This window comes from Lipotes vexillifer, unplaced genomic scaffold (genome assembly GCF_000442215.2).
Source record: "Lipotes vexillifer unplaced genomic scaffold, Lipotes_vexillifer_v1.1 scaffold1343, whole genome shotgun sequence".
NCBI classification, from domain to species: domain Eukaryota; kingdom Metazoa; phylum Chordata; class Mammalia; order Artiodactyla; family Lipotidae; genus Lipotes; species Lipotes vexillifer.
Genome location: NW_006779486.1, coordinates 157,606 through 208,092, shown reverse-complemented (window position 1 = coordinate 208,092; position 50,487 = coordinate 157,606). Strand labels below are relative to the sequence as shown.

General features: G+C 42.1%; 1 protein-coding gene across 1 annotated transcript; it reads right to left on the bottom strand.

Moving 5' to 3' along the window:
- Nucleotides 1-7,484: 7,484 nt before the first annotated feature.
- On the bottom strand, nucleotides 7,485-28,475 carry MAB21L3 (mab-21 like 3). The gene is made up of 6 exons (XM_007452635.1): nucleotides 28,428-28,475; nucleotides 19,855-19,995; nucleotides 16,759-17,050; nucleotides 12,767-12,945; nucleotides 12,104-12,298; nucleotides 7,485-7,718 (listed from the first exon to the last, which is right to left on the bottom strand). Exons 1-6 carry the CDS (start codon nucleotides 28,473-28,475, stop codon nucleotides 7,485-7,487), a joined length of 1,089 nt encoding a protein of 362 aa, XP_007452697.1.
- Between the last annotated feature and the right edge of the window lie 22,012 nt (nucleotides 28,476-50,487).

Below are 50,487 nucleotides of genomic sequence, written 5' to 3'. Positions count from 1 at the left end.
GGGGAGGAGGGGGGGAGGGGGGGAGAGATGGGGGAGGGGAGAAGAACTTAAAAGCAGCCAGAGAGAAAAAGCAGACGCCCCACAAAGAAACACCAAATAGTCTAGTGATTGACTTGTCAAGAGCAACACTGAAGCCAGAGGAGAGGGGAAAATATCTTCGGTGTGCTGAGAAGAATTGTGTGAACCTAAAACAAAACACTCAGAGAAACTCTCTGTCGAGAATGAAGGTGAATAAGGACAATTTCAGACAAATAAAAACAGAGAGCTTACTCTTGTGGACTCTCGCTATAGGTCATGTCAGAGCATACAGTCCAGGCAGAAGGAAAATGATCCCTAATAGGAAGTTTGAGATTCAAGGAGTGGTGAGTATAGAGAGTGGCAAATATGTGAGTAAAATAAGAAAATAATAATGATTATTTGTATTATTTATAAAATGATAGTATAATATTATTTTATACTGTAATATAAAGTTATAATATTAAAAAAATCATATTTTAAATGTTTTAAATATTAATTTATAATGCTTTATACATATTATAAGATTTATAATATGAATGGATAATAGTATATTATAATACATTTATACAATAAAAATAAAATTTCTGTTTTACATATGTGTGTGTATGTGGCAGCAGGGGGGATGGCCAACAGGCGAGAACCAAATTCCTGGCTCAGGGCAGCAGGTTCCATGGAACGGGGAATGGCAGGAGCCACGCCTTCTAGGTTCCTTGTTAAAGAGGAGAGTAAAAGTGTCGGCTAAGTTTTGACTCTAGAGTTTATCTATATGGATAGGCTTTGTAACCATTAAAAGGACAGAGATAGGATACGAGCCTTCCAAACTAGTAAGGGGGGAAAAGGAATGAAAAAAAGAAAAAGAAAAAAAGTCAAGGTTTTAAAAGGCAAGAAGGTGAGGTGGGAGGCAGAGGAAGACATGGGTCAAGTAGAAAGTAAATAACAAGAGACAAATGAATCCAAATACATTATTCACCAGAAGGGACGCACACGGACTAAGCATTAGAGTTGCAGATCTCAACTGTCAGATGGGATTTTTTAGAAAATCCACCATTTACAAGAGACAGTTACCAACCACACAGAGACACAAATAGGTTAACAGTTAAAGGATGGTAAAAGATATAAGAGGTGACAGGGACGCAAAATAAAGTGGTGTCCCTATATTAAGACCAGACAAAATCAATGTTTAGGCAAAACATTTATAATAGTTTAAAAAAGGTCACTTTAGGTGACAGAATCTTTAACTGGGAAGATGTAAAAATTCTAAATCTGTATGTCTCTAATAATATCATCTCAAAGTGTGTTAAGTAAAAGTTTGATAAGGAAAAATTGAAAAATCCACACTCAATGGAAGATTTTAAAATAACTCTCTCAGGACTTCCCTGGTGGCGCCGTAGTTAAGAATCCACCTGCCAATGCAGGGGATATGGATCCGATTCCTGGTCCAGGAAGATCCCACATGTCGTGGAGCAACTAAGCCCGTGCGCCACAACTACTGAGCTTGCGCTCTGGAGTCCACGAGCCACAGCGACTGAGCCCGCGTGCCACAACTACTGAAGCCCGTGGGCCTAGAGCCCATGCTCTGCAGCAAGAGAAGCCACCACGATGAGAAGCCCACGCACAGCGACGAAGAGTAGCCCCTGCTCGCCACAACTAGAGAAAGCCCACGCGCAGCAACGAAGACCCAATGCAGCCAAAAAAAAAAAAAAAAAAAAATCTCTCTCAGTAAATGTTGGAAAATGCAGCCAAAAGGCAATTTGTGATACATGGAAAATTTGAGCAGTGCATGATCTAACTGACATTTCTTGAACATTCATCTAAACTTTCATCCTTTCTTTGTATGACATAAAATAAGGAAGAAATGCTAGGCTAAAAAGCTGACCTCGAGGGGTATCAGAGGATTGAGGCCTTTCAGACTTTCTCTGACTATAATTCAATTTAGTTAGAAATCAGTAACAAAAACATAATTAGGAAACACAATGAATTTGAAAATAATACTTTTTAAAAACTTCTAAGCACCTCATAATTCAAAGAAGAAATCATGGCTGAAATTAGAAAATAAATAGAACTGAAAAAAGATGAAAACACAATATACCAAAAGTTGTTAAATTCCACTAAAGTGGTATGAAGAGGAGATTTATATAGTTAGAAAAGAAGAAAAACTGAGGATTTCTGAGCTAAGCATTAATTTAAGAAGTTATGGAAAGAACATCAGGATAAACCTGAGGAAAGTAGAGGGAAAGAAAGATATGAGCAGAAATGAATGAAACAGAAAACAAGTATACAATGGATAAGATCAACAAAACTCACAACTGATTCTTTGATAAGTCTCTAACAGATTGTCAAGAAAGATGTGTATAGATGCCTCAGAGCTTAAATAGATAATAAAATATTATGAACAAGTTTGTCAGTAAATTTGAAAACTTAGATAAAATGGGTAAATTTCTAATAAAATACAAATTGATAACACTTGCTCAAGAAGAACTAGAAAACCTGAATATCTTTTATCCCTAAAAGAAAATAAATAGTTTAAAATCTTCTGACAAAGAAAACAGAAGGCCCAGTCGGCATAGGTGAGTTTTACCAAACTTTCAAGAATAATTTATGCATGAAATAGAATAGAATAGAAAAAATAGAGGGCACTTCCTAAACCTGGTGAAAGGCATAATTATAAAATTTTAGAGAACAATATAGGAGCAGATCTCCATGACCTTAAAAAAAATGAATGGGAAAGATTTCTTAAACAAGACACAAAATGTGCTCCATTATAATGGAGAAAGTCACTGAAAATTCACCTATGTTAAAACGAAGAATTTAGATCAGTGTTATCACTTCAGAAAATATGTTGACATTACCTCATAAACTTAAACACACATTTATTCCTTTAACCTGAAATTTCACTCCTATGTATGTACCCTTAAAAGACTTGAGAGCATCAGAAGACATATAAAACTGTGCATAAAGACAGTTCAAATCACTGAAACTATAAACAACCCAAATGCCTAACTGCAGTAACATAAATATATAAAGTGGCATAATCTTACAGAGGAATATTATACAGCAGCTAAAAGGAACACACCACTCCACATGCATCCAAAGGTGTCTCAAAGGTGTACTGTGGACATAAGAAGCAAATCACAGACAACTTCGTTCAGGATGGTTCCATATACATAAAGCTTAAAAACAGGCAAAACTAAAAAGACAATTGGGATGTACGCAGGTCGCATTTTTAAAAAATGATTTCTGACTGCATCTTTATCAAGAACAGTGTTTCTTTTATTTTCTTTTAATAAATTTATTTATTTATTTTTGGCTGCGTTTGGGTCTTCGTTGCTGCGCGTGGGCTTTTCTCAAGTTGCAGTGAGCGGGGGCTACTCTTGGTTGTGGTGTGCAGGCTTCTCATTGTGGTGGCTTCTCTTGTTGCGGAGCACGGGTTCTAGGGGTACAGGCTTCAGTAGTTGTGGCATGTGGGCTCAGTAGTTGTGGCACACGGGCTTCAGTAGTTGTGGCGCACGGGCTTAGTTGCTCCGTGGCATGTGGGATCTTCCCGGACCAGGGCTCCAACCCGTGTCCCCCGCATTGGCAGGCAGATTCTTAACCACGGCGCCACCAGGGAAGTCCCGCGTGTCACATTTTGTTGATTCTAAAATTTACTTTTTCACCTTTTAATCTCTAAAATTAGGATGCATCTCATCCTCTAAAATTAGGATGCATCTTACAATCAGTGGTGTTTTGTAATTACCCTTAGCAGCACTTTTTCTTTCTTAGACATGAAATAATAATGCATCTCACAACTGTTGGGGGCTTAGGTTCAATGAAATATGATAGGTGGTAGAATGAAAGAAAAGCAGCAGAATGACTAACCTAAAATTTGGGATCACAATTACCTATGTTCAGGGAGAGAGTGGGCTAAGGAACGGAAGGGTCACCTAGGAGAATTCTAAAGTATTGGCAAAATGTTATTTTTTTCACCTAGACAGTGAGTATATTGGTATTTGTTTTACTATAATTCTTGAAACAGTTTAGACTCTCGCATGTACGATATTTTTTACAATTAGAAAAGTGTGAAGAGGTAAGGAAGTGGAGACACATGTATAATAATTCAGAAAGCTGGATAGAAAGGGGGGAAGAGAGGCAGGTGGTGGTTGGGGCAGGGTGTGGAGGATGCTACAGGGAAGATGGCCCTGAGAAGCTGGGGGGCCAGCCCATCACACGTGGAGAAATCGGGAGAGATATTCCTCTATTGCAGCAAGAGTGACAAAGGAAAAGATGGGTTTATGGACTATGTGGTGTATTTGGGGCATGTTTTCCTTGTGATGGTTTCTAATTTCTTTGTGAAGAATTTATCTGTGGGGTGGTGGTAGTTATCAAATGGACAAACGGACATGAGGAGTAGGCATCTAAAATGCTACACATTTATTCCACAGTTACTCCATGCCACGTCTAAACTAAGAGTTTTGTACATCCATTGCTCTGTTTATTCCCCCCATCAAAGCAGTGAGGTATATATTCTCTTATGATGTATTCATTTCCCAGGGTCGCCATAACAATATACCACAGACTTAAACAGCATGGCTTAAACAATAGAAAATTATTTTCTCACAGCTCTGGAGGCTGCAAGCCCACGATCAAGGTGCTAGCCTTGCTGGTTTCTCCTGAGGCCTCTGCTCAGTTTGCAGATGGCCTTTTTCCTTTGCACCCTTGCCCGTGGTGTCTCTACCTCTTCTTTTAAGAACATCAGTCCTATTGGATTAGGGCCCAAACCCTAAGGGCCTCATTTTAACTTAATCACCTCTTTAAAGGCCTTAGCTCTAAATACAGTCACATTCTGAGGTACTGGAAGTTAGGGCTTCAACATGTGAATTTGGAGGCTGGGGGACACAATCCAGCCCATAACAATGCCCATAAAGAAATGGAGATTTAGGGAGGTTGAACAACTTGCCAAGGGCATGTAGGTACAGTGTAAGAGCTGGGGTGCAAATGCAAGCAGATCAACTGCAGTCTCTGAATGCCAACGATTCCACTAAAAAACAGTCTGGTGCCGAGAAGAGTGGAGATGCATGAAAAAAGCCTTTTAGAGAATTAAAGAAAAAAAAGCTTCCGAATAAAGGAGTACTATTATATTATTAGACTTTCAGAGCTGTGCAATCTGTCCCAGGAAACAGAACAGATGAACTGTCCTCTCATACACTCCCTTTTTAAATCTGAGCTTTAATCAAAAAGACTGTAGTTTTTGGCCAAAACAGCAGTAAAGGCCAACAACTCAGCATCCGCTGAAGCCCTCAGTCCCTGGTTCCCTTTTTGGAGAAGCCCGGTGTAAATTATGAGCTGAGGAGGGCGACACCTGCTGGGCTCTGCGGTGCATGGGTGGGAACCTGGCTCTTTTCATAGGCAGTCCCCCACTGCTCTCTGCTGGCCAGCAGTTGGGAACACCCAGGAATGTGTAGACAGTCCTGCTTCATTCAAAAACTACAAATCCATAGGGAAAGGTGGGAAGAATCTACTGGAGTCAGACGGTGGAGTATGTCAGTCCCGCTCCTTTCCATACGTATACATACATTTCAAATCAATGGTACAGTCAACTTTCACCTGGCATTCCATGACTGTGCAGCTGTTTTAAAACTTGTGTCAGTTGTTTTCATCATTAAAAAATATGTATCTGCCACCTTCTCGAAAATGATGTTTCTCAGGATCCAAGAATATGAGAATTTGAATGCAGGTTTTGATGACTTAATAAAATATTGGTTTGTTCATACTTTCATGTTTTCAAAAACTATAGACTGATTGTAAGTTTGTTCAACATTTTAAAACCATGATTTCCTATATGATGGTCCAAGGACCCCACCACTTGGTTACAGTATTTTTGTAAAAATAATTGTTTTCATTTTCACATGTGACTTTTATTTAAAAAAGAATCAGCAGTTCTTGCTTCTAGAAATTACTTATCTGGGGAAAATGTTCTAAGTAATAAAGGATTCCCTTGAATTGAGAAGTGTAAATAAGTGCCAGAAGAAACTATGGATCTCCCGAGAACTCCTAGAATTCCTGGTGTGTGTGTGTCACAGGATGTGTGGCCTTGAGGACCTCGGTGAAATTCAAAATGAGTGGGCTCAAGGGCCTTCAGTGTCCCCATCCTCGTGTGGGTCCCCAGACCCCCTTTACACAGTTGCCGGAATGGGCATTTAAAATGCAGATCAAATCATAATACCCTTCTCCTTCTGGAGAGGTCAAATATCACACATCTGATTTTAGAGTAAAATACAAATTCCTTACCAGGTTTACAAGGCCAAGTGATCTCGCTCATGCCAGCCCCTCTAAGTCTGCCCTTGGCCCCCTTTTCTTCCCTTTCAGCTGTTTGCACTTTCATCCTTCAAGGATCTCTCTGTGGCTCTATTTCCATATTCTGTTTATTTTCTTCAGGCCACTCGCTACAATTTGTAATAACCAAATGTGTTTATCTGTTGTTCATTTCCTGTCTTTACCATTAGGCATCATCTGCATCAGGTGAGTCCTTGCCCATCTTGCTTTTGCTGCATCCCCACTACCTAATGCGTATATATTTATCAATGAATGAGGAAGTGAACCACTAAGTGAGCAAAGGAAGGAACTGAGAGGTGAGGGACACCAAAGTCATTGCATGCAGATCACAGTACCGAGTTCATTCCATAAATAGAAGGATGTCTCATCCCTGACCCACGGCATGGGAAGCAAGGAAGGGCAGTCACTGGGGTTGCTGCACTCTCATCTTTGACTGCACTAGTCATCAAAACCACTCCTCCCTTCTCAGAGAACACCAGGGAAGCAGGCAGATCCACAAGGCTGAACCACAGTTCAGGAGAACTGGAGGGCACACGGGCATGCTAACCCATCAGACGTAATCATTTAATCAGTGGTGTAGATACTGATCCTGAATGCAAACACCAGCCACTAAATCAACGAGTAATACTTTATGTGGATCCAGCACCTTCCCCTTGAAAGGGCAGCAGCACAGTCCGTAGGCTCGCAGCCCTGCTCTGAGGGAGGCATACGAACAGTCCCATTTTACAAATGGGAAAATAATGAGCCCGTGGTCAGTGGGCTGGAGAACCACTCGTGGGCAGCAGGCTGATGCCTGGCCTTCCGGGGGTTCTCTCTACATCCTCCCTGACAGACAACCAGAGTCTGAGCAAGGGAAAATAAATTCAGAACTGTCATCAGTTCGGAAACTATGGCTCGGGGAAACTTGATGAGAGCTGTCTCCCAAAGAGGTAGCTAGTGGGGGCAGAGATGCTTGCTTGGCTGCAGGGAGGCCTGGACCAGACATCTTGGGGCACAGCTTTCCCCCCTGAAGTGCTTCTGGGTTGATGGAATTTTCCTCTGCCATCCGTTGCTTCTCTCCCGGGCAGGATCCTGGCCTCTGACTGAGGAACGATCCACAGAGAGTGAGGTCAAGCTTGAATGAAATGTCCAAGAGCGTCCCACGCAGGGCAGCATCAGGGCAGGCTGCTCTGGGGGTTCTTCAGGAAGGAGGCCAGCTTCTGGGCCAGGGCCCCCAGCTCGCCTGAATTGGCGTACCGCAGGAGGTTGCTCTTCCGCACAAAGTAGTGTTTCAGAAAGCGCTGGCTCACGCACTTGTGCAGCTTCCTTACCAGGCGCAGGAACGCTCTGCTGAAGACCCGCCAGTCCTTTGGGTGGGGATACTTCTCACAAGTCCAGAAGAGCACTGTCTGTGGAAGGAAGAGGCGGTGTCAGACATCGTCCCGGTCTATTGAGGAGAGTGTCTTCGGGAACGTTCCTGAGCTCACGTGGCCTTGGAAGGAGGAGACGGGAGCCCCAGGGGCAAGCTGGGTCTGCCGTGGATTTATGATCCCCAGCCTTGGACGGGCTCTCAGCCTTCTCCTGCTGGTCTCCTATGCCTCTTTGGTGATTTATTCTCTCTCCACTGGCATTTCCAATGATCACCACTCTCCTAAAATTCACAATTCCCCACACGTGGCAGATGACTTTGCCTCCTTTACAGGGGAAATGCCTCGTGCGTGCAAACAAGCCATCGTTCCTTCATTTGGTATCTTCCTCTCCGCATCCCCCTAGCCTGGGAAAATCTCTCTGCAGGGCTGGGATCCCCCCTTCCAGGAACTGTAAATGATTGAGTTCCTTCTTCCTCATTGGCTTTTAAATCTATCAAAGCTCTCCTGCTCCCCAAGTGCCACATCTCCCTGCTGCCCTAACTCTCACCTCTCTGCAAATCCAGGTTTCTGCAGAGAATCATCTTAATAATTTGTCATTTCCTCTCCTCTGATTTCCTGCCTTAACCCACTCCAATATGGATTCTTCTGCCATCAGTCCTCAAAGGCTGCTCTCCTTAAGGTCCAGGGATCCCCATGTTTGCTAAATCCAGCAGGCTCTTTCCAGCTCTCACCCTACCCGACCTTTCAGTGGAATCTGGTTTTCTCTCATGCATACCCTCACTCTTGAGCCATTCTTCACTTGGCTTCCAAGTGGGTTTCTCTGAGCAGTGCAGCTACGCCTTGGAGTGCTAACCCTCCACCCGCCCTAATGCTGGAGTTCTGGGGGCTCCGTTCCAGGCCCTCTTCTGCCACTAAATATAGATAACTTGCTATTTCTTTTCTCCGGTTCACACTTCTCCTCTGACATCCTTACCTGGTATCTCTTGGCCATCTGAAAGTTATCTCAGTCCATATGTCCAAACTGAACTCCTGGCCCTCCCCCACATACCTCGTGTGCTTCCAGGGTTGTTTATCCAGCCTGTTACGCAAGATGCAAGACGCAAACCTAGGAGTCACTCCCCTCCCTCACCACCTCCAGTCAAGTCCTGCCAATCCTGCTGCCTGCGTATTTTTCAATCCACCCAATATGATCACCCTCTCCCACCGTGCCTCGCCCGGACCTCTGCCACAGCCTGCACCTCTTCTTGTCCCCATCCTATCTGTCGTCATCCACACTGCAGCCAACGTGATCTCTTTGAAATATAAATCGGTCTATGTTTCTTCTTGTCTAAAATACTTCAAAGTCTTCCCATTGTTTGTTAATTAAAAAATACCATCCTTAGCATGGTTTAGTTGACAAGGTTTGGTCCCTCCCTTCCTTTCCAGCCTCATCTCGCCCTGTGTTCTCCCTCCCTCTTTCCTTCTAGCCACACTGGCCTCGTTTCATGCTCTCTTCTATCACAGGGCCTTTCACAACCCACTTCTTCCACGTGGAGCATACTTCCTTCCCCAACTTGCCCAGGAAACTCATCCATCAGATCAAACTTCCCTATGACACCCATTAAGCACTCTCTTCATCCCATACTTCCCATATGCAGCAATGATGACAGTGGTGGTCGTCTTCCTATGTGTTTAGGTGATTCCCTGCTAGATGGCAAACTCTACGTGAGCAGAGGACTAGACCTATTTGTATTCACGCTGATGTTACTACATTCAGCAGAGGGACTGGCCCACGGGAGGCAGTCAGTTGACATTTATTGACTGAGTGAAATAATTAATGTTTGGGTTTAGACGCTGAGTATTTTGAAAATATAGACTTTCCTAAAAAGTAAAAGAGCAGTTTTAGGTTCACAGCAAGATATTGAATGTGTTTTGATTTGGAGTACATTGTTTTGAGTAAATGAGTTGGAGATAATTTCATGCTAGTCAAGATAACCTAATAAAAAACATGTTTTAATTCCTCTTGTAGTTAAGCTTTTATCTCCCTAAGCAAACAGAAGCAGTTAAGCCTATTATAAGCAAGCCTCTGTGCCTTTGAGCAGGTTTAGGAATAAATAAGCCAATGAAAGATAAGCTCTTTCTTCACATGAAATTGCTATGGGCGAGAAGCCTCTTTGGGGAGGAGGTAAAGACCTTCTAGGAGGTGCCCACGATTGGCACATCCTTCCTGATGCTGTTTTGCAACACAGTGTCTTCCACTTTCCCCAGACTAAAGTCTTGGCAAGGATCCTGCACACTCAAGCCATCATCCAGGATGGTATCTCATACCACATTACCAGCAGCCACATCCATCCCAATGCCTCCATGTGAGAGAATTCTACCCTTGGACAAGGGTGGAAGACGAGGGGAAAAGGCAGTCAGTACTGTTTCGATTTCTCAACAAATAACCCCCTTTTAAATGCTCATTCTTGAGAATGCACAATTTTATTATGCCGTGTAGGTGGGTTAGGGAAGACTAAAACAGGGGACCTTTAAGGAGTTGCCCTGAACTCCTCTAGATGATTTAGAAGCCACTGGAATACAAGTAAATCCTGGATGGAATGCAGTTTTGAGAGCAGTCAAGGGCTGGGAGGCCCGTGGTGGCCCTATTCAATCTTTCTAAAATACTCACGGTACTTAAAGTGTTTTCATCCATCCTAATTGTGGAGCAGTGAAGTCAGTGGTTAGTTAAGAGTATGAGATTTGATATGAGACCGCCTGGAGTTTCCTTGTCAGCTCTGACTTTTCCTAGTGTGGCCAGTGGAAAGGCAAGTAAGAAAGAAGCTAAATACCTGAAATGAATTAGACTAGCTTCAGAAAGTACGTGTCCTCGATCCAGGAGAACAGGTGTGTGTTTTTAGGGGGACATGTTTGGGGACACTTTAAGAATGGTGAAACTGGAGAGAAAGGCCCCAGTATGTGCAAATGAGATGTTAACAGATTCTTGGGCAGGTCAGGGAGAACAGGTTATCAGAAAAGATAAGAAAGCAAAACAAAGATGAACAATTTTGCTGGGGGGGAAAGTGGAGTCCCCATCTGAAGTCATTCATTCAGATGATCAGCAAATATTTACTGAGCAACTACTACATACAAACCATTGGGAGAGATACCAAGGGATCGGTATGAGTTGCCCCTAAATAGCTTGTGTTAGGCCCGAAAGAGTAACACAGGGCTGGGAAATGGTTGTCTACTGGATGAGACGAGGCCCAGGTAGGAGCATGCAAGGAAGGCACCGCACACCCCAGGGACCTGTGCTCACCTGTGTAGAAGGTCGGGGAGAAGGGCTGAAGCTCCAGGATGGATACTAGCTGGGCTGGGGCTACTAAGAGTCTGATACCTCCCCCCACCACAGTGTGCTGCACGCAGTATTACCCGAGCATCCAGTTCACCATGGGTGGTCAGAAATTTGAGAAAGGAGCTAAGAGTGTGATCAAAGGCCATCTCCCCAGGGGAGACCCCCTGATGCCCTGGTCCAGGTCAGGTTCTGCTACCCTGAGCCTTCCTAGAGCAACGCTCCTCTCCACCCCAGCATTCCCCCACGTGGCACGATTCCAGGCACACCTGCAGACTGATTGACCAACGTCTGTCTCCCCTGCTGGACCACAGGCTCCGTGAGAGCAGGAACCACATCTGCGTTGTTCACCTTGTACCGCCAGGTGTAGAGCACACAGCAGGTGCGGGGGCAAGGGACTGGCCCACAGGGATCTCAATGAACATTTGCTGAGTGAGTGAGTGAATGCATTTATGGCTGTCTAATGGTAAGTCCTTGCCTGGTGATTTGCAACCCAGAAGTTCAGGTTTGCTGCCAGGTTTGTCGGGTACCCCAACATTTCCTGGTTTTCTCCTCTGCACAGAGTGCGTGTGTGAGTGTGTATGTGTGTGTGCATGAATGGCTGCACTTGGGCTAGAATGGGGACTGAATGAGTCATAACGTGAGGGAAAATGTGAATCCATCTCAGGTTTGAGGAACTCCCAAGATTTCACCAGACTGTAGATTTCTCAGGGGCAGAGACTGCATGCTGTCATTCATTTCTGAACCTCAGCCGGGTTTCTGGCACATAGTGGGCGCTTGTGTTGGTTTGTTGAGTGAAATAAAAGGAGGGGAGAGGGAAAGGGAGAGAAGGCAAGACAGAAAGGAAGAAAGGGAAGAGGGAAACTGGAAGCGGGAAGAAAGGAGGTGGAGGACAGGGGCCCTGGGCAGGGATGCTGTGGACATGCACGCAGCTGGGGCTGTATATCTCCATAAGGAGTACGAATTTGTGAGATGGCAAATATGGACACTAGGCCCCCTCCTACTCATCACACACACCCCCGTTGTGAGTGGCTCTGGTGACCCTGCAGAGGCCGCAGAGGGACCTACCCAGCCCCAGCCGCCCTGGCCCTCTAGGCTGGGGCGGCACACTCACCTGAAGGTGGTAGGATGTGATCACAGGTCTTTTCCCTGGACACCAGACGTCCTCCTTCATCTGCCTCATGGCCTGAAGACACTTCCTGCGGCAGCCCCCGTCCTCATCCAGCTGCTCCAGCAGCACCCGTTCAGCCCGCAAGAAGCTCAGCTGCCAGTGATAGTTTGAACAGGCCAACAAGCTAAACCCAAATGACTGCGGGAAGAGAAAAACAGCGGGAAACGAGAAGGATGATGCTGGTTGAGGAGAAAGCCATCTCCGAAGCAGTCCACTAGGAGGGGGGACCTGCCACTGGGTGAGCAGCACATCCCACTTGGGGACACGGAGGGAGCCTCAGGGGAGCCCCTTGCACGCAGGCAATTAACTGGGGAGGCTGCGTCCACTTTCTCTTGGGCAGTGGTTCTCCAACTTGAGCCTGCCCCAGAATCACCTGGAGGGCCTGTGAGAACACAAATAGCTGGGCCCTGCCCACCGAGCCTCATTCCCTAGGGCCAGAGCACGGCCCAGGAATCTGCATTTACCACAGATTCCCAGGTGCCGCTGCAGGTTCTGGGGATCTAGTGAAATTTCCGTTTTCCTTCCGAAGCTGGTTCGTGGTTAGTGATGCTGTGGTTGGTTAAGGTGAGAGCATCTCTGGTGAGCCGGGCCCCTGCAGGCTAATACCTTGATGCACTGCACTCTCTCTGCAGAAGGCCAGCGCTTCAGACACAAAGGCCACCGGGCTTTCTTGGACCAGGCGGTGGGGATCTCCACTGAGGGGGTCAGCTCTAGTTCCACCCGACCTGTGGAGGTTTCCACGGCAACTCGAACTGCAGGGCGGTCCATTAGCATGCTGACCTTACCTGGTGGTAAATGACAGACAATGGGAAGACAAAGCTCGGCTCAATACTAGGGTTCAAAGGAGGAATTTGTGAGCTGTGGCTCCTACCAGCTCCTTGTAACTGGTGGGGCAACTTTCAGAGTTTCAGTAGCACACCAGGGCAGCGTGTTTATGTCAACACTAGGCAATTAGCTAAGTAAATATTGATAGAAACATTGCTAGAAAATCTCATTGTTGGTGGGGTTTACTTTTTTCTTTCATCCTCCTCCCCTGCCTTTTCTAAAAAATTAATAGACTCTTTCCAGAAAGCTCGACTGAAAGAGACAGAGAATACAAGGAAAAGGTGTAGCTTTTGCTACTGTAAGATGAAATCCAAGCATTTTTCTATAACCCCCCCCCCATTCCACCCAGATGTCGACCCCATTTAGGACAGCCTCAGACCCCTTACTTATTCATTTGCCTTTGGTGGAGTTCAGCTTAACCTGTCTCTTAACTAAGTCACAGTCTCAGAGATGGTATTTGTTCCCACCACCCACTGACCAGCCTAGCCTCAGATGGATTTATCATCAATAAGCCTTGAAATCATAAAATACTTCAAAGTGTGGCATAGCCGCGGGCTTGAATAGTCAAGTAAGCAGAAAGAAGCCCTCCCTGTCTTTTCCAACCAGGCAAAGAGAGGGAGAGAAAAGGAATGGATCAGGGAAAGTTTTCCAGCTCATACATTAGAATTCATTTCCAGTTTGTTCCCCTTTCTTTCAACAGATACACAGTAATGTTTTGTTTGTTGGCTTTTGCCTTCATCGTAGATAGGGGAATCGGGATCTGTTATTTTGCTTTTCCTTGCTCAGAGAAGGAAACGGAAACTCATTTCTTAATTGTGTTAGGCTGTTCAAAAGGAAAACACTCCTCTCCTTGGCTGGGGTATGATAAAGAGCTTATTGTCTGCATCTCATCAGAGCTGCGCAGACAGGAACATGACAACGTCTGGCACTTCAGCATCATTTACTGAAAGCACCTCATCAACCTGGCCCAGTTTGAACCTCTTATATGCACTTTCACTATGAACAGTGTCAGCAGAGTGAGGAGGTGAGCAAATGTTGGCACCAGCCTGCCTGGCCCACACCCTGCTTCGCCTACTCTGCTAACTCGGTGTGTGACCTTTGGCCTGTTACTTAATCTCTCTAAATCTCAGTTTTCTTGTCTGTACAACAGTTAGAAAAATGATCCTAACTCTAATAGGGTTGCTATGAGTATTAAATGAAATAATCCATGAACGCACCCTCTACATGGTAAAAATCCATTCAGCATGAGCTATTTCCATTACAGAATCTTTCAGAACTATTCTGTCTAGACTAGCAAAAGTACATGCAAATCCTTCTGTTTCTTTACAAGTGGAGTTGCATATTATTCAGCAATTTGGTTTTTCACTAACTCTGTGTGTGCATATATACGCCACACACACCCCATTCTTTTTTTAATTCCAGTTTATCTTTTACTTCAACTTACTCCACCAATGAGAAATATATGCAAATGCAAAAGTCAACAAAGTATTTTAAAAGGGAAATGAAAAGGAGTGATTTCTTTTAAAGTCATATGTTGGATTGGAGATCCCCAAACCCACTGCCAATAAGACATATAAAAGTTTAAAAACGTTATTTGTATGTAATGAGACTGCCAGAAAGTAGGAGAATCATTTGAAACTAGCAATGAAGCAAGAACACCTACCCAGGAAAGTACTAAGTGGGAGAATTGCCAAAATACCCTCATGGCGTTAAGCCTCGGTACTTACAGCTTCTGTGTATAGAAACTGCACAGAGAGGAAGAGAGGAGGTTTACTGGGCTGAGCCTGGGGCTTATGCTAGGTGGTAAGCCTCACAAATCTGGAATCAGGAAAAGCTGTACCTTGAGGGAAATTATGAACTAAGAGAAATAGACAGATTTTCTCGTGGGCTCTGGATAGTTGATTTAATACAAACAACAAGAACAACAAAAACCAAGCTCTTCCCTCCTCCCTAGAATTTCAAAGGCATTAGTCACCATCCTCTGTTTAGGGCCTGGATGTTTACATTCCCAAATCATGTAGGTAAGAATGGTACTTCTGAGAGTACCAGGAAAAATCAAACACAAGTCTTCTCGGAGAAACACACCCTGATACGCACATGGAGTGTGAATGGTGTTGCATAGACGGGGGTGTGGGGCTCCAATCCATTATCGACACACCTCATGCTTTTTAAAGGCCGTGTAATAGTCCACTAGGCAGAGGTAGCATAATTGGTGAAGTCAGTTTTCCTTTGTTAGCCATCAGATGATTTCTAATTACTTACTATTACAAAGCCAATTCAGTAGATATCCTCATGCATATTTCTTTGTGTATCTGCAGGAATGTATATTTAGAACTGGAATTGTTGAATTGCCAAGTAAGCACATAACAAAAATAAAAATGGACTAGCTGCCCTTTGAAAAAGGAGGCACCAATTTACACTTCCAAGAACAATGCATGAAAATGCCTATTTAACCATACTCACTCCCGCACTGAGCATGATTATATGTCAGCCTACTAGGTGTTTCAATGTATATTTCTTGAAATGTATGTTAGATGGAGCATTTTTTATTTTTATTAGCCATTTACATTCTTTTTCTGTGAGTCATGCTTTTTGGTCTGCTCATAGCTTTTCTTATTGGTTTATAAATACTCTTATAATTAAGGAAATTAGCCATTTTCCCAGTTTGAAATTCACCTTTTTACTCTGTGTGAACAGAAACGTGTGTGGGCAGGTGTGCACATATGCTACACTGTACAGTAGCTTAGGATTTTGGGGTTGTGAGAAAATTATAATTCGAAAAGATTCATGCACCCCAGTGTTCACTGAAGCACTATGTACAATAGCCAAGGCATGGAAGCCACCTAAATGTCCATCAACAGATGAATGGATAAAGAAGATGTGGTGTGTATCTATATATAAAATGAAATATTGCTCAGCCATAAAAAAGAATGAATAATTTGCAGCAACATGGACAGACCTAGAGATTATCATACTAAGTGAAGTAAGCCAAAGACAGGTATCACTTATATGTGGAATCTAAAAAAAAAAAAAAAAAAAAAAAGATATAAATGAACATTTACAAAACAGAAATAGACCCATAGACACAGAAAACAAACTTATGGTTACCAAGGGTGAAAGGGGTGTGGGGAGGGATAGATTAGGAGTTTGGGATTAACATATATACACTGCTTATAAAATAGATAACCAACAAGGACCTACTGTATAGCACAGGGAACTATACTCAATACAGCGGAAACTAACACAACATTGTAAATCAACTATATTTCAATAAAAACAAAAAGAAAAAAAAAGATTTTGGGGTTGTCAAACATAATCAGTTCCTTATGGCTTCTGGCTTTTTGTGTTTTGGTATGTCAGTGGTTCCCAGATGTGCTGTCCCAGCACACTGGAATACTGCAGTCGGTTGGAGGGTGTTGTAGTGGAAATGTGCTAATAACAAAGATCTGAGGTTGATGAGTAATTTGCGAAAGTACCCAGGTTTTGAAGCTAACATCTTGGAAACGGTGCATAACCCAAAGACTGTCTTATCTATGCCGGGGCAGTAATCTATTGAGGCCATGGAAGTGTGTTGTGAGTATGAATTCCATTCTGTGTGTCACAGCATAAAAAAGAGCTAATTCATATTATGGGGATTAGACAGATATGAAAAGCACATGATTGTATTCTCAATCTAGGGGCATGAGCTTCAGGAAACACCCAAGCAGAGGGGGTTTTTTAGAGCAAAATGGAAATGCTAGACATTTTCCTTGTACATTTCCTGATCGGCTCACCTGACAGGTGACAGGTTTCAATTGCGTTTTCGACCAGTTTCCGGAACACCTGGAGGACCTTGGCGGGCACAATGTCTCCGTCAATGTTCACATCTGCCTCGTGCCACTGCCACAGGCTCTTCAGAAACTGCTCCACCTCCAGCCACTGCTGCAGGCCCTCTGGGTCCCGCAGGGGGCAGGGCAGCCGGGCGCCCTGCAGGGTGTAGTAGCGCCAGCGCTGCTGCCGGGCCTCCCTGTACCCGGCCAGGCCTCTCATCGGGACTGTGATGAGGAGCTGGGTGGGGGCCAAAACCTGGGGTTAGGAACGGAGGGAGAAGGAGTGTGAGTTCATAGACTCGGGAGGTGACAGAAGCCCTCAGGGAGCCGCCCTGCTGACCCAGGCCGCTCAGTTAACCACTCAACCCTTAGCAATGTGACAAGGAGGACAGAACTGCGCCCACCTGCCCGCCTGTTGGCAGAGGATTCCGTCTCTGTTGTGCCACTAGCCCATTGTAACGCTTCGGGCAAAGAAATTAACTCAGTGAGGGCTGGGTTTCATGGATCTGCAAGGAAAAAGAGTGAAGTGGACCCAGAACTCTAGAGGCACCTAAAGCTTGAGGGGAGGGGCACAAAAAGCAGGGAGGGGAACTAGTAGTCACTGCTTTCTGCACCTACCAAGCAAGCACTGCAATTCTTGTGCATTAGCCTATCTCATGTTCACAGCTACGCATGAGGTGGGCTTTGCTAACATTTCCCAGATGAGGAACCTGAGGCTCAGAGAGGCTCCAAGTCTCCCCAGGGACACACAGCCAGTCAGTGGTAGAGCCGGAACTTGACTTTAGGGTCTTCTGATTGCTTGTTCAATGGTTAATTGTCTCTCCTGAGCTGGTTCTTAGTCGAGAATCAATGACCCGGGATGGGTGAAAGATCCGGTATGAATTAAGGGTGGGAAGAGATGGGAGAGGACGTGAAAGAATTCTGCAAAATGCCTCCCTTTCTTTTTGCTTGTACTGATGACCCACAGACAGTGTTAATGACTAATCCTTACAGAATCACAGGTGACATGAAAGCCTGTTTGTTGTGACAAGGTGAGCTATTGAGATGATTCTAAGTTTAACGGGAAGAAGTAAACACTAAGAATCTACTTACTCTGTTTCTACAGGAACCGGGAAAGCAGTGGTCAGGCCAATAGTCCAAGAGATAGAACAAATTAGTCCACAGTGCAGTACCACCAAAGGGAAATGACCTTTAATCACATCACAGAGCAGCCCACTCCACCCTGCATGTTTCCCCATCACTCAGCTATACACTGGAAGAGCCACCTCCTTTCCACGGAAAGTTCTGACAGTGGAATTTGAATAACCTTTGCCCAGGGACCAGTGAGTGGCGAATTCAGGGGTGAACACCGAAATCAGAAATAACTCATTCTGGCGCATTTTCATGGAACAGTAGTATGGATGCTTTAGATGATGGGTGCACATGACTTCTGGTGTCCATTGAAATGTGGTGGGATTAAAACAAGGGAGGGGGGATCTAAACTATGGCATTTAAAATCTATATATTTTGGGGGACTTCCCTGGCGGTCCACTGGTTAAGACTCTGCGCTTCCACCGCAGGGGGCACGGGTTCCATCCTTGTCCGGGGAACTAAGATCCTGCATGCTGTGCGGCGCGGCCAAAACAAACAAACAAAAACAAACAAAAACCCCCAAATCTATACATTTTTTGAACCCTCTTGCATGTGAATCCAAGAACACAACTATCATGTTATTAGTCCCAAAAATGGTGGTTAATAAATGCTTATTGAATTTGGGCCAAGATAAAATAAAAGCATTTTTATATGCCCCACTGTAACTATTTTCAAAACTTATATAATATGCAGGATACAGTGTATATAAATGCAAGATATACTTTAAGCTATGAATTCTAAGTGCGACCACAGAAGGAAATTTCTCCAGATATAGTTCTGGGAAAAGTGGTGTTATGTTTCTATTCCTAGTCACTTGCCTATATTTGTGCTGTTTAGGTTGGCAAGGTAGTAGAGGTGGGCAGATGATGTTCTGACATTCCAGGATCCAATCTAATTTTATAATTTTCATCCTGGAGTAAATTTCCTAAAGTCTGACTCTGTCCACAAGTCCCAGCATCTTGTGGGTGGTCCTTGTACCCACCAAACTTGAAATGTACTGGACTAGCAATGGTCTTTCGTTCAGGTACTAATTCTTTTGATTCCTCATTCATTCAACAGAAGTTGAGTGTCTATCATGGGCCACACACTATGCTGGGTGCTAGGAAGGGAGCAATCAAGGAACATGATCCTTATAAGCAAGGAACTTATGGTCTTGTGTGAGAGCTGGGGCATGCGTACACATAAGTTTAATACTTATATGAAAGGGGTTCTTGTGTGTCACAAGAAAAATCAAGATAAAGGAACACAGAGATTCAGAATGATTCAGAGCCTCATTTCTCTCATCTCTAAAAGGGAGCAAACAATAATGTCTGTTCCTCTAGGTTGTGTGCAGGTTTGGGTGAGATCATTTCTGTGAGACTGGCTTTGCCCACACTACAGTGTTGCATGAATGCTGGTTGTCACACACGGGCCCTGGGGGCTTAGAGCTCTGTGGGATTCCTCAGCAGGTACGGAGTTGCCAGGCTGCTCCTGCAGTTCCTAAGGGCCACCTCTTCCACTTTCTTCCCTCTCCCACCTGTAGCCCATCCACTATCACTTTCAACTCTTTTCTCACCAATGCCTTGAGTTCCCTGTACCCAGTCCCCAATCTATTAAATGGGTGCTTAATAAATGAATGTGTGCTTAACTGAACTTTAATTGGTACAGTGGAACATGCTTTGGAATGAGAAGCCACAGGTGGAGTTCTGGTTTTAGTGCCTAATATGACTTGATCAAGTCATTTGACTTTTTTAAGCCTCCATTTTTATCATCTGTAAAGTAGGAATGTGGGGCTTCAACTGCAGTAACATCTATGCAGTGAGTGTAAATGGTAAATACTAAGAGATCTTGTTAGTAATCTTAGTGGTGTGAGTGCCTGACACATGCTGAGACCACACCCCTGTTTCCTGGCTCGCTGGGTGGGCACTTAGAGCCAAGTGACCTACGTACCTTAATGTTCTCATTGTACGTGTCAGAGTAAAGGATGGCTTGAAATCGAATGTCTTGGTAGCTGATTTCTGTGGTCAGATGATGGACAATTTTCTGCACCTCTTCCACCATCTGGGAAATCCACTGGCGCCTCAAGTCCACCTGGGTGTGAAAGGATCAGCAAAGGCAGTTATTCCCGGATCAAGCCCCAAGGAAGTGACGAGACAGGGCACCAAGCAGTCAGCTCAGAAAATCCTGCCCTTCCAAGAACTCCAGGAGAGATGAACTTAGGTCTGATGACACTCATTGGTGCCTCAGTGTTCTCTTCTGAAATAGAAGCGTTGCTCAATATTTATGTAGTCCCTGCCTTGCAGTAGGTGCTTTCTAGGTCCTCGGCATGACAGTGAACAGGACAGCAGCGAACAAGATAGAGATACTTGCTTTCCAGTTGAAAATACAGGACACATGCGTATGTGTGTGTGTATACATACATACATACACTCAAACATATATACATATATGTGTACACACATATGTATAATGTAAGATCAGGTATAAGTCCCAAGAAGAACAATACAATAGGATAAGGGACTAGAGAATAAAGGGGCTGCTATTTTAGACCGGTGGCCAGGGAAGGCCTCTCGAAGGAGGTGAGATTTGAGTGAGCCCTGATGACATCTTAGGAAAGCAAATTCCAAGGCCCCTAAAGCAGGAGCAAGCTTGGCAAGGCTCAAGGGCCAGCAAGGAGGCCTTTGCTGTGGTTATAGGAAAAGAAGGAGGAGGGTGATAGGAGAGGAACTTGGAAAGGATGGTGGGGGCCAGGCCATCCCCCAGGGTTTTGTGAACCATGGTGAGAGTCTAAAATGGGATAAGAATGCCTGCTGTCCAGGTTGGTGAATATAAAATAGTCCAATGCACATGAACATGCAGCAGATTGTCTTCTGTATGTCATCAATAAATGATGGTTCCCTTCTCCCCTGTGCTCACGCCCTCCTTTGGCTCCTAGACCCTTAAGAAAAGGTGTGCACTGATGTTTCTTCTGAATCTGCACGGCAAGTCTCCAAGACCTGGAAGGGGCTCTTTGTCACGTTGCTCCGGAGGCACCTGCAGGCTGGTGTTTGATAAGGGTCTCCCTCAGAGATGCTGCAGAGCGTGTGTCTTATGTGACCTTAAGTACGATGATCAGGTCTATACTAGCTTTTAATATCATCTCCTTGCCACCAGCAGCCACCCACCCCTCTCCGTGTGTTCATCTCAGAGGATTCATCATGGGAGAAGGGACAAAGGGTAGCTTTTTTGAGCATCTGCAAACTATCAAGATTCTGCATCTTTTGGAGTATGTAAGTGGAAGAGAGAAGGTAGTCACAGAGAGGGGCAGGTCATTTGCCATTCCCCAAATAAAGGCAAATGCTTGTAGAAGCATAATTAAGGGTCTCTCCAGTGTAGGACTTCTCTGATGTGCTGGGATTCAATTCCATTCGGCCAATTTTTGTTGAACATCCAGTTCATGCCAGGTTCTGTGCCTACAGTGTTGTCAAGAGGTTGACAGATAAGATGACAAAGCAAGACCAATAAACTGGAAATTAAAATTACAGCCATTAGTGCTAAGTATAGGTTTGCAAAGGATGCTAAGGGTACACAAGAAAGGGAAACTGCGTCTAGCCTGGAGGCCTTCCTGAAGGCATGGTATATCAGAGTTGTATCTTGAAAGGTTAGCAGGAGTTAGCTAGAAAGAGAAGGTTGTTCTAGAAAGAGAAAATGGTAGATACCTTAACACAAGGAGCACAAGGGGAGAACGGCAATTGCTTCTACTTGGTTGGAGCAGACGTTGCCTTAGAGGAGAATGGTGAGGTGGGAGAACAAACGGGGAGACGTCTTGAAAGTAAAGGAAGAAGAATTTCAAGAACAAAGTCAACAGTAAGTGGCCGAGTGAGCTGAGGCCCCCCAAATGCCCGTAGAGCTTGGTAACTAGAACAGGACTGATGTGTTTGGGGAAACCGTGGGCGTCAAGCCAGATGGCAGTGGGTTTAGAGAGAATGGGAAACCAGCAAGTGAAGTCAGAGGTGGGCGACTTCTCCCGCAAGTCTGGCTGGGGGAAGGAAAAAACAAAAACAAGGACAGCGACGGGTTGTTTTCAAAAGGACACACAGGTTCGAACATGTTTAGATGCTGAGAGAAAAGAGCCAGGGAAGAAGGAAGAGGGCAGAGAGCAAAACCCCTGAGCAAGGGTTTCCCAGCCAGGAAGCACTGTGGAAGAAACCTGGTGAGGAGCTCGTCTCCGTGTGTCCGAAGGAAAAGAAGATGGGTGCAAATGCAGGTAAAAGCACAGAGATTTCCTGCCGGACGTCAGCAGGAGACAAGGCAGTGCGTTGAGAGTGAGGTGAGAAGAGGACAGCAGGGGACTTCAGGGTGACAGACATTGGCAAAAGCTTCTCTAAGGGATGAGGGGCCATTTGGGCACATGGGTAAAGGTCGCCAGGCAGAACCAAGACTCAGCTGTGGGTGCACGAGGCTGTGCGATACCAGTGTGCTCATTTATAAGAGGTTGTCCAGTACCTCCCGGCCCTCCAGGGGTAACAGTGGAGGTGCTGAGACTAGAGTTTGCTGGCAAGATCTGGACGAGAGCAAGGGAAGAGATCGGTGGAGGGCCATGTTTTCGAGCCTCTGGGCAGAGAGTGGATGGAGCCAGTTTGGTAGATTAGGGGACATTGGACAAGTTCAGGGGCCAGACATCTGATCAGGAACAGTGGGGAAAAGTAAGACAAGGGCTAACTAGATAGAACGTTGCAGTCAGAATGGCTGGGAAACAGTAATCTCGAATAGTTAAGTTCTCAGAATGTGCTGAGGACTAAGGCTAATTTCCCAAATCTTCCAAGTCCACTGATGTGAGTCCATAGAACTTGACTGTTAGTAACACAGTGGTGACTCTATAGATGCAGATACATTTTGTTTCCTATGTTAATAAACTAATGAAAGATTCATTACCGTATGGATACTATCAAATAATTTTTAACCGATAAAAGCTTGAAAGTGTGTGTGTGTGTGTGCGCGCGCGTGCGTGCACGCGCACCTAGTGGGAACAATTCTCCATTGTGAACCTCATCTACAAATTATGCCGCCATTTGATGGTAGAATTTTCTTACCAGCAGGACAAGTTCAGACACCCCTTAGAAGACACCTATAATTTCTCATTCATTATTCCTCTTTATGACCTGTTTTGACGTGTGAAGATAAAAGTCAGAATAAGGAAATACTTTTCTGGACCTAGAGCCACAAATTCTGGTTTTAATTTTCTTTACCGGTCACTTTTGCTGCAATTTAAACTCGGGATCTTAGAATTGGAAGAGTCTCAGAAATCATCTTGTCTGGTATCCTTTTAGAGAAGGCCAGAGTGACAGGGTGGCCCTCCTAATATCGCACTGGTACTTAGCAGTATGACTAGACCTAATGCCCAGGTTCCCCAACTCTTCTTTCTGTCACACTGTGCCACACCCTTAATTAGGAGTTCTAGAAATAATACCTACCTTTATCCTCTTTCTGAACCTGACCATGCCCTCAGTTTGGAGTTCATGAAATAATAAGTCCAAAGTTGTTCTGGCATGCCACACCACTGACTGTTCTGGCATGCCGCAGACACATAAGGGCAACACACCAGGGGCCGGACAGCGATGCAGGGCTTAACCAGAGCTGTGGAGGGAGAGCCCTGCCTTGGACAGGCCTGCCCCAGGACCCAAGCCACTGGAGTCAAGGGGGAGCCACTTTCCTGTTAGGTGATGGGCAGCCCCTTCCTGCCTATGTCTCTGGATACACTTCCTGCCATTGGTTCTTAGCAAACAGGATCACAGAGCTATTCACCGGCCCCCAAAGGGGTTTGGGCTGGGGGTTTCCCAGGCTCAGTCCCATGTACCTCTTGTCACTCCCATGGTCTAAACCACAACCCAGAAGCCCCAGGCTATTTCCCTCCGCTTGTCCTGACCATGCCTATCGGTAAGAAGATTCCATTTCACTGTGTGGAAAAGCAGGAAATGGGGCCTGAGGCAGCTTTACAGGGAGTGGTCTTGGTGAAAGAAGGAGGCTCCACCGGTCGCCAGCCCAATGTCAGAATCCCTTTGTTGCCTCTCAGAATTCAGGAAGCAAGCTAAGATACCAGTTGTAACCTTGAAGCAGCCTTGTAACTAAATTTATTTCACAGCAAAGCTTTGAAACAAACTTAAGGAGGAAATATGATAATTTAAGAAGATGGATCAAAGCCCATTCAGTCCAAATTTTTTTTTTATTTTTGGCCGCTCCCCGCAGCTTGTGGCATCTTATTTCCCTGACCAGGGATTGAACCTGGGCCCTAAGAGTGCAAGCACCAAGTCCTAACCACTGGACCACCAGGGAATTCCCTCATGCAGTCCAAACTTGACCTTGAGTGCCTGTTTAAGTTTCATTCACGTCCTCTGCTGATTAGGTCAATGCACAAAGGTTGGGACTTCCCTGGTGGTCCAATGGTAAAGAGTCTGCCTTCCAATGCAGGGGATACATGTTCGATCCCTGGTCAGGGAACTAAGATCCCACATGCCAAGGGGCAACTAAGCCCACGCATGGCAACTACTGTGCCCGTGCGCCTCAACTAGAGAGCCTGCGTGCCACAAACTGCAGAGCCCACGTGCTCTGGAGCCCGTGCACCACAACTAGAGAGAAGCCTGCACACCTCAAATAGAGAGAAGCCCGAGTGCCACAACGAAAGAACCCGTGAGCTGCAATGAAGATCTCGTTTGCTGCAACTAGGGTCCGACGTAGCCCAAATAAATAAATAAAAAGTAAAGAGACTTTGTCTTAAAAAATAAATAAATAAAGAGAAACACTTTGTTTCTAAAGGGAAGCATTTGTGGGTGTGGCAGAGCAAAAGCAGAAATGAATTGTGGTAAATTAACCAGGCCCATGATGTTAGATGTGGTTAGATCATCTAATCCAACCCCTGCATTGCACTGACCCTGCAAAAGTTATGCCACACTCCTTAGCGTGCAGATTTAGTCACTCTAACCAAGCAGAGTTTACGCAGAAACAGTCATTAGAGACTGTTGGCACCTTTAAGGTTGCCATCCATTTTTTGTGGGCCTCCCTCCAGGGCTTGTCTATGTGCCCACACGCATGTTCACCTCCCCAGGCACAGCGTCAGGCCCATTGTTGTCCCACATCATTTGCTGCTATTAATAGCTCAAGTTTGTGAACAATTTCCTGTTTTAAATATAAATTATTGAGAATTCAAGGTTATTCCTTATAATTACATCAGTCTGACTCACTTGTATTCCCACATGCTTTCCTGAGAGGGAGGTAGGGGGTATGCTAAATAGTGCACCAGAAATGCCACACAGGCCTGGCCACACCCAGGAGCATGTGACCAATGCGAATGTCATCCATGGTGAGTGCCACTGGGGAAAAAGGCTGAGAACTTCCTTCTAGACAACAGGAAGTCAGACTTTTAATTCTGGAGTTGCATTAACTCCAATAATCAGTTTAAAAAAGTGGTGGGGTGGGGGGTGCAGACACTGACTGTCTCTGTCTTCCAGGGGTTCATAATTTAAAGGCACGGAGACTTAAATTCAGTGATCCATACAGATAAGACATCACATTCTCCATCTTTTTAGACTAATTCTTCCATGAACCAAATGCTTGGGCCCCACAGGATATTTGCAGCTCCCAAACAGCAGAAGCCATAGCAACAGCAGCACTGTGGAGCTAAGACTGGTGAGGCGTTGCTGTGCGCAGGATACTTTATAAGGGTTAGCCCCTTTGAGACTCCCGATAAGCCTTTAAGGTGGATGCTATGATAATCCCCATTTTACAGAGGACGACACTGGAGTTCAGAAAGTGTAATAACTTACACAGGGTCCCGGAGTCAGTAAGTCACAGAACAGGAATCCACACCCAGGCAGTGCCCTTGTTCATAATCACTGCACCGCTCTGCCTCCCCAAGGACAAGGAGACTGGGAATGAATACCGCTAACTGCTTGAATGGGGCTCCAGTAGCTGGAAGGTCTCTCCTCCACTTGTTAAAACCCTACGCGTTACACATGCGCTAAGGCTTTGTCATCGCTCTCTCTGTGAAACGTCTCTCCCATCAGAGGTCACACTGCTCTCTTCCCCTCCAGCACCTTGTTTAAATCTCTACGTAGCGGGCTTCCCTGGTGGCACAGTGGTTGAGAATCCGCCCGCCAACGCAGGGGACACGGGTTCAAGCCCTGGTCCGGGAAGATCCCACGTGCCGTGGAGCAACTAAGCCCGTACACCACAACCACTGAGCCTACGCTCTAGAGTCTGCGAGCCACAACTACTGAGCCTGTGGGCTGCAACTACTGAAGCCTGTGCACCTAGAGCGCGTGCTCCACAATAAGAGAAGCCACTGCAATGAGAAGCCTGCACACCGCAGTGAAGAGTAGCCCCCGCTCACTGCAACTAGAGGAAGCCCACGTGCAGCAATGAAGATCCAATGCAGCTGAAAATAAAATTAAATAAATAAATAAATCTCTATGTAGCGCTTGTGATGTTAATCATTTGCTGTCTGCATGGGGAGCTTCCTCCTTTTACCTTTGGGGTTATGTGCAAAATCTGCAGGTGAGATAGGGCCACCCTTAAAGATACCCAAACACAAAATTTCTCTCTCGCTAAGCAGGCCACATCCGGACCTGTGTTTTGGGCACTGTGTTTTGCACTGTGTGTGTTTATGGTGATAGAGAGGGTTTAGCAGATGAAATGTGGTTTGGTGTAAAAGAAGAATAGGCTGAAACCGCAGCATCTTCACTAACTGTGTGACTTTGGACACGCTGCTTAATCAGCATGAGCCCTGCTTCCTCCTCTGTTAAAATGGAGGTAATATGCACGTGTCACATGATTGTTGATTAAATGAGACGCTGTAGGGCCTGAACCTGCTAGCACCTTTAACACTCGTCTTGCATTAGCTTCAATGAGCCCTGAAGATACCTCTGACCACATATGTGCAACGATACTATGTGAATTCAAGGGGAATAAAGATATCCAAGGCACTGTTCTTCCCTCTGGAAACTTATAAAGAATAAAATGATATACTATTTAAGTTGCCACCAAGATAACAACAGGAAAGGCGTCAGGAGTCAAGATACAATTGATCGCCAAATAAATATGATCAGGGATCATTATGATGGGAGTTCACAGGAAGACACAAACGTTTTCTGTTGGGGTGTCAGATTAATCTTTCATGAGCAAGTGGACTCTGAGCTGAGTTTGAAGGATGAGGATGAGCCAGAAAAATGAAGAAGAGACAGGATATCTCCCCCGCTGCGGGGGAGGGACGCTCTGGCCTGAGACCTTCTCAGGGCACAGTTCTTGTGGGACCGGGCTGTCAGACTCAACCACCTACGGGGCCAAGTAGGGGACACACATGGGGCGGGCAGGGGAGGCGGATGTCAGACCCCAGCAGTGCCGCAGCCTCCAGTGGGACAGACACTCGGCTCCAGCCCATGGCTGCCAGGTAAGAAACTGGGACCTGTGGTTGCCAGATAGCCTGATTTTTTTTCCAGAGAAGATGGAAGGCTGGATTTCTAAGCAAAATCTCACTGTTTTGAAATGTCTGTAACAAATTTGGCAAAATTTAAAAATTCTCTGCAGGCCAAAGAAAACACATGCTCAGGCTGGATTCCACATAGAGAGCTTTTGTTTAGAATTTCTGTGATTGAAGATGCAGGGAAGCAGAGAGTAGAAAGATAAAGTATTATTTGAATGCCAGGCTAAAATATTTGGATTTTTTTCTTTCAGAAAACACAGGACAATGGAGAAATGCCAGCTAACGCCTCTTCCACCTATAGCCCCCAAAAGGAGAAATCATTTTGTTTGCCATAATTTTTATTATGATAAGTCTTCCCTATTTATCCCTCTTAATGGTTTTGCCTAAGAAATCAACTTGACTTATCATTATAATAATGAACTCTGCTTTGTTTACTCGTAAAGGCATGAAAACCCTAGACTAGTGCCTAACTCTTTGTTTACATGTTTTAGTTTTAAGGGTGGCTCTGTGCCTTAATTGCTTTGGCTGTAAATGGAAAGGCTTAAACTGGATAATATTTAATGTCCCTTCAAGTTCTAACATCCAAAGAGCCTATGACTCTACAGAGAAGAAATTAAATTAGTTCTTAATTGATGCGTACTAAAAATATAGTGGTAATACATATTTTGATCTAGCAGTTTTACAGTTTTCAAAGAGCTTTCTTATTTACTCTTTTTTAAAGACCCCGCTAAGATCCTATTATCACTCCCATTTTACAGAGAAGAAAACTGAGGCTCAGACAGGTTAGGTGTCTTGCTCATGACCACCCAGGCATCAGTGGCAGAGCCGGAGTTCCAGCCCAAGTTCTAACTCTTCCTTCCACATTCTATTCCCAATGTACCTCTTGCACTAGAACCTCAAAGAGAGGACTGAAATATGGTAAGTCCCTGAACACTCTTATGGGTGATGGTCTTGAGTTCCTGAGGAGCATTCTGTATCTCTGGAAACAGGCTGAAATACTTTCTGCATCAAGGTTGGTGGGGCAGGAGGGTGGGAGGGGCGCATGGGAGAGACCCGTATCTGTCCTTACCTTATTCAGCAGGCAATCTTCTAAGTTTCCTTCCATTAGGGATTTCATGTCTTCTTGGTCTATGCTGAGCAGAACAGCAACGTCTTGGTTTGTCTCTCAGCAGAGAGAGCACTTGTGCGTAGATTTCTCAGTGATATTAGTCTCTGGGTGCTGAATTTCTCTGGGAATGTGTATGTGGACCACAGACTTGCCTTCTCAATTCTTCATTCAAGCTCTCATTTCCAAATTGTGAGCATCCATCTTTCATCTTTTGGGAAATTAAAAAAAAAAAATTGAAGAAGGAGAGTTGATGAAACTGCATTTGAGTCCAGCCAAATTGTACTCTATTTAGCTCTGTTGACTGGTGCGCTGACCGAAGGGCAATTTTCCAAGTTGTGTTTCCCACTCAAATACTCAGAAGTTCCATTCAAGACGGAAACGCCCTGTAGTTGGCTTCTTCCGAACTATTTATGCTCTTATCCTGACACTAGATGCACCTTTGAGCTCAGTATCTTATATCTCCTTGTTCTAATCCTGTTGACAGTAAATACCCCTTGCCCTCCAATCCAGAAAACCCCACAGATGGATTTACCTTCTTTACAATAAACAAATAAGAAACTGCCAAACAACCAGCCTGGCACCCATGATTATGCCTACAAACAAGTGATCAAGACACAACAATTCTCATGTGGAAACACACACACACACAGGCATTGACACACACAGGCACATACACACACACACAGGTATGGACAGACACATACACACACACACACACACAGGTATGGACACACACAGGCACACAGAAGCACACCCAGGGATGGCAGGACAGGATCCTTCCGCTCACCTGCTGACCTTTAAATCTCCCTCTTCCCACCTGAAAGCTGGCAGTAAAAATAAAGTCAGTGTAAACAGGCTCCTCAAGAGTCGAGGAAACACTCACATCTGGTTTTGCCAGCAAAACTATGTTGGAAAACAGCTCAGGCAGCAAATTCCCAGTCTGGCTGGCTGGGGCTAGTTTTATTACAGAAAAAAAAATTCACAATGGCTTGATCTCCCTGAAACTGGTAAACATCAGAGTCTGCTATCAGATGATCTAAAGGTATTAGAGCACTTCTGGGAGCCCAGGTCAATTCGGAGCAATGTTCCAAAGGCAAGTGTTTTTTCCAAACCCACCTCTGAGTGCATCCTCTGGGTGCTCAGCAACCATGTTGGGCGCCTGGGCTGCTCTGCGTTCTGTAACCACAGCATTCTCATATCTTCCTGAACTTGGCACCATCTGAAAGCCACATCCACATCAGAGCTCGGGCTGCACCGTGCTCCACCCACCTCACTAATCCCAGTGTTCCGTCCAGCTTCTGCAGCTCCCCTCTGGGAACCTGCAGTCTGATGTGAATATGGTAAAGCCGCCCCTCCTCAATACCGCCTCGACTTTTCATTTTTTTCCATTTGTAATTTTAAACCTCCTTCTTTTGAGAGCAAATGTTCCCGAATATTTCAGAATCTTCTTCTTTTGCCTTCTCTTACCGCTGGTCAGTCGTTCCAAACTATCAAGTTTTTCACAGACCAAGAGTCTCTTTCCTCTGTGCTTCTTGCAATTCAGAGTTCTCTTTCCACCTCACTTTCAACTTCACCAAAGTCCTCCTGTGTTTCCCAGGTGTTCTTGCTGTTGTCCTTACTTCTGCTTCACTGTAATCATTAATGCAGGAGTCCCTCTCCTCTGGTGGGGCCTTTCCTACTATTCTAAGGCTACCCCCGTCGCCTGTCATCAGATGCACAGACTTTCATCCTTTTGTGCCTGTGGTGGCCTTACCTCGATTGCTCCAGAACCGCAGCTGATCAAAATGCTGAAAGTGGCGTTCTTCTCTCGTGCTAGGGTCCAGTGACACTTGCCAGATGTGAGCGGGGAAAGCAATGAACAGGGACAACTGAGGAGCCTGGGAGAAGCAGGAGCACGCGCTCAGGGTGGCTTTTTACTCGAGTCTAATTTTACCAGGATGCTGTACCCGGGAAATGGGGGGTTGTATAGACACAACCAGTTCCCTGCTCCAGGATGTTCCTTATGGGCAAAGGTTCTGAAATACAGGGCAGTCCCACAAACACAAGTGCTCTGACAGATTGGCAAAGACAAAGTTTCTTTGTAGATAGAGATCTCTGGCTAATTGGATATTGGATCAGCAAATATTTATTGAGCAACAGATTGCCCAAGGCACTGTGCTGTGTCACTGAGAGGGATTAAAAATGGACTCAGATTTCCCTCTTTCCTCGGGAAATAAATATCCTTGTTTCTCATGACTCAGACCAAATGCAAGTATGAACATGTAAACCAACTTTAGCTCAATTTCTGTTGTGAGGACCAAGAAGTTATTCTTTAAAGTCAGTTGAACAAGGCATTCAAACCCTAAACCATCAACATAAGAAGCCCTGGGAAGATCATGTCACCTGGTTCACCAGCAAAGGTGTTTGTTACTGATTTACCTTAGTGGCCAGGATTTTCATACCAAAAAGGGGAAGGGTTGGCTCGATTCAGATCAATCTTAAGTATACAAAATTGTTAAACTTCACCAAGATTACAAATTCTGACTTATTTTTTCAAAGATTTCTTTTAATCCCAGGGTGACTCAAATCTGACAGTTCAGAGGACCAAATAGAGATAATTGTTTAAGCTGTGAGGAAGCCCCCAACAATGAACAGACCCTGTCTGTTCTGTGTCACCTGTGTAGCCCGGTACCTAACACAGCGGTCCCCAACCCCCGGGCCGTGGACCGATACTGGTCTGCGGCCTGTTAGGAACCGGGTCACATGGCAGGAGGTGGGCGGCAGGCGAGCGAGTGAAGCTTCCTCTGCTGCTCCCCAAAGCTCTCATTACCACCTGAACCATCACCCCCCAACACCCAGCCCCTCACCCTGCCCGTGGAAAAATTGTCTTCCACGAAACCAGTCCCTGGTGCCAAAAATGTTAGGAAGCACTAACCTAACACATAACTGACCCTCAATGAATAGTGGTGAATATTTCTTTGCCTTAAACATTAAAGTGACCATTCTAATAAATAAAATACTTTGAGATGCATAAAACAGCAAAGATGACCTGTTACAACATAGTATATACTCAGTGATCCCAGATGGGGCTAGAGGAAAGGAAACTATCTAGATCTGTGTCCATCTGGCTGTGTGTCCATCCATTTATATTTCTGTGCACTGGAATGTCATTCTGGATCTTCCTCACTCAAATGGCCCAATGCTGAAAGGCAACCCAGAAACTTATTTTTAACAGAGACCAGATGCCAATGTAATAAAACTCCTGCTATGGCTTGGATGACACTTTATTTTCAAATTAAATAGTAAGGTATTTCCATGTTCATTATCTCTCTACCTGGTAAACAGAGTTATATTTTCATCTGAAACTTTTCCTTAAGTCAGGGTGCAACGCCCTTCCCTCTGTTCAGTCATGTGAAGCTGGCATATTTTTCAGTTGACATCACCAGGAAAACACTGGGTGTGAAGAAAGCCTTTAAGGAAGAAGACATTTGGTTTTATTAATTTGTTATACCATGAAACTAACTGGTTCACCTAAGTTTCTGTGATACCTGAGTTAGGAAGTGGCAGGAAATAGGTGATGGGAGGGATTAATTGTTCCTAGTTCTTGGGAACACAGGGGACTGCTTTCCCTCCCCCCTCTATTGCTCATGACACATGACAAATTTATCTGTTTTTAGTTAAAAGAGACCCAGCCAGAAGATAAAGACATAGAGATCGAGGGAACAAAATAGAAAGACCAGAAATGGACTCACACAAACACAGTCATTTGATCTTTGATAAAGTGTAAACACATTTCAGTGGAGGGAAGATATTTCTTTTCACTGATGTGTATCGGAAAAATTGGTTGTCCGTAGGAAAAGAAATAAACCTTGATATAAATCTCATACCTTACATAAAGATTTAACTCAAAATGGATTATAGATCTAAATGTGAAACATAAGCTACATCCTTGTGACCTGAGGTTAGGCCAAGAGCTCTTAGGAATGATAAAAAAAAAAAAATGGATAAATTAGACTTCATCAAATTTAAGAACTTTTGTTCTTCCAAAGATGCTGTCATGAGAATGAAGAGACAAGATATGGACTAGGAGGATATATTTGAAAACTACATACCCAACAAAGGACCTGTATCCAGAATATGTAAAGAAATCTCAAACTTAATAATAAGAGAACAACACAACTTAAAATGAGTAAAGGGCTTGAACAGACACTTCAGCAAAGAGGATATAAGGATGGCAAATAAGCATGTGAAAATATAGTCAGTATCATTAGACATTCAGGAAATGCAAATTAAAAACACAAAAAGATACAATTACATACTTAACTGAATGGCTAAAATGAAAAAATGGTGACAATACCTAGTGTCGACAAGTATACGGAGCAACTGAAACTCTCATACATTCCTGATGGGAATGAAAAATGGTTTGGTAATTTCTTATGAAGTTAAATATGTATTTGACCCCCAGCAATTCCACTCCTAGGCATATAGCCTAGAGAAATGAAAACCTGGTTTACACAAAAACCTGTACATGAATATTCACAGCACTGTTATTTGTGACAGTCAAAAGTTGGATGCCACCCCAAAGCTTCTCAACAGGTGAATTGATAAACTGTGGAACGTCCATAGCATATAATAATATACAACAATAAAAGGAACAAATTATTGATATACACAACTTGGATGAATCTTAAACACATTGTGCTGAGTGAGAGAACCCAGTTTCAAAAGTTACATATTGTATGATACCATTAATTTGGCATTCTCAAAAATTCTTGAAAAAAGACCAAGTTTTAGTGGTGGAGAACAGATCAGTGGTTGCCAGGGGTCTTGGGGTGAGGTGAGGGTGTGACTACCAAGGGATAGCATGAGAGAGGTTTTTGGAATGGTCTAACTGTTCTGTGTTCTGATTTTGGTGGGGTTTTCATGAATCTGTATATATGTTAAAATTCATACAACTTTTCACCAGAAAAAAAAAGTGTTACTATAGATCATTTTTAAATAAAGAAACCCAAAGATATTGATTATAATGAAAACACAATCAAGTTACCAGGTTCTCATAGATAGTACATTTTGTGTTATTTTATGGGAAAATGTAAGTATTGTGTAATCAAATAGTATCTTTTTAAAAAAATTTTTTAGAGCAGTTTTAGGTTCACAGAAAAATTGGGAGGAAGGTAGAGATTTCCCATATACTCCCTCCCCCAAGACATGCATAGCCTCCTCCATTATCAACATCTGCCACCAGAGTGGTACATTTGTCACAGCTGATGAACCTACACTGTCACACCATTATCACCCCAAGCCCTAATTTACATTATGGTTGACTCTCGGTGTTATGCATTTATGGGTTTGGACAAATGTATCCATCATTATAATATTGTACAAAGTATTTTCACTGACCTAAAAATACTCTGTGTTCTGCCAATCATCCCTCCTCCACCCCCATCCCCCACCAACTCCTGGCAACTATTCTTTTTTACAGTCTCCATAGTTTCACCCTTTCCAGAATGTCATATAGTTGGAATCATACAGTAGGTAGCCTTTTTAGATTGGCTTCTTTCACTTAGTAATACGCATTTAAGTTCCTCCATGTCTTTTCATGGCTTGATAGCTCATTCTTTTTAGTGCTAAATAATATTCCATTGTCTGGATGTACCACAGTTTATTTATCCGTCACCTACTGAAAGACATCTTGGTTGCTTCCAAGTTTTGGAAATTATGCATAAAGCTGCTACAAACATCCAGTTACAGGTTTTTATGTGGATATAAGTTTTCAGCTCCTTTGGGTAAATACCGAAGAGGGTAATTGCTGGATCATTTGACAAGGATATATTTGGTTTTGTAAGAACCCACCAAACTGTCTTCCAAAGTGGTTGTACCATTTTGTATTTCCACCAGCAATGATTACAATTTCCTGCTGCTCCACATCCTCTCCAGCATTTTGTACTGTCAGTGTTTCAGATTTCACCCATTCTTATAGTTGTGTAGTGGTATCTCATTGTTGTTTTAATTTGCATTTCTCTGATGACCTGTAAGGTGGAGCATCTTCTCATATGCTTATCTGCTATCTGTATGGCAGTGGTGATGTGTCTTGCTAAGGTCTTTGGCACATTTTCTAACTGGATTTTTTGTTTTCTTCTTCTTAAATTTTAAGAGTTCTTTGTATATTTTGGGTAATAGTCCTTCATCAGATGTGTCTTTGGCAAATATTTTCTTCCAGTCTGTGGCTTATCTTCTCATTCACTTGCCATTGTCTCTCATAGATCAGAAGTTTTTACTTTTAATGAAGTCCAGTTTATTCATTAGTTCTTTCACAGATGGTGCCTTTGGTACTTTATGTAAAAAGTCATCACCATACCCAAAGTCATCCAGGTTTTCTCTTAAGTTATATTCTAGGATTTTTACAGTTTTGTTTTTTACATTTAGGCCTATTATCCATTTTGAGTTAGTTTTTGTGAAGAGTGTATGTGTCTAGATTCTTTTTTCTTTTGGCATATGGATGTCCATTGCCCCAGCATTATTTGTTGAAAATATTATGTTTCATTGTATTACCTTTGCTCTTTTGTTAAAGATCAATTGACTATATTCATAGGGGTCTGTTTCTGGGTTCTCCATTCTGTTCATCCATCTATTTGTCTATTGTTTTGTCAACACTACACTGTCTTAATTACTGTAGCTCTGTAGTAAGTCTTGTAGTCAAGTATTGTCAGTCCTCCAACTTTGTTCTCTCCTTCAATATTATGTTAGCTATTCTGTGTCTTTTGCCTTTCCATATAAACTTTAGAATCAATTGCTCAATATACACAAAATGACTTGCTGGGATTTTTATTGGGATTGCATTTAATCAAGTTGGGAAAAACTGACATCTTGACAATATTAAGTCTTCCTATCCATGTACATAGAATATCTCTTCATTTATTTATGGATCTTGTACCTAAGTATTCCATTTTGGGGGGATGCTAATGTAAGTGGCATTGTATTTTTAACTTCAAATTCCACTTGCTCATTGCTGATATATAGGAAAGCCATTGGCTTTGTATATTAATCTTATATCCTGCAGCCTGTCTATAACTGCTTATTAGTTGCAGGGGTTATTTTCTGATGATTTTTTCAGATTTTCTATATAGAGGATCATGTCACCTGAGAACAAAGAAAGTTTTATTTTTCCTTTTTAAATCTGTATACCTTTTATTTACTTTTCTTGCCTTATTGCATTAGCAAGGACTTCCAGTATGCTGTTGATAAGGAGTGGTGAGAGGGGACATTCTTGCTTTGTTCTTGATCTTAGTGGGAAATCTTCTAGTCTCTCACCATTAAATATGATGTTAGCTGTAGGTTTTTTGTAGATAGTCTTTACCAAGTTGAAGAAGTTACCCTCTATTCTTAGTTTACTGAGAAATTTTATCTCAAACAAGTGTTAAATTTTGTCAGATACTTTTTTTGCTTCTATTGATATGATATGTGATTTTTCTTTCTTAGGCTGTAGATGTGATAAATTATATTAATTAATTTTTGAATGTTGAACCAGCCTTGCATACCTGGGATAAATCCTACTTGGTCTTGGCGTATAATTCTTTCTATACATTGTTACTGATATTTTGTTGAAGATTTCTGCATCTGTGTTCATAAGAGATATGGGTCTATAGTTTTCTTTCCTTGTAATGTCTTTGTCTCATTTGAGTATTAGGGTAGTGCTGGCCTCATAGAATGAGTTAGGAAGTATTCCTTTTGCTTCTATCCTCTGAAAGAAATTTTAGGGAGTTTGTATAATTTCTTCCTTAAATGTTCAGTAGAATTTACCAGTGAATACATCTGGGCCTGGTGCTTTCTGTTTTGCAAGGTTATTAATTGTTGATTCAATTTCTTTAAAAGATATAGGCCTATTCAGCTTGCCTATTTCTTCTTCTATGAGTTTTGGCAAATTATGTCTTTCTAGGAATGGGTCCATTTCATCAAGGTGATTAAATCTGTGGGCATAGAGTTGTTCATAGTATTTCTTTATTATCCTTTTAATGTTCATAGGACCTGTAGTGATATCCCCTCTTTCATTTCTGATATTAGTAATTTCTGTCCTCTCTCTTTTTTTTCTTAGTCTGGCTAGAGGCTTATCAATTTTATTGATCTTTTCAAAGAATCAGTTTTAGTTTTTTTGATTTTCACTATTGATTTTCTATTTTCAATTTCATTTATTTCTGCTCTAATTCTTATCATTTTCTTCTGTGTATTTTGGATTTTTTTCCTAGTTTCCTAAGGTGGAAACTTAGATTATTGATTTTAGATCTTTCTTCCTTTTTTTTTTTTTTTTTTTTAAAGAAGTGGATTTATTTAGAGAGAAACACACTCCACCAAACAGAGCGTGGGCCATCTCAGAAGGTGAGAAAGGCCTCTTTCTTCCTTTTTAATATATCCATTCAATGCCATAAAATTCCCTCTAAGCACTGCTTTCACTGCATCCCACAAATTTTGATAGGTTGTGTTTTTTCATTTAGTTCAAAATATTTTAAAATTTCTCCTGAGATTTCTTCTTTGACCCATGTATTATTTAGAAGTGTGTTGTTTATTTAATCTCCATGCATTTGGGGATTTTCCAGTTATCCTTCTGTTATTGATTTTTTTAGTTTAATTCCATTATGGTTTGACAGCAGACATTGTATGATTTCTGTTCTTTTAAATTTGCTTTATGGCCCAGAATGTGGTCTATCTTGGTGAATGTTCCATCTGAGTTTAAGAAGAATGTGTATTTGCTGCTGTTGGATAAAATAGTCTGTAGATATCAATTATATTTGGTATTTTTATTATATAAATATTTAGTTGTTTTTTAACAACTAACAACTTTTAACAAGTTGATGGTGGTGTTGAATTCAACTATGTCCTTACTGATTTTCTGCTTGCTGGATCTGTCCATTTCTGATAGAGGAGTATTGATGTCTCCAGCTATGATAATGGTGTCATCTATTTCTCCTTGCAATTCTGTTGGTTTTTGCCTCACATAGTTTGACACTCTGTTGTTAGGTGCATACATGTTAAAGACTGCTATGTCTTCTTGGAGAATTGACTCCTTTATCATTACATAATGTCCTTCTTTATCCCTGATAACTTTCCTTGCTTTGAACTCTGCTGTCTGAAATTAATATAATTATTCTTGCTTTCTTTTGATTAGAGATAGCATGGAGTATTTTTCTCCATATATTTACCTTTTATCTTTATATTTAAAGGGGTTTCTTGTGGACAACATATAGTTGGGCCTTGGGTCTTGTTTTTTGATCCACTCTGATAATCTTTGTCTTTTAATTGGTGAATTTAGACCATTGACATTCAAAGTAATTATTGATATAGTTGGATTCATATCTAACATGTTTGTTACTGTTTTCTATTTGTTGCCCTTATTCTTTGTGCCTGTTTTTGTCTTCCACTCTTTTTTCTGCCTTTTGGGGTTTTAATTAAGCATCTTTTGTGATTCCATTTTCTCTCTTTTCTTAGCATATCAGTTAACTAATAAGTTAACTTATTTTAACATTTTTTAAGAGGGTGACCTAGCGTTTGCAATATACACTTATAACTAACCCAAGTCTACTTTCAAAGAACACTATACCACTTCACAGGTGGTGTGAGTACCTTATAATAACGAAATAATCCTAATTTCTTCCTCTCATCCCTTGTATCATTGTTATCATTCATTTCATTTATATACAAGCATACATGTGTGTGTATATATATAAATGTATTATATATATACACACACATATATATAATATACAGAAATACACATAGTCAAATTCATTGTTGCCATTATTATTTTGAAGAAATCATTTTCTGTTAGATCAATTAAGAATAAGAAAAATAAGTTTTTATTTTCCTTCTTGTATTCCTTCTTCAATGCTCTCCTTTTCTTTATGTAGATCCAAGTTTCTGACTTACATTATTTTCCTTCTCTAAAGAACTTCTTCAACTTCTTTAACATTTCTTGCAAGGCAAGTCTAATGGCAACATATTTTCTCAATTTTTGTCCAAGAAAGTCTTTCTTTCTCCTTCATTTCTGAAGAATACTATATTGGTGGTTTTTATTCTCTCAACACTTTAAATATTTCACTCCACCCTTTTCTTGCATCATTTATGAGAAATCAGATGTAATTTCTTTGTTCTTTTATAGGTCAGTGTTTTTTTCCTTGTCTTTGATTTTCTGTAATTTGAATATGATACACCTAGGTGTAGTTTTTATGGCATTTATTACACTTGGTATTCTCTGAGCTTCCTGGATCTGTGGTGTGGTATCTGCAATTTATTGGGGGGAAATTACCAGTCATTATTGTTTCAAATATTCTGTTTGTTTCTTTTCCTTCTGGTATTCTCATTATGTGTATTTTACACCTTTTGCAATTTTCCCACAGTCCTTAAATATTTTTTTTATAGTCTTTGTTCTCTTTATTTTTCAGTTTGGGAGGTTTCTATTAAGATAGTCTCTAGCTCAGAGATTGTTTTTCCTCAGCCATGTCCAGCCTACTAATAAGCCCATCAAAGGCATTTTCATTTGTTTCAATGTTTTGGTTTTTTTTTCATCTCTAGCACTTCTTTTTGGTTCTCTTTTAGAATTTCCTTCTCTCTGCTTACATTACCCGTCTGTTATTATATGCTGTCTACTTTATCCAACAGAACTCTTAGCATATTAATTATAGTTGTTTTAAATTCGCTATCTGAAAGTTCTGACATCTCTGCCATGTCTGATTCAAACTGTGTTTTTTGTTGTTTCATATGCCCTGTAATTTTTTCTTGTCAAACATAATATGCTGGGTAAAAGGAACTGATGTAAATAGGCTCTAGTAATGTGGTGGTGGGCAAATATTCTAGAGTCCTATGATCAGTCTTTTAGTGAGCCTGTGCTTTGGACCATGGACTTCACTAGTGTTCCTCCTTCCTGAAGTGGGACAGGATGGCTAGAGTGGGCTGGAGTTGGCTACTCTCCTTCTCCCTTATGGAAGCCTAGAGCTTACTAGAGTTGGATTATTTCCCTTTTCTCAGGTCTGATAATACCCCAGCAGGTTAGGTTTTGGTTAACCAGTTTCTGCTGAGGACAGGCCTTGCTGAAAAGAATAGATTGCTCTGGTTCATCTTCCCTCCCCTGCAGGAAGCACAGGGGATTTTTGGTTTTGTTTTGTTTTGTTCTTTCTGATATTTACTGTGAGGATCTGGTGAAGAACCTAGAGGTAAGTCTCACAAAATTGTGGAGGCCCCCCCATGACTGGGTCCCTGGAGTTTTCTGCATTCAGCTTCCAGCAATTCATCAAGTGCAGGTTTCCCTGCCTTGGTGCTGGTTCCCACGGTGGTTTCTACGTCCATGCCTCTGCTCTGTAACTCCCTGTATTTGCTTGTCTGTCTCTTCAATTTGGGGGAGAGTGGTCTGCCTTGTGTTATCTCCTCTCTTACTAATCCAAGAGGAGTTGTTGATTTTTCAGTCTGCTCAGCCTTCTTTGTCATTGCGAGGGTCGAGTAGCAACTTCCAAGCTCTTTACATGTGGAACCAGAGACCAGACATCCAATAGTGTCTGTTTTGAACTCTCATTAATAGATCTCAAATATTGCTAGTTATTAAAATGCTAATAGCAATTTAAAATTTTAATATCAGACAGCTAACAAGTCAGATTTAAATAATTAAGTCTAATATTATGAGTGAAAATCAGGCGGGTAATTCTGCATAAGTAAATGTGCTATTACTGCCTTGGACAGTGGTCTTTCTGAATGATATATTTTAAACAGACATTTTGGAAATTTTTAAGAATATGTAGAAGAAAGAGGAGAGGGAGAAAAATATGCAATGAAATTAACAGTTGTTATTTTTGGATGGTGGAATAATTATGGGCTTATTTCTTTTTGTGAGTTGGTTTTTATACATTTTCTACAAAGAGCATATGCTATTTATAATCAGAAAAAAGGTGTAAATGCTACAAATGCTATTTAAAATAAAACAAAATGAATTCATTTCTTGATGCTTCTTTTTATATTTGCTTTTCAGTTTTGCCAACATTATTCTGCATAATCAGAAAACAGATCCAATCTTATAAATGTTCAAAAGTAGGAAAATACTATTAGCGCAACTGTAACGTATATATTTCTATGATGGTTTTCTTTATTAAGACGTATCATGCTGAGGCAGGAAAGATATAATCAGAAAAAGAAACAAATGTAGGTCAGAGGCAGTAAGAGAACATTCATAAATCATTTTGCGGTACACGTTTATCTTTTCAAGGTAGCTACACAATTTCAAGGGCAAGCATTTAATATTTGAAAGTACACTGGGAAATTTTAAAAAAGAATCTTCAGTTGATACAACCAAACTCATTGCCCTCCTGCTTTGTCTAAGTCCTGTGCTGGGTGCCCAAAATGCAAAGTTCCTATTGATTCCATAGGTTCCTCCCTCAGGTAAAATTAGAGAGTTGAGGCCATAGTATAAAGAGCAGTTATCATCAGTCCTATACTGAAGAGTCAAGCCCCAGCTGGCCCAGACAGGAATTGCTGTAGGGAAGCATGGGAGGGAAGGCTGAGTGTACACTGAGGAGGTGAGTGATAAGAGAGGTAGGTGGCAGGCGGCATCCTAAGCCAGGGATAACAGCTGGGCACAGGTATAGAGACGTAGCCAGGGACTGTGGTCAGAGCAGAACACCTGAAAGATGCCAGATTAGTTTGAAGAGATTACACAAGGTGCTGAATTCAAGGCTAAGGTATTTTGATTTTTCCTTGTAGGCAATGGAGAGCCTTTGAAGGATTTTAGACACTGATAGGACAGAAATTGTTCTTCAAAGTGATTTATTTTGCAGCTAGTTGTCTATGGGATTATCCATCTCTATTAGCTTGTCAGCCTTGCAGGCATAGATTGTGTCTGATTCACTGCTGTTGTGGGACTCAGGGCTGATACTAGCTGCTTTAACAGCATTGTGCAAATCAGGAAGGGTGGCCCCTCTGGGTAGACTCAGTCCTACAAGGCCAATGCTTGGTAAGCTGACCATACCTGTATGAAAAAGATCTTCCAGGAAGAAGCAGTCCTCACAAAGGTTTATGGCTTGATGAGGAAATAGGAGAGAATTATACACAATTTCTCTGTATCTCCCTAACAATACAGTGTGGAAGTTCCCACCCCCTTACCCTGCCATGTTTACTGCTATAGACAGAATTCACTCTTTAGGCATAGTATAAGCATGTCACAATTTACTCCACTTCTGATGGGCATTCCCTTTGTTTCCAGGTTTCTGCCTGGAAACAAACAATGCTGCAATTCATCTATATTTTTTGAGAGTTTAGAATGGCTTAAATAATGTAAGGAATGTCTTTTCTTCAAAGCTTAGATACAACTCAGCTGCCAAAGCATTTTGGCTTGGTCCTTTTAAAAATAAAAAAATCGATTTTTGAACATCTCTCAATACTAATGATATGTTTAATTTTTCTACCTCTTCTAGGGTCAATGTTGGCAGTTTATAGTTGACTCAAAAATAATCCATTTCCTCTAAATTTTCAAGTTTATTGTCACAAACTTATACATAATAATATTCCTTTATGATTATTTTCATTTCTTCATACTAAACCCTCGATATTTCTCCCAAATCTGCTCTTTGTCCAGTTTTATGGAGATCAGAAAAAGGAACCATCATCATCCCAAATTTAAAGTCATCTTTGTCTCTTTCCTATCCTTCACCTCCCACATTCAATCTTCCATTCAATCCTGTCTGCCTCTAAAATAACTCTTAGGTCCGTCCATCCATTCCTCCTAACTGCCATTGCCATTGCTTCTCTACCTCACCCTTGGGAATCTAATTCAAAGAAATAAATAATCATATATGAAGATACCAGATACAAGTAATAATGACAATACTATCAATAATAATAGCTAACATATATTAAACACATTTTATATGTCAGATACCATTTAAAATATTTTACAAATATTAAGCCATTTTACCTACATGACAACCCAGTGAGATAAGTACCATTACTTTTCTCATTTTACAAGTGTACTAGAAAATGTAAATACAAGGATGTTTATTACAGCATTATTTATAATAAAGACAAGAGGGTTGCCTATCATTGCTGGAATAGTTGAATAAAATGTGACCATCAAATGGAAGCAAGCTGGGACTTCCCCGGTGGCGCAGTGGTTAAGAATCCGCCTGCCAATGCAGGCGACACAGGTTCGAGTCCTGGTCCAGGAAGATCCCACATGCTGCAGAGCAACTAAGCCCATGCGCCACAACTACTGAGCCTGTGCTCTAGAGCCCACAGGCCACAACTACTGAGCCCGCGTGCCACAGCTACTGAAGCCCATGCGCCTACAGCCCGTGCTCCACAACAAGAGAAGCCACCACAATGAGAAGCCCGCACACAGCAACGAAGAGTAGCCCCCACTCTCCACAACTAGAGAAAGCCCATGTGCAGCAACAAAGACCCAACACAGTCAAAAATAAAATACAATAAAATAAATTTTTTTAAAAAATGGAAGCAACCTGAGTGTTCAACAACAGATGAATGGATAAAGAAGATGTGGTATATATATACAATGGAGTACTACTCAGCCATAAAAAAGAATGAAAATTTGCCATTTGCAGCAACATGGGTGGACTTGGAGGGTATTGTGTGCTAAGTGAAGTAGGTCAGAGAAAGACAAATCCTATATGATATTACTGATATGTGGAATCTAAAAAATACAACAAACTAGTGAATATAACAAAAAAAGCAGACATATAGAGAACAAACTAGTGGTTACCAGTGGGGAGAGGGAAGGAGGGAGGGGCAATATACGAGTAGGGGAGTAAAAGGTACAAAGTATCAGGTATAAAATAAGCTACAAGGATATATTGTATAACACAAGGAATATAGTCAATATTTTATAATAACTACAAATGGAGTATAATCTTTAAAAAAATTGTTTAGGGACTTTCCCAGTGGTCCAGAGGTCTCTTCCAACGCCTCAGATGTGGGTTCGATCCCTGCCGGGAACTAAGATCCCACATGCTGCAGGGCAACTAAGTCTGAGTGCCACAACTACAAGGCCCGTGCACCACAACTACAGCGTGCTCTGGAGCCCATGCACCACAACTAGAGAGAAGCCCGCACACCTCAAGGAAAGATCCTGCATGCCGCAACTAAGACCCAGTGCAGCCAAAAATAAATAAATAAATATTTTAAAAAGTTAAAAAAAAATCAGACCATCCATACCATACAACAGCGTGTAACTATTTAAAAGAATGATTTGGATTAGTTCTCAACCCTGGTTACACACAGAATCATCTGAGTAGCTTTTGCAAAACATGCTTGGGTCCCACCCCAAACCAATTAAATCAGTCTCTGGGGGTCAGTTAGGGTGACAGTCATTGAGTTATATTTGGCAGTTGACTTGGAGGGATGTCCATAACAAATTACTAAAGATGCCAAGAAGGTTGCATTACATAATGCCATTTTTAAAATTTTATTTTATTTATTTAATTAATTTTTTTGGCTGCATTGGGTTTTCATTGCTGTGCGTGGGCTTTCTCTAGTTTCGGTGAGCGGGGGCTACTCTTTGTTGCAGTGCACGGGCTTCTCATTGCGGTGGCTTCTCCTGTTGCAGAGCACGGGCTCTAGGCACACAGGCTTCAGTAGCTGCAGCACATGGACCCTAGAGCTTGTGAGCTTCAGTAGTTGTGGCACATGGGCTCAGTAGTTGTGGCTCACAGGCTTAGTTGCTCTGCGGCATGTGGGATCTTCCCCGACCAGCATTCGAACCCGTGTCCCCTTCACTGGCAGGCGAATTCCTAACCACTGCGCCACCAGAGAAGTCCCCATAATGCCATTTATTAAAACGACGACAAACAAACAACCCCAATCTGAGTGTATATCTTTCTACTACATTTATATTTGGTGTATGTAGACACACTATGTAGATATAGATACTATATATATATATATATATATATATATATATACTTATATAAAATGTCATATATTATATATAGTATATATATATCATATATACTACTACATGGGAAAAGTATATATATGTGAACATGAAAAAAGTACAGATATATACACACATTGTTGTTATTAGATAAGAAATGGGGTACAGGGCTTCCCTGGTGGCGCAGTGGTTGAGAGTCCGCCTGCCGACGCAGGGGACACGGGTTCGTGACCTGGTCCGGGAAGATCCCACATGCCGCGGAGCGGCTGGGCCCGTGAGCCATGGCCGCTGGGCCTGCGCGTCCGGAGCCTGTGCTCCGCAACGGGAGAGGCCACAACAGTAAGAGGCCCGCGTACCGCAAAAAAAAAGAAAAAGAAAAAGAAATGGGGTACAAATGGCTTGTAAGTGAGAGACAGAGAGGGAGGAGGTGGAGGGAAGATGGGAAGAAACTAAAAAAGCAAAAGAAGCTTAAGGCTGCTCTTCATCAGGTAAAATAGCATATATTCTGATAGTAGTTATCTCAAGGAGGTAAAATTTCAGGTAATTTTTTTTACAGTTCCCTGCGTAAAAAACATTTTCTATAAGCGTGCATCATTTATATAATCAGAAAAAACTTTCACATTATCTTCTTTTTTCAAAAGCTGTCTTTTGCTTATGGCTTTAGCACACACAGTGCTCTCTGCTGGAACAATGCTCCTCTGATTCTTTGCCTGGCTAACTGTTCCTTATCCTTAAGGCCTCAACTTACATGTCAGTTCCTCAGAATTCCCTTGAGTTGGATCAGAATGCGTTCTCTCTGTCACTCTCAATCCTGTCCCACTGCCCTTTGATTTCAGAGCACTTATCATAGTTTGAGATTAAATGTGTGGCATTTAGACCACATCTGTTTTCTGCTCTAGAGTGGAAGCCACAAGAGGTCAGGGACCAGGTCTGCTCAGCTCTCAGTAAACTCCCAGTGCCTTGCCTAGGGCTGGACACACAAAGGTCTCAGAAAAACCTTGGTAAATGTTTGGATCATTTCTCTGAACTTAATAACTTTCCCCATGTTCCTACCTTGTGCTTTAATGAGATTTTGTGCTCTCTGATGTCTGGGACTGTGTCTTCCACCTCTCAGCACTCTCCTAAGTGCTCAGCAGACTTCTGGCTGATTGGACATGCTGATAAACCTTGATTTCCCCAGGAGCATAAGCATATTTCCTACCATTCCACTGCTGCTGTCTCCTTCTCCTGCTGCTCTGGGAGAAAGATAAATGGGGATAAAGTTCCCAACTATCCCAGAGGTTTCAGTTCTTTTGAATACACTTCAGCTCTTTTGACTATACTTAGATCGTCATTAGTTGCCAAGTATTGTAAATTACAGGTCTTTTTCTTGGGGGGGGGAGTGGGGGAGGGCTTTCCCTCCTATCCCCTCTTATTATGAACTTATATTGCCCCGCTGCTCAATTCATGTGTTGAATTCCTAAACCCTAGTATCTCAGAATGTGACTGTATTTGGAATCAGGGCCTTTAAAGAGGTAATGAAGATAAAATGAGGCCATTTGGGTAGGGTACAAATCCAATCTGACTAGTGTCCTTATAAAAAGAGGGAGAAACATCAGGGATGCATGTGAACAGAGGAAAGGCCATGTGCAGACACAGTGAGAAGGTAGCCATCTGCAAGCCAAGGAGAGCCCTCAAGAGAAACCAAACCTGGCTTCTGGGCTCTTGGCACCAAAAACTGCTTAGATTCCGATTTCCTCTTTAATATCCAATTAAGGGTAAGATTACATAAATCCTCAGCTTCCCAGTTAAGTCTAACTATACCACAATCATTAAATGAGACTAAAATGATCTAAAATAAAAGGCAATGCTGAATGACACTGGGCAACAAATTAATCATACACAGGCCTTACTAAAAAGGAAATGAAAGAAATAGCATAAAGGGTAACCAGGTCTGCAGTTTTTGTACCTCAGCTTGGGGACCCAGTATAGCTCAACATAACTCCTTTTGATTAACTACTTCTAGAAGCTTCCTAAACCAAAATATCTGTTAAAAATATTTCAGGTTAATTGAGACGACCCAGGTAAAGACAGAACAATCCATGGCTGTAATTATGAGGGGATTATAACAGCTTTCGTCCACAAGCTGGGGGCAAAGTAATTATTCTTCATATAGTTTTTAACCCTAAATTGGGTAAAAGCCAATCACTCACAGCAAGACTGCTATATAGGGTGGATAGAAGAACACATAACTGACAAATCTGTCTGCCATTTGGAGGTCTATCAATAAGTAGGTTTTAATCTTTTGATAAGTGAATTTTGTATTTTCTACTTTAAAGCCTTAAATAAAATCTTTCAGGTTAGCTGTGTGCATTTAAGTTAAGCTGTAGAACACTGAGAACAATTTTCTTTACATTAAACATGGCGCCACACTGAAGAGTTCCAAACTCATGGAAGGGAAACAAAAGGACTGTTTTCATAATGAGAGAAACACAGACACTTAATTGTCATACAAGGTGATAATAAGTACAACAGTGATAAGTACGAGCAAGACCATTAACGGTGCTGAAGTAAATAAGATCAATACTGCCTGGCAGGATAAGGAAAACCTCACTGAAGAAGGAACACTTAGACTGAGTCTTGAAAAGTTAAAAAAATTCCATGAGGGAGTTTAGTAAAATGATCTCTATATGAAGATGACATAAATTTGTATATAAAAAATCATAAGGAATCCACACACACACAGATCTATTAGTGCTAATAAACAAGTTCAGCAAAGTTGATGGATATAAGCTCAAAACCAATACACTAAATCAGTTAAGTCAGTTTTATTAATATACACTTAGAAATGAACAATCTGAAAATGAAATTAAGAAAATAATTCAATTTATAGTAGCATAAAAAAGAATAAAATACTTAGGAATAAATTTAACAAAAGAAGTATAAGACTTGTACGCTGAAAATTAAAAAACACTGACAGAGGGCTTCCCTGGTGGCGCAGTGGTTGAGAGTCCACCTGCCGATGCAGGGGACACGGGTTCGTGACCCGGTCCGGGAGGATCCCACATGCCGCGGAGTGGCTGGGCCCGTGAGCCGTGGCCGCTGGGCCTGTGAGTCCGGAGCCTGTGCTCCACGACGGGAGAGGCCGCAGCAGTGAGAGGCCCGTGGACCACAAAAAAACAAAAAACAAAAAACACTGACAGAAATTAAATAATACTTAAGTAGGTAGAAAGATATTTCATGTTCATTGAATGGAAGACTTACTATGGTTAAGATGGAAATACCCCCCAAATTGATCTACAAATTCAGCACAATCTCTACAAAAATTCCCGCTACCTTTTGGGGCAGAAATTGACAAGCTGATTTTAAAATTTATATGCAAAGACAAGGGACAAAGAATAGCCAAAGAAATCTTGAAAAAGAACAAAGTTGAAGGAATCATGCTTCCTGATCTAAACTTACTACAAAGCAACCATAATCATGACTGTGTGACACTGGCATTAAGTACAGACATCTAGAACAATGGAATAGAATTCAGAGTTCAGGGGAAAAACACCCATACGTCTAGACCAAATGATTTTCTATAAGAGTGTCAAGACAATTTGATGGGAAAGAACAATCCTTCAAAAAATCGTGTTGAGACAATGGATATTCATAGGCAAAAGAATGAATGTGTATCCCTATCTCGTACCATATACAAAATTAAATAAAAATGGAACAAAGATCTAAATGTAAGAACTATAAAACTCTTTGAAGAAAATATAGGTGTAAATCTTCATGACCTTGGAGTAGCGATTATTTCTTAGACATGATATCTAAAGCACAAACAATTAAAGAAAAATAGATAAATTAGACTTCATAAAAATTAAAAACTATTGTGCTTCAAAGATCACTATTAAAATGTGAAAAGATAACCCACAGGATGGGAGAATATATTTGCAATTTATATTTCTGAAAGAGTCTGGTATCCAGAGTCTATAAAGAAGTCTTAAAACTCAACAATAAAAAGACAGTTAATTAAGAAATGGCCAAAGGATCTGAATATACATTTCAACAAAGTACACATACAAATAAGCCAATAAACACATGAAATGATATTCAACACCATCAGTCATTAGGAAAATGCAAATTAAAACCACAATGAGATGTGACTTCACATCCAGTAGGATGGCTATACTCAAAAGACAGACAATAACAAATGTTGAGAGGATAAGGGGAAGTTAGAATCCTCATAAATTGCTGGTGGGAATGTAACATGGTGCAGCCACATTGGGAGACAATTTTGCAGGACCTCAAAAAGTTAAACAGAGAGTTATCTGATGACCCAGCACTCCTAGGTATATACCCAAGATAAATGAAAACATATGTCCACACATAAATCTGTACCTGAATGTTCATAGCAGCATTACTAATAATAACCCAAACATAGAAACAACCTAATTGTCCACTGACTGATGAATGAATAAATAAAATGTAGTGTATCCATACAATGGAATATTATTTGGCAATAAAAAAAGAATAAAATACTGATACATACATGCCACAATACGGATGAAGCTTGAAAACATGCTAAGTAAAAGAAGCCAGACACAAAGGGCGACAAGTTATATGAAGCATCTATAATAAGTCCACAGAGACAGAAAACAGATTAGTAATTGCCAGTGGCTGGGAACAAGTGGGAATGGGGAACCACTGCCAGTGGGTACAAGGTTTCTTTTTGGGGTGATGAAAATAATCTGGAATTAGAGAGTGGTGATAGTTAATGCTAAAAAAAACAGTGAATCACACATTTTAAAAGAGTGGATATTATGGTATGTGAATTACATCTCAATAAAAAAATAAAGAAAACATGGAGTCCTAACAACTTTCCTAAAGCGTTCTCTATATGCTTCCTGCTATAGGAGTTACCAAAACTGGACTGATAATAAAACTGATACATTTCTGTGTCTCCTCAACCAGTCTTAAAAGATCCTTAAAATTAGAATTTATTAGAAAGATTCTGTTTTCCTAGAGTCCAGCATAATGCTCAGCAGAATGTAGGCTTAAGGTATTTAAGCAACTAGAATGAGTTAGTCATTGCTGGAATGAGGTGAAAAAGTGGTCGGATTTGAGACCCTAGAGGTCAACAGCGTCCAGATAATGGCTGGGCCTAACGTGAGGCGGCATCTGAACTTTGTCCTGTAGGTACTGGGGAACGCTTGAGAGTTTTTAAGCTGGGGAGTAAAATGATAACATTTGCATCTAGAAATAAATCCCTCTGATGGCAGAAAGATGGCAACCAAATAGAGATATTAAGTTAGGAGGCACTGAGTGACCACAGACTTCCAATCAAATGACAAAATACACCCAGGCATCACAAACCCTCCTCTACTCTCACCCCCAAGCCAACTGAATTGACTAATGAAAAATAAAAATATGTTTGTTTTTTAATTCACATTGGAACTAAGACGTGATATTATCGGTCTGTCACAACCTGCAGAGGGATACAAATTGGAAGACAGTGAGAGCCAATTCCCTGTAATGATACTGAGGATGGGATATATGTTATAGTAGGTAGGTATGGATTCTGCCGAAACCCATTAATCACCCTAACTTGGAAAGCGAGGGTAGGACACTAGCTAGAGGAGATGTGCTTCACCTCTCCCACTTCCCAGTTGTGAGGCACCAGTCTCAGAGGCTATTGTATTGGAAGTCTCTAGGTGAGAAGAAGCCCAACCAGACTGTAAGCCTGCTAGACCTGAGGGATAAACTAGTAAGAACCGGGATGCATGCACATTGACCCCCTGGGGTGGCAGCTAAGCCAAGCAGAAAATTAAATTCGGTAAACCAGACCCTCGTTCAGAGGTTTTGCCCAGCCTGAAGGAGACAAATTTCCTCTGCTGAAACAGCCTGCAGCCCCAGCTCTGTCTCCCCTCCATTCAGGTGCTGGGACATTGAATTACTTAGGTAAACTTTTATCAACCATTTCCCAAAGATAAAATCCAGGGAGTAAAATTCTAATAGTATTCAGGTGAGGGGATTCTCCAGTAAGAATCCAACAAATTTGCTGGCAAGCGTCAGGACTGGATTTGTCCTTTTGGTTCATAAACACTTAATAATTAACATGGGATTGTGAAAATATTATATAACCTAAAAACATGGAGGAAG

Coding starts and splice junctions, on each gene's coding strand:
- MAB21L3 (XM_007452635.1), bottom strand. CDS start 28,475: ATGAAATCCCTAATGGAAGGAAACTTAGAAGATTGCCTGCTGAATAAG. Junction 17,051..19,854: donor CGTACAATGAGAACATTAAG/GTACGTAGGTCA, acceptor TCCTAACCCCAG/GTTTTGGCCCCCACCCAGCT. Junction 7,719..12,103: donor TCACATCCTACCACCTTCAG/GTGAGTGTGCCG, acceptor TTCCTTCCACAG/ACAGTGCTCTTCTGGACTTG.